We start from the raw sequence: 60,948 nt of genomic DNA, 5'->3' as shown, positions 1-60,948 counted from the left end.
ATATTATAATACTATCTTTTTCTAATTCTTTTGATTTTTATTTTTTTTTGCAACTGTGGCCAATGAGGTCACCGGCCGACCATCACCACCTACAGGCGAGGGCCGGCGACCCTTGCCTAGTCTAGGAAAGGGAGTCACGGGCCTTGCCTATGGTCGACGAGGGCATCGGGGCCCTTGCCCAAACCAGGTGAGGGAGTCACGACCCTCTCAGGCCAACAGGCGAGGGTTTTGGCCCACGCCAACAAAAATTATTTTAAAAAAATAAAAGAAAAGAAAAAATATTATTAAAGATTGTCTACATAACTGTCTATCGATGTCCATGTCAATTATTTCCGATCAAAATTGGCCGGATGATCTCAATTAGCAAAATGTAAAAGTGTTTAGGACTCAATTAGCAAACTTAAAAGATTTATGAATGAATTTGCAAAAATGCAATGAGTTTAGGACTTTTTGGGCAATTAATACTATAATTTCGTATTTTTAGGAAGTGAATGATAACCATTCTTTTTCCATGCTCTATCTCTCGCCAAAAATAGAATTTTTTTTTATTTATATTCCATGGAGAAGTTTCTGAGTAAAGACACTCATTTGATAACGACACAAAATTTATATTATCGATACAAAAATTCGTTTGATAATAATATAAAATTTCTACTTGCCGACCAATGCACCTCAGTAGGCAAAGGGCGAACCGATGACCGGCGGATGGCGAACAGCGAAGGTAGAACGGGAGCCAAGGACTAGAGACTAGTGGTCGGCGGATGGAAAATAGTGTCAACGGTAGGGGCATGAGAGAGGCCACCGATGTATGGCAATCGATGGCGGGCATACGGTAGATGATGACTAGCGGTCAGCGAGGAACAAGAGTTGGGGACCAAAGATTGATAGCCGAAGACCCACGAATGGTGAACAGTGACTAGTGACAAGGACAAATTATTTTCCCAAAAATAGAAAAATTAAATTGCATTACCAAAAGGATTTTTATTCCAAACATGTTCCTCAGAATAGAAAATAGAAAAATAGAACTATTATCATGTGTGCCCTTAGCTACATGGCTATAATTTGGGCCCTCGTCTAAAACATCTTTGTCGACCTTATGCAAATTACCATCGCCCTATGTTTTTACTATATTATTCTCTCAATAGTCGTGAGCCTGCACATTGCACAAGATTTTCAATGAGCAAATTTTCTCTTATTTATTTTGGGAATTGATTATATAACACTTTCTGGGTGACTGTTATAGTAATAGTCTGTTTTGGGCCACAAAAAAGCAATAAAAATTAATTAAAAATTATTGTGGAGTCCACGATTTTAAAAATTTGTAGCTCGCAATATACTATTATTCTTATAGTCATCCAAAGACCGTTATACTAGCAGAGTCCACTTATCTTCATGTATAAAAAGACCGTTATACTAGCAGAGTCTATTTATCTTCATGTAGCAAGGCCCGTGTAAAAGAGTAAACTTGATTCGAATGTGAAAGCCCATTTACAATGTTTATATTTTCACAACTGGATTGCATTTGCGACTTCAATTACTTTTTTTACCATCTGGCACAAATACTCTAAACGAGTAGGCTTTATGTTAAGTGCGGTATTTTTATATGCATGCGTACCACGAGCAAGTCTTTCAACTCAAAGAAAATTTTCTTATGCCAAGTCAAGGAAGAAAGAGAGATTTTTCCTCCCATCTCATAGCATCTGCTTTTTTTTTTTTTTTTTTGGTTGGTCGAGAACTCATAGCTTCTTCAATTGTGGTATAAAAATCAGAAAGGTATTAATTAAAATTGCTTTAATCTAGTAAAACCTGTACACTATATTTAGGCAGTAAGCCACACATTTACCTTTCTAGGAAAATCAATTGATTTGCTCATACTCAAGTATTTTCTCTTAGATTTTATTCAACAGGCTAGGCTAAAGTAAGACTAGGGGTGATCGGTTCCCGGTCCGATCCGGTTTCCCTAGAATCGGGAATCGGGCCGGTGGTCTCGGTTCTCATTTTTCAAAACTAGAGACCGGACTAGATCGTCGGTTTGGTCCGATTCCCGATGGGTTCCAAGAAACCAATAACAAAATAAAATCGTGCACATGCCCAAAACATAGAGCATCTTTTCCTTTTTCGGGATTCATCGCTATTTCTTTACTCTGATTTTAGCTTATTGGATGTGATTTGATTACTCATCAAGATTTTGCCATTCTCAATAACAGAAGAAGGCAATCACAAAACAGCAAAAGAAAGAAGCAAATCATAAATAATAAATATTACGATCACTTTTTTTTTTAAATTCGACCAATCCGATCCGAGTAATCCAATCCGATCCTATATCTCTAGAATCGGGAACCGAACCCCCCGATCATCGGTTTTAATATTAAAAATTGGGAACCGGACCGGATCCATCTAAAATCAAGAGCTGGACCATTGGTCTAGTCCGATCCGGACGGTTACCGATTCAGGCGATGCAATTTGCTCACCCCTAAGCAAGACCACGGCCGAAATGGAGGGAATTTTTTGTGGCGACCGTGCGCCACTTTTGCCTTATCTACTGTTAGCAGTTGTGGTCGTTATTCCATCCTAAAAAGCCACCCAACCAACCAACCAAGCCTCCTTCAGTCATCGCAAGCCCCAAGGTCGAGCTCTTTCAGCTCTATCGCCATGGCAAGCGCCATCCTTTCCCCAGCAAACCCTTCACAGGTGCTGATTCTGTGCCCGCTCAGGCTTTTATCTTTCTGGGCTTTTCCCTTTTTGTGCAATAATACAGAGTGTGAAAGAAAGCTCCGTTTTTTTTTTTTTTTCCTTTCTGTTGCAGCTATGCTCTTCGAAGAGCGCCATCTTCTCTGCTTCGCCCAAGGCCTTAACGAGAACCCCCCAATTGGCGGTGGTTAAGGAGAAGGGGATGAAAGTGAAGTGCCAGGCGACGAGTGTGCCTGCTGATGATCGAGTGCCCGACATGGAGAAGAGGCAGCTCTTGAATCTGCTGCTTCTGGGCACTCTCTCTCTCCCCACTGCTGCCATGCTAGTCCCCTACGCCTCCTTCTTTGCCCCTCCCGGGTCAGTATAGTTCTCTCGTTTTCTTTTCCTTTTCGTTCTCGTCAACAAACTCACATGTTTATTGTCGTTATTTCTTCTTGTGAGGGTTCTTCACTGGGTTTATGTAAGTGATTTGATTGATGTTTTGGAAATGGAGTTTTGCGGCTTGTTTACTTTTTGGCTTCTTAGGTGTTTGTTGAAAGGCCAGTGTTGAATTATGCTGGAATGAGTGATTGTGAATTTCCTGCATGCCAGTTTCTGCGTTATTTCTGGTCCTCAAAATCTCTAGTAATGGGGTTGTTGTTACGCCACCGATTGGGCTAAAGGATCTGAAATTAGAGAGGCCTTATAACAAATCGGAAAGGTGAAATCTTCGTTGACTCATGTTTGGACAGTGCAAGTAAAGCTATTTCTGGAGAAAGCAGGTCTTGAGGAATAATCTGTAATTTTATGCCTCCTGCTTTGCTCGTGTGGGTTGCTCTATGAGCATCTTTCCCAACTCTTTTTGGCTTGTATTGATGAATCATTCTGCATCATTAGTTTCCTAGCAAAGTAGCTTATCTTTATGTGGTAGCAGGAACGAACTCAATCTTATTACACGGGTGATGGAAAGAACCTGAAAAATAGGAGTTTGTCACCATGTATTGCTCCTAAGAGGATCACGTAGTTCTTGTAGAATCTATTGGTGAAAAGAACGCTGAGGTTTTCGTGCTAACAAATAACAATAAATCAATCCAACGATCTGTTCTTAACCAAAAAATGTTGTGGAATGTTGGAGAGCTGATTTTGCGCATGCTTCATTTATTTCAAAACTGCCTGCCTTCTATTGATTGTATTGTCTTGTCTTCCGAATTTGTATTGGCCCTAAATTTCTTTCTTAAACTGCAATCATCTTCCCTAAAAATCCTCGAACATCAGAGATCAACATATGGGCAAGCATTGTGTGAACCCCTACCCTTCGCAACACTCGTAATTTATTGGTATACTTCTTATGTAATCTGGATGAGTACATCGTACAGGTCAGGAAATGAAGGGGGTGGAACAATTGCAAAGGATGCCATTGGAAATGATATCATTGCTGCTCAATGGCTGAAGGCCCACGGTCCTGGGGACCGGACTCTCACTCAGGGATTGAAGGTAAGTTTCTCATTAAGTCATACAGTTATGCTAGCGGCAGTTAAAATCTGCCTCTCTTTGTTGTAGTTACCCATGCATCATGTTAACCGAGGCTGGAGAGATCATGAAGGTTATTTGATGAACTGGAACAGACTCTGAATTGATATTTGTGCCCAGGGAGATCCCACTTACCTTGTCGTGGAAAAAGACAGGACTCTTGCAACCTATGGAATCAACAGCGTATGCACTCATCTGGGATGCGTGGTTCCCTGGAATGCAGCTGTGAACAAATTCATCTGCCCTTGCCATGGTTCCCAGTACAATGACCAAGGCAGGGTTGTGAGGGGACCTGCTCCTTTGGTAAGTAAACAATGCCTGTAGTTATTTCCAACTACTATCTGTGCATGCATAGATGCCATCGAACATGTATACAATTGCATTACACGGACATAAGTATCCTCCTTTCGTGTTAGGTTCCACTGTAATGCATTTCGTTTTGTCCTGTGGGTATGATTTTCATGTGTCGGGCAGCCTAAAACTAAAAAATGAACTTAAACCCTACCAAATTATAGAACAAGTGAGAACAGCATGTAATGCGACTTCAGTGAGCTCCATCAGCAGTTTTGAGATTCGTAGCACAAGTCCCTCGATTGTCTTTGAGGACAGTTACTTGTATTTACTAACATTCTTCATCGAAACAGTCCTTGGCATTGGCCCATTGCGACATAGATGATGGGAAAGTAGTGTTTGTACCCTGGGTCGAAACAGATTTCAGAACTGGGGAAGATCCATGGTGGGCTTGAGCTTCCTCTCTCAGGTTCAAGCTGTATTATCCCTTAGATGACACTGTATCCATCGAAGCGAGTTTGTATATCTGTCGCCTTTTATCATTCGCAATGTATGAATCTCGTAATGATGGCTGAATGCTTCAACGACCATCAAACTATTCAGCATGATATCCTCTTTAATGTACAATACATGTTTCTTTCATGTTAACTGTTAACACGTATTCAGAACAGAGTTCTACTTGTAGCCAGAAACACCATATCGCCTGAGGTGTCCTCCATCTTTTACTGATGTTACTGTTACCAGCATTGAACGCATTGACTGGTTGAAAGATGGTCTCTCCTAACTCTGTACGCACCTAACCGAACTCCCTTGATGCCCTCATGCAAATGAGCGTGTGTCTGTGCACGCTCACTCGCACGCACGCACCTGCCTATGTGCGCGCTCAGGCGTGGCAGATGGCTCTGTTGGGTCGGGGTCGGAGTTGGGAAAGTCAAAGGATGCTTCTTTTTCCTCTCGCATGGTTTTTCCTGAGAATTGAAGTGGTAAGTGTCGCTCTCTTTGGTCTTTTTGACATTTGAAGGCCAATGCATGCACAAAGAGCTGTCTCAACAGAAAGCCCCTAAGGGCCGTTGACTCCAACTCATTTACAATCCTCTACCCATAAAAGCAGAGTCGATGTCGTCCATTTAACCTTTCATGGCTGAACAACTATCAATCTCCATCAATGTAAGACACTCCTGACATTGTTAGGAATTTGATGTTATCTCAAGTTGCCAAATATTGCATCGAAAGCAAAACCCAAAAAAACTCCGAAACCGCCAAAAATAACTTGTTCATAAATGCATTTCATTCGCTTCTGTCCCTTTGCAACACCTCCTTTTGCCCTCCGTTACGCTCTCACTTTGCCTCAAACCATCCTTCTCTTCACCGTCACAGCCAAAGATTCCGATTTCTTGCTTGCATATGGGTAGTCTCGGCTCGAGTTGCGCCAATTCTCACCACTTTAGGCCCTTAGACCCTGAAGAGTTTCGCGCCCACGCTCATCAAATGGTCGACTTCATAGCCGATTACTACGAAAAAGTCGAGACCTATCCGGTCCTCAGCCAAGTCCAACCAGGCGACCTCCGTTCCTGCTTGCCCGAATCTGCACCGTATCGACCGGAGTCGTTGGATTCTATCCTCAGGGATGTTCGAAGCTGTATCATTCCGGGCATGACTCACTGGCTGAGCCCAAACTTCTTTGCGTTCTTCCCTGCCACGGTGAGCACAGGCGCCTTCCTGGGAGAAATGCTGTGCACGTGCTTCAATTCCGTCGGCTTCACCTGGCTCGCTTCTCCGGCGGCAACCGAGCTCGAGATGGTCGTCATGGATTGGCTCGCTCGCATGCTCAAGCTCCCCAAGTCCTTCATGTTCGCCGGCACCGGGGGCGGCGTGATTCAGAACACCACCAGCGAGTCGATCCTCGTCACCCTTGTCGCCGCAAGGGACCGAGCATTCGATGCGATTGGCATCGAGAGCTTAAGAAAGCTCGTCGTCTACGGCTCGGATCAGACTCATTCTGCCTTCACAAAGACTTGTAAATTGGCGGGAATACATCCATGCAACATAAGGTCTATTCCGACCTCCTTTCATACGCATTTTGCGCTCTCCCACGTTTTGTTCCGCAAGGTGGTCGAAGCTGACGTTGCGGCTGGGCTGGTCCCGCTCTATGTTTGCGCGACGGTGGGGACGACCTCGACTACGGCCATTGACCCAGTCGAGCAGCTTGTTGACGTGGCAAACGAATACAACATGATGTGGCTCCACGTGGATGCTGCCTACGGTGGAAGCGCTTGCATATGCCCCGAGTTCAGGCACTACTTGAACGGGATCGAACGGGCCGACTCACTGAGTCTGAGCCCGCACAAGTGGCTGCTCAGTTATTTGGACTGCTGTTGCTTGTGGGTGAAGAAGCCGGGCTCACTGGTGAGAGCCTTGAGTACCAACCCGGAGTACCTGAGAAACAGGCCGAGCGAGTCGGACTCGGTCGTGGACTACAAGGACTGGCAGGTGGGCACAGGCCGAAGATTCAAGTCGCTCCGGCTCTGGCTGGTTCTACGCAGCTACGGTGTCGCGAACCTCCAAGGGCACATACGTTCGCACATGCGGATGGCCAGATTGTTCGAGGGGTTTGTGAAATCGGATCCCCGATTCGAAATAGTGGTGCCGAGGCTGTTCGCGCTGGTGTGCTTCCGGTTCATCCCGTGCCGACGGGCCGGACCGGGCGAGGCCGACGCGATGAACCGGAAGCTGCTGGAGTGTGTAAACTCGACGGGTCGGGTCTACATGACACACACGGTGGTGGGAGGGGTGTACGTGCTGAGGTTCGTGGTGGGAGCCACCCTCACCGAGGAGCGCCACGTGGTCGCCGCGTGGAATCTGATTAAGGAAGGAGCTGACTCGTTGCTTAAAAGTGCACATGTTGACCAAGGCAGGGTTGGGGTCGATTCCTCCGTGTGATGAATGAATTCCAAAGTCAAAAGCAGTGTGCTTCTTTTTATATGGGTTAATTATGTGAATTAGGTAGTGGCAAAGAGTTTCGACACATTGGTATTAGAAGAGGGAACATTGGTCACAGTCGATTTCATGACCGAAATAAAGTGTGATTCATTTATCCAATTCATACGAAAAAGATTTGCCCAAAGTTAATAAAGTCGTTACGCCACCGTCGCGAAACGCATGAAAGTTTTCGGGATGCATCGATATGCATCAACCATGAATGTTTTGATAAGGAGAAGATAATAGTGCGTGGATATCCATTTTCTCTTCCAAGTTTCAAGTGGATCCTTTCATCCATGTTGCCATTGTAAACTCTCTAGAGTTTCTCTCCTCCAGCGACCAAATTGAATGTACCTTAGTACACTATACTACCTAACCAACGATCTCCTACGTGGTGTAATTGGTCAGTGCATGTGTGGGGATATCATGTGGGGTACATATGAGGCTCCAACTACACCTTTTTTTTTTTTGTTCATTTTTTTGAGAAAAGTGAATATTTTATTCATATCTCAACATGATATACAAGAGGTTTAAACAAATTTGAACAACAAAGTCCAAACTGCCGTGATAATCACTCTCTCATTCCACAAGAACGGATCTGTCTCGGGATCAAAATCCGACCGGTCATTCGATTTCGTAGCATTATCGGTGATGAGCATAAACTATAATATCATTTTTCCCATTATTTACGGGTTACCCCAGTAGGTGGTGCGCGCCTAGACCGAGCATCCTCAAGAACAAGCTTCCAGATCTAGATCTAGAGAAGTTGAACGGACACGGAAACGCCTCTAATGAACTCTTGAATCTAAATCTCGATCGAGAGATGAGAGAGCTTACAAGGCTTGAAACATCGTATAACCGCTTTCAATACAACAGGAACTTACCGTATTCCTCCTCCATCCTCTTGGACTCAACATAATACACTCAGATCGGATCGATCGATCAAGAGAGAGAATTTCAACTCGAGTTGAGATGAACCCTTAAAATTTGGGATCGTTCAGTGAACGGCTGAATAGGTATATGGTTCGTGGGCCTGACGGTTCAATGGGCATGCATGTCCAAAAGGGCAATTAGGTATTCCCACTAAGGTTTCACAAATTTAAAGCAAGAGAAATATTTGGTGGGCTACTCGGTCATGTAAAGGAGAAGCAAAACGAGGTGCCCCAAAAAGGTAGAAGTGAAAGTATTTAATAAAAATAAAATTGGAGAAAAATGACGTTCCTCTTTTTTTTTTTTCTGAAAAGGAAAAGGTGAGAATCCGGGAAAGAAAGAATAAATTTAATAGAAGAGGAGAAAGCTCGAGATTTGCGTTGTCGCAGGCTTTTGGGAAATCATTTTCTTTAGGTAATCTGAACAAAAAATCTCGCTTGGGATTTGCTCCCCCTTCCATTTTGCAAGTTTGCGCCGGAGTGGATGGCAACACTTCTGCTTTAAAAATTAACTTATGCTCAAAATAAATAAATTGTTATTAGTTTCTTTAAGTTGCTCCGAAACTACTTCTTAGAGCAAAAAAAAAAAGATCCAGAAGTAGAAAAACGAAGTTACGCAACCTAAGCGATTTCTGCTTCAAAAACACTTCAGGAGCAGAAATCCTACTCCATAAGTGTTGTCATGCGCGCCGCCAAGAATCGCTAAAACAAAAATAGCATGTACAGAAAATAGTGTCACTTAAAAGACATTAGAAATGTTGTTCTTGAGTAGTGTTCTCATGTTGTGCCATGTCGATAGCTGTTATCGGATTCATGCTCATTCTACTCCCCACATTACGTTATAATGCGATTTTTTTTCCTTTTTCTGTTCACGTCAAAATCAAAATCAGGAGAGATTTTCTTTGTCGCAAAATCAGAAAGAGTTAGAAAAGTCACAAACCCAAATATTATATTTGTGTTGGATATTTAATTAACTTCTTAGATGAATTCTTAAATTTTAATATGCTATCTTTAAAAAAACATTACCGAAAGCTTCCATCTTAAAAAACGCAGTTCAATTACCCAATGTGCTTTTTTTTTTTTCATAACTTCATCCATTTGTTTCTTTAAAGATAAAACTGTTATAATTATATTAATCATATGTGGATGCTTCACCTTTCACCATTTCCTCTTCCAATGTATGTTACAAATACATTGATGTACATTGATATGGATTGATGTTTCACCTTTCATATTCCATGAGCGGTTTTTCCTCTTTTAATGTAATGTACCCTCTAGCCTATAAATAGAGACTTTTGTAAACTTGTTGAGGTAATGAAAAGTGTATTAACATTTGCTTTCGCTTCTCTCTTACCTTCTTTTCTCATATTATATTTTCAAGTTCACTTTGTATTTCTGAGTTGATTTCAAATATCACCGTTTACTTTTATAACACGTTATCAGCACGAGCCGGTTAGAATCTTGGATATCACTCAAGGTAACGCATCTTTACCTCTTCATTATCTAATATTTCTACATTTTCTTTTTAAGTATGTCAAACATTACCAAAAAAGAGTTTGCAACGTTAGATATTATTGGAAGTAATTATCTAACATGGGTTTTTGATGTCAAGTTACACTTAACATCATTAGATCTCGATCGATTTATTCTCTCAGAATCTAATTATACCCCAGCTCAGAAGGCTAAGGCTTTTATCTTCATTCATCACCATTTACATGAAGATTTAAAGGTCGAGTATTTGATTGAAGAGGACCCTGCAATTCTATGGCAATCCCTAAAGGATCGCTTTGATCATCAACAATAAGTGGTCCTTCCTCATGCCAGGTTTCAATGGATCAATTTACGCTTTCAGGATTTTAAGTCCGTAGCATAATATAATTATGTTATTCACCAAATTGTATCACAATTAAGACTTTGTGACCAGCAGATCACAGAGACCGAAATGATGGAAAAAACATTATCTACCTTTCATGTCAAGTCATAGACTGGTTATGTGTTCCTCTGTGGAGGTACGCAGTTTCATGGAAGTCGATAAAACAAAGTGTAGTTGCTACTTCCTCAAATCATTATGAGATTATTGCATTATTTGAAACTGTCAAATAATGCATTTGGTTAAGAACTTTGATACACCACATTCAAGATTCATGTGGTTTATACTCAATTCACGATGCCCCCACTATACTTTTTGAGAATAATGCGGCTTGCATTGCACAAATGCGTGATGGATTTGTCAAAACTGATAGAACTAAACATATTTCACCTAAGTTATTTTACTCTCATAAACTCCAAGAAAAATGGTGAAATAGATATCCATCAAATTCGCTCTAGTAACAATCTTGCAGATTTATTCACTAATTACCTACCTACTTCCACATTTGAAAAACTCGTATATGGAATAGGAATGCGTCGGCTTGGGCGACTACTTCTATCAGGGGGAGCGAATTAACCATCTTCGAAGGATGGAACCTAGAAAGTTTATGGCTGTACTCTTTTTCCCTTTATAAGTTTTTTTTTTCCATAGGGTTTTTTACTTGCCAAAGGTTTTTAATGAGGCAGCCTACGTGCAATAACTATTAAAATGGGGGGGAGTATTATACACACTGTACTCTTTTTCCCTTCACCGAGTTTTTTTTTGTCCCACTAGGTTTTTCTAAGCGAGGTTTAAACAATGTATAATAAAAAGGTGAACATCTAAGGGAGAGTGTTATAAATATATTAATCACATGCGGATGCTTCACTTTTCACTATTTCCTCTTCCAATGTATGTTACAAATATATTGATATACATTAATGTACATTGATATGGATTGATGTTTCATCTTTCACATTCCATGAGCGGTTTTTCTTCTTTCAATGTAATGTAACCTCTAACCTATAAATAGGGGCTTTTGTAAACTTGTTGAGGCAATGAAAAGTGAGTTAACATTTGCTTCCACTTCTCTCTTACCTTCTTCTTTCATATTATATTTTCAAGTTCACTTTGTATTTCTGAGTTGATTCCAAAGATCACCGTTTACTTTTACAACAAAAACTAGCCATTCTATGGAATAACTAAAATAAGTGACCAATACTCACTAGACGTAACGGTACTGTTACGCTAGCACTACCCATTACTATTAATTAAGGAAAAATTATGACATACGAGGATATCTACTTATTGATAGTCGATAAATCTTTGAATTTACAAACTGTAAAAGTAGCGTTACGATCACGGAGATAGGTTACTAGAAACACAGGAAAATATTTTACAGCAAAAGGCGTTCGCGGCATCTCACGCAAAGTTAAGAATGTAAGCATGGTCGACTTCCTTGCTGAGACCTTGATGTGAATTACTAGTAAATGACTAACGATCACTAACTTGTCCTTCACAATGACTTACAGGAAAGTTACAATTATTGGGCGAATCGCCAATAAGTATTAGGTCGATGGATCGTCTGTCGCATGGGATGCAGAACCAATGCGAGTGGTGAAGGATCCACAAATAAAGATAGAAAAGCATATTTCTAATCGTTACTGTATTCTACTACGATATCAATTAATTACTAGCTGTTAATGTTTTCAAGATGCGAAGCCTACATTCGAGTCATCGTCCATAAAGGTGAATCCCTCCTTATAAGTGGAAAATGAGTTACCACGACTATCGATAAGATAATGACCTAGAAAGTTAAATCCTCGATCAATTATCTTAGTTAAAACACAACCCCCAAACGTCGCGACAAACGATGAAACCTCGATCAAATCATTGTCATTCGGACACGTGAAACGACACTCTTTTTCTTAATCCGGGTACAGACGGAACCTATGGGAACCCAAAGCATTGTTTTATCGATTATCTTAACAAGGAAGTGGCTCCTAGTTCTTAGCCATCACGACCAACATACTCAGTCCTCGGGACCTGTTCCGCCTCGAGATCAACTAATCTAATCTTAATCTAATCCCAACTTCGGAAAAAGCGAACGATATGATTGATCCGATCCGTAAAAACTCGCTCCACTACATGTTAAAAAATTTTAAAAGCTCAGCCTTCAGTGCCAGAGGTAATCTTGATTAAACTGTAATTTACAGCGGTGCGGGTCCAAAAAAAAATTGGAGAGACTGACAAAAAATTTACCCTACAAGCCTCGTATCGTCCCTAAGTCCTAAACATCACCACGTGACCCGACACAGAGCGGGAAGGCCCGAGAAAGTCACAGGCTTCTCTTTCTAAATAAACAAACAAAACCACATGATGATGAAGGGCAAGATCGGGAACCGGACAACGGACGGTGGCGATGATGAGGAGGAGGCCTGGGCCCTCTCGAACTGCAGGGAATCAACGGCCAGCGGCATGTTCTCCTGGTCGGGGCTGCACTTGGCGCCCTGCGGAGGGTGCCAGCTGTACATGATGGCCCGCAGCGCGGCGGAGACGGTGGGGATGTACGCCGTCTTGTTGCGGGCGAGTAGCCATGTCAGGCCCATCAGCTGGCAGTCCCTCTCCAGCATCCTGCTCGTCCGGTCGCTCGAGTCTCCTCCCGTCGTCCCGTTCTTGTACCCTCCCTTCAGCTGTTGCCCCGACCACAAGCAAAAGTAAAAGAGAACACAACACCCAAGTCAATGAAGCAAGTGGGAAGACGGGTTTAACGTTATAGCTGGAGATCAAGGCGGTAATGTAAATTAATGGGGGTATGATTGGCCCGAATGAACCTCCGCTTTGTCAATCATGTGAAAAGGAAACTCTAATAATGTCCGCTTTTGAAAAGGTGTCGAATTGAAAAGGCACATGTGAGTCTTGAATTTCAGTGGAGGCGCACCAACAATGGATGCGGACAAAGAAGAAGAGGGTAGTGGGCTTGTGGTTTGAATCTGTTGTCAGTTCGAAATGTGCCATGACTCATGAGGCTTAAGGTTTGTCACTGTCCTGGGAGTATACCAGAACCAATTTGGACTGTTCCAGAAAGAGGCAAAAGCAAAACATGGAACTCGGGAAGCGGACATGGTCGCAACGCTCTCGCTCTCTCCAATACATCCATGTGCCAAGACGATGCATAACTTCAATGGTGATGAGCAGGCTACCGTTCTGCTAGCGTATAGTATACAATATACATGTCTAACAAGTGATTGATAAAGCTCACGTCATAAAGTGATTGAATTTACAAGTGGAACCACACCCAGAAAAAATGGCTCCTTCTAGGGAAAAGAGAACTTTTACCAGCAATGGCGAGAATAAAGCATTTTCTTCTTTTTCCTTGGCATTGGTTTTCTTGAAAAGAAAAGGCGGATGAAGAAAAAAACTAAAGAGCGAAATCGGAAGTACCTGTTGAAGAGCGCCGAGGCACTTGGTGCAACCGGCGTACGATGAGTTCCGGCAACTCTTTTCGAGGTTTCTTACCGCCGCGGTGGGCGTCGCGTTCCGGAACCCGGAGGAGACGTTGAACGCCGCCGGGCAGCTCAGCGAGCTGATCTGGTGAACCCTAATCCCGCAGAAGCACAGGACGGCGTCGCAGCTCGCGTTCGGCTGCGGAAGGTGCACGTTCTTGCTCACCAGGGCCGACTGCAGCGAGTTCACGCACTTCTGCGAGTCGTCCGGGATCATCGGCAGCTCCTCCCCCGACGACGGCGCCGCCGCCGGAGCCACCTGCAGGGCGTACCTGTCCATTGGGTTTCTCAGACTCTCAGTTATCACCGCACGCCACGCGACCGATACGTAAAAAGCAAGCAAAGGTGGGATTTTTGGGTGTACGAGCACGAATTTGACCCGAGACTATGGCAATGTGAATCGATACGTAAAAAGGCTGCGTTTCACCTGGCATGGGCGGCGAAGAGCCAAGCAGCGAGCACGGGACAACAGCGGCTGCGGTCGAGGTTGCGACCGCAGGCCTCGCTGACGCCGCCGAAGAGCTCGGCGGAAAGGTCGAGCTTGCAGATTTGGCCCGCCGAGTCCACCGGGAAAGCAGGGACGGTGTAGGGCCGGTCGTGGCCGCCCTGGACGGGCTCGGCTATGATGCCGGCGAAGGACGGGCGGAGGAGAGCGCAGGACGAGGAAAAAGCGACGAGGAGCAACGCGCGAAGAAGCCGAAGTGGCATTTTCATCAGCGCGAGCGAAAGGGAATGAGGTTTGTGGTCGAGGGGCGAGTGGGAAAGCGTTCTTTTTTCTTTTTGTTTTCCCTTCTGGGTGATGAAGATGAAATGATTAACGCTTTGACTTGAGAGAGAGAGAGAGAGAGAGAGAGAGAAGGATACTGTGTTTTGTGTGCGGGAAAGGAGGGGAAAAGTGGGGGACTACTCGGAAATTGAAGAAGAAAGCAGAAGCAGAAAGAAGAAGAAGACGACTAAAAAGATAAAGCGGGGAGCTTTCCTCATCGTTTCCCTTTCTCTCAATAATGTGCAGAGGTGGTGGTGGGCCTCTGAACAACCTTTGCTTTTCTGGATGCTTTTTCTCGCTTCTCCTTTCCCGACTCTTGTCCGGGTCTTTGCATTCGTCGGAGCAAGAAGGATTTGATAAAAAATGTGGAAGGGTTGCGGGAGATTCAGGAGATATTCTGGGTCATCTCTGCTTCAGACTCCAGAGAAATGGAAGTTCGAACAGAGGGTTAGTGCGAGAAAGAGTGCGAACGAGGGAGAGACGGATCGATAATTTGATATGGAGGACCGAGAGCACTCTCTCTCTCTCTCTCAGTAGCAATTTTTTTTTTTTTTTGAATCTCCGAGAGAAAGGACAGAGATTTGTACCCACGAAGGGAAACTGCATAATGCAGCCAAATCTGATCGCAATAGGAGGAAGCATACGAGACTTCAGCTGGGTGTTGCCAGACGATTAGGTTAAAAAGTTGCCGTGGTTAAAATTTTGAATTTGGATGCACGGGTTAACGCAACCTCGTCTCTCCACTCAACTTGCGATTGAGAAAACGACATCCCTTTGCAGCGATTATACAACAGTTCGGGATGATTCTACATGTTAAAAAGTCTGAAATAATCGACACTAGTAAAAACTAAATGGAGTACGTGGTAAAAATAGAACATAAAAAAAAAAAAAAAAGCAAAAAACCGAAAGGAAGGTGTCACTGATGTGGCTACTTTTGGGAGGCAAGAACGTTGTGGATCACAAATTTTTAAAGTTCGACAAATCTGTTTTTTTTTTTTTGAAAGAATGAATTAAAAACAGTCACAATCATTTTTCTTATAGGAAGTGTAATATCTGACCGACTCCTGATAACTAGTAAGGGTGTTCTTGGGAAAGAAAGTTGGGCTTGTGATGTTTTTGTCATACATTGTTCAAAGTATAAGGTGAAGTCTCGATCAGATGGTTCTATGAACCTAATCAATCATATTCTTGATCGTGCATATCTCACATGAGTTTATAAAGATTGAAAATTGTCCGTATAGACCATCAAGGCAAGGAGTTCGTGTCACGACAACATACTCATATAGATTTTAGCCATGTCTCACTCTTGTTACATGGATGATAATTCCTCAACTGACACGAGAACACAATACTTGTGGAAGACTTGAAATTGATACGATAGAGCCGATTCAAAACTGTCGCAAATTGAGGCATTGTCAATCCCCTTCCCGCTCCCCCCCCAAAGTATCAAATGAAGGGGAAGATTCTACTATGCGGGTACGTGGTTTTTTAGAGAGAAATCGATCTCGAAATCTCATGCAACCGTTGCCGGACCAACTCATCGATGAATGATTGAATCAAGTTTAGAAGTCTAGATACGACTTCTCAAACAACATTTTTCACGGCACTTGTCGAATTGATCACACATTTATCAAAGGCAATCATATATCAATGTGAACTCTTGCAAATTGTGCACATGCCACGATCTATTTGAAAGGCCAAAAATGTGAGAAACTCCTTTTCATATACTTTGTCGCAATACCCAATTAGGAGTAGGGTCAACTTCGAGGAACGAAATCGGAAATGAATGCGTTGGCCTTTTGACTTTTGATAAATCTCCCAGCACGAACACATGGTGAGAATGCCGTGAAAGTGAGGAGACTAGAGAGGACCGTCCACCCAACTGATGCCATAAACCGAAGCGGTTCGCTTGTACTAGGAAGATTGGCGGATTGTTCATATGGTATCTTTGTCAAAATTGCCAGGAGGGGAGGGGGACCAGCCTTTGATAAGTGATCGTACGGCGATTGCAAAGAGATCCATTGTGGGTCCCTCTCTCTTTCTCTCCAACGTTGAATGCACCGGGGATTCATGTGAAGCGAGGGCATCACAATCGTTAGATTATATGATTCGGAAAGTCATGGTGAATCGGGTGTGTAGGGAAGTGGTGATGGAAAGAAATGGATGTGGCTTTTGCGAACTAAGCAAAGGGTCCTTTATGAAACCCTACGTTCTCTTCGCTATTCCATCGCGATGATGCACATAGTAGTGTTCGGTGTTCCAAAGAGTCTAACTAAATAATATTTTCTATCGCTATTTTTTTGGGGGAAGCTCCCCTCTTGGGTAGAAAATGAGTCCAATATGAGTCGAAAATGAGTTTAAGTGTGTGATCCATTTTGACCCATATGATTCAATTTAAATTTTTTGAACCCATCTTCATTCAGCCCTTTACAAACTTAAAATCCACATATAACCCATTTGAACAAAATATGGGTAAAAAATGGGTCATTGACCCATATTGACGACTCTAACCTTCGACAACGTCGAAGTCTTCCCAATTGAATCGATAGAAAGTATGTCCTCGTAAGTTTCTCTTGGGAGGGCCCTCTAATATTGAGAGAGAGAGAGAGAGAGAGAGATGAAGTGATCGACAGAGGTTAAAATTGTGAGGTCATGCATAGATAAGAAGTTGTGGACCCCATTCCTAGAGTTGGTACGTTAGGGGATTACATAGTCAATATATTTACCAAATATAAAAAGAGAATAATGACATAAATGATTTCCGAACTTTGGTTCAATATGTAAAGTAGTTCATGAATTTTTTTTAATTTATTTAATGTGGTCTATAAACTTTAGTCCAATATGTAATGTGGCCCATGAACTTAGAATTTATTCAATGTGGGCCCTAAAATTTGTTATAACTGTTTAAATGAATCCCCGAACTATATAAAAATAATCAGAGACTAAATTGAATATGTACCAAAAGTTCAAGAATCACATATAATAAATTAAAAGTTCAGAAACTATATTGCACATTTGGTTAAAGTTTATGGACCATTTGTGTAATATTCCCTATATAAAAATTTGGGCTTTCATGTGAAATTAGGGTCCAAAATAAAGCACCAGCCTCGTTACAGCACTTATTTACAAATAGATCATAACTATTATTTAATTAATATAAAACTCACTAAGTTCATACTTGAATTTTTCACAAACTATCTTTTATAAATGCGTCCTCTTTTAATATATTTGTCACCCTCTAATTTTGCAAAGCACGCTTTACTCTAGTGTCTACAATAGTGAGAACCTTTTTAACAGCGCTAGATTTAAAGATGCAAATCTCAAATTTTGAAATATTGACACGTGAGGATGTACAGTTTCGAAACTACAGGATCCTAATTATAAATAAGAGAAACTGGAAGATGTTTTTTTTCCAATTTTATATATTCCCAATAATCATGTGACCTGGGTGGTTCTAAGTCTTTACTTCCATTTACACTCTTAACCGTGCTTGGTGTTCCAAAGAGTCCGACTAGATAAAATTTTCGTGTCCCCGTAACTTTTTTTTTATTAGAATATTAAATATCAAATCGCACTTTCATTTAATAGCTTAAGTTTTTAGAATCGGGAATGATCTCACAAAATTTCGTATGGTATTATGGTAGGAAGTACAATGGTCCCTCAAAATCTCGAATTTTTAACACAAGCTCACTCTCAATCAATATAAGCAATTAAATTTCAAAAGTTGACTTATCAGTCAATCTCCGATCAAGCTTTGATTTTCAAAGTAGGTCCAATCTCACGAGTCGTGAAGGCACATGTTAGGTCAGGCAGTAGCACCAGAAAAAGGGAGAAATACATGGAGGGTCGTACCAAAATTATGCGCACAAAAGAGTGTATCTTTTGCAAAAGGCTCCTGCAAAATGTCTCTCTTTAGCTTTTCTTGTGGGGTTAGGAAAGGGGGAGGTCCCTCCATGTCCGAAGAGGACACCAGCAGTGCAGGCAAAAGAGGGGAAAAACAAAAAAAGCGAAAGAGTGCTGCTTTTTGATCTGTTTCTTTTCAATGATGCGCGATAATCATCTTCATCAGATTAAACAAAAGGTCGATGGGGTCCTGCAAGAATCTTGGTAATTGAGCTTAAGAAAGAGAAAGGGAAGGGAAGGGAAGTGGCGGAGAGAAAAGTGCGCAATCATGGCGCTACAAATCAAGGTTGGACAGTCTCGAACTCCGATTGCGTCCATTACGGGGACAGTGCCGTCGTGGAGCGGTCCGGTTGGCTTTCTGTTTCAGTCTCTGCTTTTTCATCAGCGGCATGGCTCCCCCTCCGGCCGATGACGGAGGCGCACTGTGCTGTTGAACATCGCGAGGCGATTTCGAGGGACCGCGTTTCTCTTATGAATGACAACATCACGATCGTGGAATGCAAAACGATCCTACGTTCGAGACACCAACCTGCTCGCATCGTAGCTTCCAACTCACTCAATTGAAGATTCTGAGGCCCATTTTACCAAATTGGGCTCTATGGGCTTGTCATCTTTCATCTACAGTTGCTAGTCTTCGGTGATTATTACTAGGTTCCTTCAACAATCTTGGGCTTTTTGAGTAACACCAACGCCTTTGCTGAAAATAGACGAAACAGTCGCAATCCATGAAAATAGGTGGTCCCCAAGGAACAAGGCTCTTCTAGAAGATCAAGCAAATAGGAGATAGACATCAGACAATCAAGCTGCGTTTTTCTCAGCTTTGAGAAGGGATTTTGAGCTTCTAGAACCCCACGAGTTAAAGTTCTAAAACCCAAAGCAGGTTCTTCCTTATTTCGACTTTACACCATTGCATAAAACATTAATTGATCATGAGATCATGTGGTCAGAAATGATTGATTTAGTACCGTCAGATTGTTAAGTTAACGACTTTATGACAGAGAAATGCTTTCCTGACAAGACTATCATGGTCGATACAATCTTAACCGTAGATTCATACACCATTACAACGTGTTTTGCACAAAGTACTCATTGATTAGGAGATCGTGTGATCCGAAACAATTGACAGATCTTGTCGAACCGTCGATTAATAGCTTTCTACCCGAAAAGTCCACTCTAAGAATTAATAAAATTTTCTCACTTGCATTTCTTGCTCTCAAAAACTTATATAGATAATGTTCCATAAGTGTTGCAAACTCAAGCCCAATGGCCTCAAGTCTCCTTGTAGCAATGCAAAATGCTACTTACCCTGGCTTTAGATGGAATACATGCTGCCGAATGGTTATCCAAGAGGAAAAGCGTCAATTCGTCGAGGACACCCTCTTCCTACTTCGACATGGGATTTCAAATCTCTTCTTTCATTCGTCGTCTTTACACTGAAGCACGGGGACAGGTGGGAGAACATGTCATGTCACAAGGCTCAGTCTAATCACCAGGGGTAGAGGCGGTTCCGTAGATTTGTTGTCGTACGTGCAAAATGATTGCTTTGGCGGAAACAAGGAACGCAAGAACCAAACGACTTGGGGTTCTCCATTCTTCCAACCGTCTGACGCCAGGCCACCGAATAGATGAAGCTGACAGCTCCTTCGTGCACCGTAAGCTCCCCTTGCATCATTTGGAACAAGACGACGGCTGAAGGTGATTTTCAGCTTTCACCTGCCATTAGTGGAAATTACACCAACCCCACATGATTCATCACTTGGTAGTTGAGTTGATAATTAAGTAGAAACATCCAGTCAAAAACCAAATTACTGATATTTTTCTGCCCACCATCATCCTTCATCGTCACCACACCGTCCGACTTTGTCCATTTATGATGGAGAATAATTGTACATTTAGATTAGGGGCGAGCATGGTTCCGAAATCAAAGAATCAAATCGGTTTCGGGGCACGCATGGTAGGTTTCCGATTCCAAAAATTGAAGAACCGATTTTGACGGGTAGGTTTCAAGTTCTAAGAGGTGAACCTTGAAATTTGAAACAAATCTTTATGTTTTTCTTGTTCTATGTCTTCACGTGAATATGAGGTGTTCCATAGCATTCGATGATAAATGTGTAATCCGAAATCGGTAGTCTAAGTTTTCATTTTCGGTGATATATCCATGACTAAGACTTTTACTTTCTTAATGTTTCATACTATTCGAGTATATTAATATGAGTTGTAACTAGTGAATTGCAGTAATAAATGGTGGTCATTAGAGGTGAAGATTCACCGCAATCGTTCTATTAAGAATGCATGTGAAACCTAGAGAGACCTTGAAACTTGTGACATGGTTGGTTCCGGGTTTTAAGGTATGCAAAGTAGATTCTAGATTCAAAAAATTGGAGAACCAGTTGTGATTGGTAGGTTTTCAACACCTAAAATATGGATTGATTCTGGAACTGTTCAACCTTAATTTAGACGATGGAAAATATTATTTCTATAAATGATATTCAAATTAATCGCGTATTCATTTGACACGCATCTCATCTCAGTCACCATTGGTATATACTGACGTATATAGTTCGAAAATAGCTGGAGAAGATTATGTATGAAGGTGATATGTCGCGTAAACTTAATTAAGGGCAATAATAGCATTGATCCATCTTTGTCTCCTGCTTCGTCTACCTACCCACCATTCCTGTTGACCTGATGAGCCTAAAGGTATGTAAGGATAACACGAAACAAATTCTGCATTAACAAACGAAACACATGAAGACACAATATCAGAAACTGTGTTGAATATATTGCACGACTTGAATTCACGACGTGTACAACCATGAAAATCTTTTCATATATATATCTTACATGTGAATTTATCACTGTAATTTGCAACTCGTCCTTCTTAATCTAGTCTCGTCCTTTAAGTTTTCAGGAAAAAAAAAGGGAATAATGTGATGGCTTTCTTTAATCGACATGATAGATGTAATCAATCATGCCCTACAAATATAAGAAGAATAAAAAACGAAATCGCTTAGCTTGGATGGTTAGGTGGTCTTTCGCAGACATGTCTTCCATGAGGTCGCATGGCTCGAGTTATGTTCGACCGATCACTAGTAGATCAAAGTCAACTGCTTGCACCTGCTGGTTGCTCTCGTACAACGACAACAACTCGTTTACATGTGTCCGCAGTGAAAATGTGGGAAAATTTCTCATGTCTCTTGAAATTTTTCCTTGGAACCTAGCGTATGAACATTTAGCCCACAACCCCCTTTCCCTCCACTTATAGCATAAGATAAGCCTTTTTATTTTCAAAGGGGTTCTTTTTTTCTCTTGTGAAAGGGGAAGCAAATTTAAGGTTGTCCATGACCACACGAAATAAATAAAATGGATAGGAAGATGTGGTGTGCCAACCCTAACTAAAAAGCAGCCTCAAATGATGGAATTGTCAAGGAAATGATAATAAGGTTTGGTCATGACTTCTACGACAAGGCGGAGATCAATGGCATGCATTTCAACCGGTTTTATTTTACATTGCACCACTTCGTTTATTCTCCCTTTCGAGTCGTCAAAATGATGATTGCTTGGGTGAGGAAGAAAGATGTGGCGACAAGAGTCCACCTTTTAACATTTCCACATCTTATTTCTCTCGCGGGTGAATTCGACCTAGCCGTACAGATGCAGATAGAGGAACCTTCTTCGTAATAACTGTTTTGTACATGCCTAGGGTAAACTTGAAGGTCAAACCAATCACTTTAATGAGGGTTTATATCTCTTCCAACTTTAATAGACTGTCCATCGTGCCCAAAAGCTAATTTGCTGACTCGTAACTCAATCAATCGCAACGTCACCGGTCGATTTACCCGATCAAGTTGAATCTTTCCTTACTATACGTGTGAATAAGGTCTTTCGATATATTTAGTTGACCACTTGAAAAGATCATCCCCGTCTTTCATTTGCTAGTCGCGTAGATGAGGCAAAGGTTAGGTGGTCCTGGATTATCTATTTTCGGGCTAACCGAGAACTCAAGCCTTGCATTTCCACTATATTCATGGAAGAAAACCTAATATCATATTATCAATGCGCATGTACCTTTTTTAATCTTTCAGAGTACTTTAACATAAAGTGATGGTGGGACAAGTTAAATTACGTAGGATGTCTATACCTCCGGCTTCTCTCAAGTGTCCGACTTAAATAAATAAAGACCATATTACAATTTACAAACACCTTCAGAGGACAAAATTTGGAAATGCTGAGGCGAGCGAGCATGCCTGAGATGGGGAACCTCCACACAAACGAAGTTTATAAATAGAAAGATAAGATGTTTCCCAAGATGAATATTTAAGTCTGCTTGGGGAAGAAAAGATTTCACATCACTACTGTACATAACGAATGTTTCTCTTTCTAGAATGTTACTCAGTATTTCTCGCGAAAGTTTATCTTTTTGTGGGAGCCTTGTCATTTTCCACCCTCCCCCTGAAAGCAACCCGTTAGCTCGTTCACGTATGTAGTCTTTTTATTTCCAAATCAACATGAAACTGTTGTGCTTCTCTGAAAGATGATAGAAGTCTTATTCTCTGCACAGGCATACAAAGAATTCCATATATTTTGACAGCTAACGAAGATACATACCAAAGCCTCACCAGAAACAAAGGGCAAATGAAGAAGAAAAAAACAGAGAAAAGCCACAAAGAGAGGTCCTACTTCGTCCACTTTATTATTCCGCACTAAATGATCATTGCAAGGCGTGTATTCACATGAAGTCGTTGATGTCCAAACCCTCCGGAAGTTCAAACTTCAAGAAGTTGCTGGAGTAGCTCTCTCTCTCCTCCTCGGGGCTGCCGTTCATGAATGTGGACGATGAATTCAGTGGGGTCGTACTGGACAACGGCGCCGACATGATCAAGTCGAACCCGAAGTTCTGGTCGTCGCCGATGTTTGGGTGGAAGTGACACAGCTTTTCCAACGATGCGGGGCTAGCCGGACTCGAATTGCACTGGATATAATGCGGCTGCGACACCAAATCTTGACTTACCATCGGAGGCACGATAATTTGTCCGGTGTTTGAACAGCTGAAATTACTCGGCAAGTTCGAGGTGAAATCTCCCACATTGGCCTGTCCAAGTTGTGCTTGGTCCACAAGCGGACCGCAAGGAACGCTCGAAGGGGTGCAAGCCGGAACTTGTTGAGCTTGAGATTGAGCTTGAACTTGAAATTGATTGGAATGTGACAACGGGAAAGCATTCGGATCAGAGACTTGGTTCTCCTGCAGATTATTTTGTGAGAACAGATCTGGGTTTTCATTTTTGAGCGACAATATGGTCGAAGCAAGCCTCAAGAGCTCCGGGTTCAACAGGGCTTGCGTTTTCAACAAGTTGGCCATGTTGATGAGAGAAGGGTTGCATAGAGACGAGCTGAGAAGCGAGGAGAGGTCGAGAAAATCGAGGCGAGGGGCGTGAGTCACTGGATCAATCCCGTTCCGGAGGAGTCTCTTCCTAATATGGGTGTTCCAGTAGTTCTTGATCTCGTTGTCAGTTCTCCCGGGCAAACGAGCAGCTATAGCCGACCACCTAACACATTGAAAATGGTACCAGAGTTGGAATATTCATGAAACGCTTAGGAAATCTAATGAAAACTATTGCTGGGACATGAATTATTTATCAATTATGGAGAGTTAAGGCCATACTTGTTGCCCAAGATGCTGTGCAATTGGATGATGCTCTCTTCTTCCTCGAAAGAAAACCTTCCTCTCTTGATGTCAGGTCTCAGATAGTTAGTCCAGCGAAGACGACAACTCTTCCCACATCTTTGAAGCCCTAAAACATCATCGAAAAGAGAAAGTGTTAATCATGGATTCGAACATGATCTTCGTGTGGCTTCACGCGACGAAGAAAAAAGGAATTGATCTTATGATCCATCACCTACCGGCGCTCTTGGGAAGGGTCCTCCAGTTACCGGGTCCATGAGTCTGAATATGGTGGATGAGCTTGAGATCTTCCTCAGGCGTCCATGGCCCTTTCTTGAGCCCATTCTTGTCGCAGCAAGGTGCTCTTCCCATCGCTACACGGCAAGACACAGAGACACGCTTTGTGTGTTGAACTCGGCGTTGAAAAGTGTTTTCGTCTTCTAAACGAAGGGAAGAAGAAGAAGTAGTTTTGCGTAAAAGTGATTTTGACTCTTTGTGAGGAGATTTAGACAAGCAAGACAAGCGCTTGGAAGTGCCATAGGCCGAAAGAGAGACGAGCTTATATAGTGGGGGGAGAGAGAGAGAAAGGGAAGACTTAGATCGAAGTCAACAAGATTTGGCGCCGGCCTGGTTGCCACGTGGTATGTATATGTATGGGCGTATATGGGGTGTACGTACGTGTGTGGAGATGATACGCTCTTGCCCTTCTTGGTGACATGTGATTTTGGAAACCAACGTAAGCATTTGCTAAAATTGCTGCAAATTTCGGATTTGAATAATATGGGAAGGAAGGAGCGGGGGCTGCTCCCTGAATGTTTATCACGATTTGTTTATGATGAATGAGGCCGTGTGTGAGCGTGCATATACATATTTGGGGTGAGCTTGGTTCAAGATAGAACCGGTATCGGAGAACCGAATCGGCTCTAGATTCTAAGGTATGCAAGGTTCCAAAAAATTAGGAAACCGGTTCCATGCTCCCGATCTTGGAACGTGAAATTTGAAACAAGATTTTGTATTTTCCTTTTTCTATGTCTTCACGTGATCCTGCGTTATTTCACAATATGTGATGATGAGTGTGCAATCTGGAACCACTTCCGAGCTTCTATTTTTGACGATATTCATGATTGGAACTTTTACTTTATTAATATTTGATGTTCTACGTATGTCTAAATATGAGCTGTAGTCAATGAATTATAGTAACAAATGGCGTTTATTAGATAATGAATATTTACTGCAAATCATTCAATTAAAAATGAAGGTGGAACCTAGATAGACCCTAGAACCTATGTTGTGGTAGCTTATAGATTCCAGAGAATAAATGGAAGGTTCCATATTCAAAAAATTGGATAATCGAATCGGACAGGTAAGTTCCAGTTGAAACCCGTACCAATCCTTAAATCGCTCAACCCTAGTGTGTATTCTAATTTTAGTATGTGTATGTTCAACATAAGGACACATGAAGTGTCAATATTTGTGTACAGCGCTGGTTTTGGCGCCAACATTTTTATTTTTTTTTTATGATCAATTAAGTGCCAAATTGGATAAAAAGCAATCACTTTAGTGCAAATGATGAGAAATTTCGCCGACCACACCGGAATTGGCATTTAAATAATCATTTTTTAAAAAAATCGGCACTTAAGTGATAAAAAAAAAACCACTTTAGTGCCAAACCTAAGAAAAACGATTACTTTATTGCCAACAGCAAAAAATTCCAGCTACCTTATCGGAGTTTACACTTAAATAATTATTTTTAAAAAAAAATGAAACTTAAGTGATAAAAAAAAAATATTGGCATCAAAGTGAGCGTCATATATAAATATTGACACTTGAGGTGTCTTTTTGCCGTGTATGTTCATGTTAGATCCACTGTCACTCAAATTTGCTTACAATATATGCTTTGTTCTAACTTGTAATGAGATTAGAGAAAATCATGCGAGAAGAGCAAAAGGAGTTTTTCGTGATAGTAGGAAGTTTTCTTCAATAATAGTTGGTTATTTTGATCTTTTAAAAGATCTGACGTTATGCCGCCATCTTCTGTGGCCAGAAAGGTTTACCGAGAAATGTTTATCCGTTTTACATTACCATGCATCTTAAAGCTTATTCAAGCTTTATCGCATTGATATTGGGTAAATTAGGAATTAGCTACAGATTGAAATCCCAGACATATGGAGCCGTCAAGGAGTGTGAGTAAGTGAGGTAAACAATTCGTTATCTCTTTAATTTGAGTTCACACGAGGATTTTCATATGTAATTGGGGTTTGAAGAACACTCGAAGATTGTGTGTTTCAAGTGATTGTAATATCCTCGTGTTGATTCGGTGGAACGTCTCGTCAATTTTTGCATGCGGAAGAGGCACACTCTACCAAAGTCTTCGTTGTTAGGTCTAATTGCCACGCTTATCCATCGCTTGATTGTCTGTGGAAACAAAATACGACCATTATACGCTAAAATCCCTTTTAGGTCTCGGGTCTGCAAGGTATTTCTCTCTTGTATATACTAATGGTGTGAGTTAGGATAGGATCCTCTCAAGTGAAGGCGATACCTGGACATATCTTGGTGTAAGGGTACATATGTGCTCCTTTCATTTTTCTTTTTGCACTTTTTGTCCACGGACTTGCCACTTGCACATCACCCCAATTGTCGTCAATGCCATCGGTTGTATAGCTGCCACTAGCCAGTGCAGACCCTTCACCTGAAGCCACCATTGTCGCCGTCGGCAATGGTGGACACGACGACAAGCCGGTGGTGACTACTCCAGATTGGCTCGGTGCGCGGTGTCGGAGGACGGTCGGTGGCCGCCGGCTAAAGTGGAGAGACGCTAGAGACAGACAGATGAGGTGAACGGGGGGCCGGGGAGAGATAGAGGCTGTGGGAACTAGGGGTGAGCGGTTCCAGGTTCCTTACGGGTTCTATCCGGAACCCGGAACCTACTCGTCGGAACAGGTTCCTTATTTTTTGGAACCTACCCGTCATACCTTGAAACCTGGAACCTACCCCGTCACAGGTTCTAGGGTCGGTTCCAGGGCACCCGAGAACCTATCAATTTCTTTTATTTTCTTTTATTTTTTCATTTTTAGTTAAACAAAATGAAAGTGAACGCTACAACATATAAGAGAAAGTAGAGATGAGTGATTTTAAACTCTATACAAGTTACATTTAGAACCTAAAACCAATACATTGGAACACGTTTATCTTTTTTTGGAACTTGAAACCTAAAAATTCATTTGGCTCCAAATTATACATTCATCATCGGATGCCATAGAACATTGTATGATCGTGCAAAAACATATACCAAGAAAAATATAAAAATTTGTTTGAGAATCTAGGGTCCGGGTTTCGGGTTCCGGGTAGTGGAACCCGGAACCTACCCGTTAGAATAGGTTCCTCAATTTTTGGAACCTGGAACCTACCCTGCATATCTTGGAACCTGGAACCAGACCGGATCCTACGGGTTCCGGTTCCAGGTTCTCGGTTCTACCCTGGAACCATGCTCACCCCTAGTGGGAACCGAGTCCAATGCGATAAACACCTAAATAAGATGGACATGTGGCACGATCTCGTGACCGGGACAAGAGATGATCCCGTGATGCGGACAGGAGATTTGCGTCCTCTCTCCCACCGTGTGATCAAAATGGAGTTCCCAATCTATAGTATAGTATTCCGACCAAAAAAAAAATAAATTCAAATTCGCGTCAATGTCAAGTAGGATCTAATAATAATTTATATATCTAGGTGTTCAGGAGAAGACAATAGAACCTGAACTTAAAACAATAGAGTTATCCTTATTACATTAAAATAGAAGGAACATAGAGGCATTGCTCCCGTAGCTCAGTGCGTCTCCACATCTAAAACTTGTCCGACTTGATTTTGATTTGCGAAGACAACGTCATTTAATCCTTGTCCCACATGTATAATGTAGACATACCAAGGAATAGAAAGTTGGATATTGGGGAATTTGAGCAATATAATTTGATGACTTTATAGTTACCACTGTCTATCCGAATAAAATGTTTTCATTAAACGGGTTGCAAAATCTAGGGCAAAATGTATATCCATGAGCATGCCTTTTCAACTCAAGCCCCACAGACAGAACACGCTTAAAGGAACTTGATGGATCCTGTGATGTGCAATACCTATAGGCTATGGGTCCTAAGCAAGATTTTAAAATGTTTGATCTGAACTATGCAACGTAAAATTCGGAGGTTTTTCTTAGGACGAAGGGAAGAAAAAATATTTTCTCAAATTCAAGAGTTTATCAGTGAGAAAGGTAAATTCTACTTCAATTTTGGTTGTCTATTATTGAGTATGGTCGTATAATAGCGTCCTGCGTCTGGATAAGTCATCAGAGTTTCGATTCTGTACTTCGCATAGTATCTTCAACCACTTGTCAACTACGTATTCTGATTGCAAAATTTAGGACAAAAAGTATATTCATGTGCATGCCTTTTTAACTGAAGCTCCGCGCAAAAAACACGCCTGAAGGAACTTGATGGATCTTGTGATGCGCAAGACCCGTAGGCTATAGCAACTACTCACCACCTTGCAATCTAAATCTACACTCGTGTATTCTAAAGAAGGTCCAAATCATTCATCTCTTTTGGCTACTTCTTCGTGTTTCTCTTGGGGGGTCTATCATATTTGACATGCATGCCGGGTCTTGAACACGTGTTCAACTTTAGGAGGCAGTCTTTTCCAAGCTGGATTGTATTTGGACCGAGCCACCAAAAGTTGCCACGTAGCATCAGAAGCAACATATGCCCTTCTCTTTGTGGTCTGAGCCACAACCTCAAAGGTCAACCGCATCCTCCCTCTCTTCTCTCCCCCGCTCACAAGTTTCTTCCCATATTGACAATTGTCTACTGTAGATAGGAAATTCATATGCGGGTGTGAGGGCTGACTTTTTTTTTTTTTTTGTGCTTTGCAGGAACATGAACTTCACACTCCATCTCGTTTTTACCGAGCAAATCTTTCAAAGTCAAATAAAATCAGGTGTTCACCTCATCCACCTCTATCTAACAAACCCAGGAAAGACGGTCAAATGCTATTATAATCCCCTTTTTCCCAACTCTGAGATCATAAGCCCACGTCGCTGTCCCTTCGCTTGCTTTCCAGTTTCACTTCACAAGATAATTACCGCCATCGACCTTTTTATTTTCCTTGTTTCCTGTTCTAATCAGCATTTCGGAGTCAATGATGTTTGTGTCTTGTCCCTGCAGGTGCTTAAACAAAACAGCAATGGCGTTAGAACTGTTGGACACGTAGTTAATTACCGAGAGACTTCGGTAGTAAATTATGATGTTGTCGATTGCCCCTCTGTTCGACGTCTCTAAGACATCTCTTCGTTACGTTAGATTTCTTCATGAAGTTTTGAATAATCTTTCCTGTCATGTAAAGAATTGCATAAGAATGGTGGATCGTGTTCCCTTGGTTTCCACTTTTGTGGTGGTGAACCAGCCTTCTAGATTTCGCCGTGGAGACGATGACGCAAGGGTTTGTCAACGTGTTTAGATCTGCCTTGTTATTATATGGATTTGATTAGGGGATAATACTGCATGGCCATCTCGTTAGGGCAAGAACATGTCTCCCACCTAGGGTTTGCTCGTGCATGGCATGCCTTATGTAGTTACATACGTCTTTTATCGTTGACTCGCATTATACAACAATAGGGTAGTTACATAGTGTCATTGTTTCTTGGTTGCGAGGTGTCCCGCTAACCCAACAACCTTTGAATAATGAAACCCTGGAGGGACTGTGGTGCGGGCCGGGGAGTCACAAAATTTCCGAATATAGAAGTAAATAGAATAAACATTCTTGGCGAAGATATAATAAGTTTTTCGGGAAAATAAACAACGGACCAAGTACGTGTGGTTGGAATTTGCTTGCCATAACGTATCACCGCATGCAGATTCACCAAATCGTATGCTACGTAGTCGTAGATATACATGCAATTTAAAAATGCATTCCACGTATGAAACGAGCCAAGGGAAATTCCGGGGCTTAGAGTGGGTGCGCGACACGTGGATCCATTCCGGATCGTGCTGATGCATGGAGAGATGGAGGGAGGGTTAACCAGAAGATCTCGGAATTGGCTTGCTTGGGTTTGACAGGTGTCGCGTTTTGAACATTGATTAACTGGTGATTAAACAAGTAGGTCACGACATTAAAGAATTTGGTTTGAGCTTAGGGTAGAAAACGTGTTTTGACATGGCCTGAACCTGGCTCGATTTTACAGATGGGGATGAAGGAGCTTCTGCCGCAACTCACCAAAGTTTGGTGCCGTCAGCCGTCGTTGGTGTTGGTGGTCCGAAAAGATGTGTAGTTATTTAACTGTAACAGCACGTTACCAGAACTGTTTGACAAAAATGCAAGGATGAGTTTTATGTCCTTCTCTTTCTTTCCCGAGTGCAAAAATTGAGGATTGGTGACTCTAATTTCCCCCGTGGTCCTAAAAAAGGGATGTATAGTAACAATTATAAATTTTCAAATCTATACACAAGTGTATTAAGAGTGTGTTTATTTCACGGAAAACTCAAGATTCGAAAAACATTTTTTCAAAAAATGATTGCTTGTTTTGGTTACAAAATTGTATGAATGAAAAGTATTTTCATCTTCTACGAAAAAAATTGGGCATGAATTATTGTCAATAATGAAACCAATTTTAGCTGATTAATTTTTCTAAATGGTATAATTAATTATTTTTCAAAGAATATTTTTTCAAATCTTGAATTTTCCGTGAAACAAATGCATCCTAAAAGAAAGAGAAAGTCCATGGATAGTAGGCCTAGTAAAAAATTTCAAGACTTTAATTACTCTGTAAGTAGATAGTGTAAAAGAATAATTACACAAGCAAAATTTCTCGTGAAGAAATTACATCTCAAGCTTGTTATTTAGGGGCATAGACTCAACGATCTATGCCCTGGTAATTGGGTTGCGATATGGTCTGGATGATGGATTTCATTATGCATGCGGGCCCAAATTACAAAACCAAACCAATCTCTTCCTCTTTAACATTTGGGCTCAAGCCTATGCCCTAGATGGGATGTTGCACGTAAAACTAGATCAATGGGCAGGCCCAAACTGAGTTTTAGTTCAGGCCTGTGGGAAAAAAGAGGACCATTGACGAGGCCCGAACGATCCAGCTCCAGTGTTGGCCTTCCCATGATTTAGGAAAAATTTCACAATAAGACCACATTTTCAAATAAAGATATGAGTGGATCTTATTTTGAATAAGAGCCTCAAATAGCTATATCAATCTAAAAAAACGGGGCTTGATCTCACCGGCTTGTCAAGGAAATTTTCGTCCTTATTTTATTTTTATTTTTTTCTTTCATTTTTTCCTTTTTCAAAAAGAAAAAAAGCTAAAAAATTTTATAATAAAAAAAAAAACCAGGCTCAATGGGGGTGGCGGAGATGGCCGACTGGGTCGCTAGACGCGAGCCTACTTTTTTATTTTTGGTCGAAGAGGGCCCACTTTAAGTTTTAGCTTCTTTTTTTTCCTTTTTTTGTAAAAAAAGGAAAAAATGAAAGAAAAAAATATGTAAAGGAAGAAAATTTCCTTGACTAGTCAGAGAGATCAGATCTTTTTTAGGATTGACATGGCTATTTCTTACCCTTATTTGAGAAAATAAATGCGCTTTGAGCTTTTATTTGAAATTTTCTTTAGAATTTATGTTGGCTTAGGGGCCAATCCTTGTTACTTCTAGGAGGATCGAGTCTACGATCTCTCGTGGGCACCGTCCCTCTATAGATTTCCATCATTAGATCGACGCAAGCCAATAAATGTTAAAACGGTCGAGGTTTTTCGTATTTCAATTCAAGGATTGTTTTCTGTCCACAAAAAAAAAAAAAAATCCCAAAGATTGTTCGGGCGCCCTTTCAGCGATCTAAGAGAGAATTATTGCTTGACCTGTCACCGGGAGAAGCTGACGTCAGACAGAACGTGTGCCAACCAATAACCAGAAAGTCCTGTCTACCGTTTCGATTAGATTCACGATCCCCGACCCGACACCGGAGATTCCCTGCCATCTCCTCAGCAAAATGTACTGCCAGTCAGTGCGAGCGATTCGACTTCTTCAGAAAACACGAAACCAAAAAGAACGACACGGCTAAGTCATCAACTCAGTCAACCCTTCTCTCTCTTCAGAAAGGTCAAAGCCAACAAAGCCTTCTAAAATTTCAATCTTTAATCTCGTTTCTCCTAAGGAAAGCGGTCTCGAGTTCATCTCCTCAAAGAGCTCGTTCCCCAGGTAAATCGAATGCTGGCTTCTCTGACGTGCTTATCTTCCATCGATTTACGCTTCGGGTTCTTCTGCTTCTCTCGGGGGGCGACCGAAAACGATGGCAGTCTCTTAATGTAGGGGATGAACTGGTGGAGCTGTTGGAAATTGAATTCTCTTTTGACTAGTCGTGGTAGCAGGATGATGAATTACGATGTGCGAGTGCTTTTGTGGTGATTGTGAACTTGGGATGCTGTTGCTTATACTTTTTGCAATCGAAGCTGATGATGTTGTTGGGAATTTGCAATCCTTCTTCCAAAATCCAAATGTCTCTATTCCCATTTCATGCTTGATCTGTTCTTGTGATTTGCAGTTGGACATGGCTGCGGAGAATTCCAGCTCTGGCTCCCCATTTTGGGACAATTTTTGCATTCCTAGTCACATACTTGTACCTGATTCGAAGGTCCAGACCGTGGCGCATATACCTGTATGCCCGGTGTTAGTGTTCGTCAACTCGAAAAGTGGCGGTCAGCTCGGTGTGAACCTTCTCGTCACGTATCGTGCCCTTCTAAATGAAAATCAGGTATTCCGCAACAGTAGCTGTGCTGTGAAGTATGAATATCTCAACAGCCTAGTGTTCTTTAATGACATTGCTTTTTTGTTTATCACTGATATTCTGAGGGGACACTCGATGAGTTGACTGTGTAGGTTTTTGATCTGGGCCAAGAATCCCCTGACAAGGTTTTGAGTAGAATTTATACGAACCTGGAAAAACTGAAGCTGGAAGGAAACGAGCCCGCGGCAAGGATCCAAGAGACGCTGAAAATTATTGTGAGGACTCTTAACAACTTATCGGATGGTAACATACCATTTTTTTAACGGATAAATTTGACTTCTTACTTCCAACTCCTTCACTAGGTTGCAGGTGGCGATGGAACGGCTGGTTGGCTTCTTGGCGTTGTGTCGGATCTAAAATTACCTCACCCACCTGCGATTGCCACAGTTCCCCTTGGAACTGGAAATAACCTACCCTTTGCATTTGGTTGGGTAGGGCCTTGCTGATCTTTCTGATCGAGGACTCAGGCATTTTTTGACCAAAAAAATAGACTGCATTTTAGGCCATCTTACTTTTAACGTGTCATGGTCTCTAGTTTTTCATGTTTGTAAGGCTTTATGATATCGAGAAGCCGCCCATGGATTTGTCGCATGACTTGTGGGTACTGAGGCTGCTAATCTTTTACAGGGTAAGAAGAATCCTGGGACTGATCGTCAATCTGTAGAGGCATTCCTGGAACAGGTGATGAAGGCAGAGGAAATGAAGATAGACAGGTTATGCTGTCTGTATACATTATCTTGTCGCCTAAAATTGGTCTACATTCAAAATCTCACTATAATCAGCAAAAGAGAAGAATAAAAATATATTTATCGTCTTTTGTCTCCAAAGTAATAAGTCACTTACTCCTCGAGGACAACCTCTACATGAGTTAAAATAGCCCCTTCTTTTCTCTGTCATATGATAAGGACAAAGGTTTAGGCCAGATGCAGGCAATGTCTTTAGAACTTGAGCAGAATCTCTTTTCCTTTTCCTGTTCATAGCCAATTGGTGACAACATCTACCCATCTAAAATTGCAAACTTCTCTGTTGAAGCTTCTTTTTCGAATATGCTCCAAGTTTTCTGCTTCATCTTTGCAGTATTGTAATTGGGTTTACAAGATGATCTACATAGGATAAATGTTGAAAGAATAATCGTAGAAGTGCAATGCAGCTTCTTCCAAAGTCTTTGTAGAGGCTTAATTGAGAGGTGTTTTTTTTTCTTTGGTCGGAACTTAATTGAGAGTTGGTTAGTTAGTATCTCGTGAATTCCTTAGATGTCCTTGCATTCATCGAGTAAAAAGCATTACACAGTAAACCTTTGACAATTTGACCAAATCTGATTTAACTTTTCCTCTGTCCTTTTGTGAGTGCTAAAAATGGATTCTTGTGATTCAGCTGGCATATTCTCATGAGGATGAGAGCTCCGCGTGAAGGGTCTTTTGACCCTATAGCACCCCTTGAGTTACCACATTCTCTGCATGCATTTGGCCGTGTTTCTTCATCAGATGAACTGAACATGGTAAAACAACGTGACTATCTTGGAGCACTTGCTTACAATAAATAGTCATCTCTCGTAAATAACAGGATGATAGATATGTTTTTACGTTCGAAGTCATTTCTCCTGTCAAACGTTGCTGCATATGTACAATGACAGCATTGACTTTATGGTCTTCCTCGACTATTAAGATTGGATGATACCATGCATGGCATCAAAATATAGTCTGTTAAATTTTTTCACCCATTTCATGGCATCAACGCTCTGTCAGTAGGAAGAAGTCTGTGGCCTTTGAGGACTATGTCACAGGTGGTACATGATGACACTTTAGTTGTTCTACGCTGCCGTGACAATAACAAAATGAATAAGCTGAGGGATACATTAGAAAAACTGCAACCTCTTCTTGGAGAAAAATAGTGGAATTTAAGAAGGCGTTTCTCATCTATAGCTTGTGAACAAACTTGGACTCTTCAGTTCCCCTTTACAAAGTCTTCTTGACGAAAAGGAAAACTGGTGTCTCCGTCTTGCTGGTTTTTTGCACATAATTTGCTTCTTTGTTTCCTTATACGTCTAACTTGCTTCTCAGGAAGGTTGCCATACATTTCGTGGGGGATTCTGGAACTACTTTAGCATGGGTAAAAATTCTTTATCTGCAGAAAGTGATTTGCATGTCTAATTGCAACACAAAGATGCATAATTTTTCTAACAACTGATTTTCCACATTCTATGTATTCGACCAAATTAGAATGGTCTACTAATTTTAGATTGGTAATGGTGGAATTACATGATTATCTGTCGCTTATTCCAGTTTGTTTTCTTTGGTGAGTTTGGCAACATATAGTTATACACAGAATTCATTTTCTGACGCAAGAAATCTTTGCACACTGTTTCCTGCAGGAATGGATGCCCAAGTATCATATGCATTTCATTCAGAAAGGAATTCGCATCCTGAAAAATTTAAAAACCAGCTAGTTAATCAGGTATCATGCCCTTTCTAAATAGTCATGATGTCCGCCATTTTAAGCAGTCCAAGATGTGTTCAGTGAATCATTTTTGCTTCAGATACTCATACGATCTTTCAAACAAAGAAAATAGGAAATCTGGCCTCTGTATGAGATCTAGCACAAAGCGTCGTTCAAGTCTATGGCTGAGGCTGACATACTTTCTTAAGGGCAACCAAACTTAGCAATGATCTCTTGAAAGCTTGTACCTCTAAGTTTACTAGTTTGGAGTCAATAGTAGTATTGGACTTCGAGCGTACGTGTTTTCATTGCATTGTCATGTTATTCTAAGATGAGTAGGCATATTCACATGGCCTCTTTCTATCGTATTCTTATGGTCATAAAACACATCCTTGTGACCTTTTCATTTTTCCCTGTCATAGAGTACTTATATGAAGCTTGTGGGAACGCAAGGATGGTTTTTTTCTTCACTGTTTCAATCCAATTCAAAGTAAGCATTTACGATTTTGGTTTAGCAACCATTTTTTTTAGTCTATTTATACAATTTTGGTGGAGTCCCTGTCCCCCTAGGTCTGAAAACTTACTTTGTTTGATAGAAATATCACTGCCTTCTACCCTAATGTCAATCCAGGAACATAGCTCAGTTAGCAAAGGTGAAGATAATGAACCGGGAAGGTCAATGGCAACACCTCCACATACCTCACAGGTACTGTAGCTCTCCATACCAGGGTGTGTTCTTGGAGCTTTTGCTGGTTATGGATTTGTCTGTCTGTTCATCTTTCCGTCAGTCCAATTTCACCTATATTCTAATTTTGTTCATTGGTTTAAGGCCTCCTCAAAGTAAGAAAAGCAAAAATTAGGTCAATGAGATCTATGTATGTATGATATTTTCCAATCATGCGACCATGTTTAAGTTAAACTATTTGATGTTGCCTGATAAGTTGAAAGATGATATGCTAGATATGCAAGGGAAGCATGTAGTTGATTAGTTTCTTTAGGCCATCTCAATGCCAAGATCATATATTGTTTAAAATGTATTACAACATCCGTAATCAGCTTGTCCATTTCTTAGAGTTCTTGAATATTTGATTTAAGTGCAGAACAAACCTGGATAGGTACTCCGACTCTTCATGATCTGACATATGTTTCTTCATCTTCGCTGGTTACAATGCTTCCCATGTGCGTTGTGTGTGTGTGTCAATGGTATAGCAGGAATCAGAAATTGTTGTCTACTACGCTCCTTTATTTTCTTCTCTTTACTCTTGGAGCAGAAACTCTTAATCCTTTCTTATACCTTTGGTGTTGATAGCATAAAGTCAATTATATGCCTCAACTTGCCAAGCTTTTCTGGTGGATTAAACCCTTGGGGAACAACACGTCGCAGTAAAGTGAGTGGTGTTAGCCTTGATTAGCTTTGCTCATGTCTTTTACATGAGTGAACTTAAGTGAGATCACGACAACTCATCATTATCAATCTCTTGAATGTTACCCTGAATAACATGATGTGCAGGGGGACTTCACTCCACCATATGTAGATGATGGCCTCATTGAGGTAGTTGGCTTTAGAGATGCCTGGCACGGGCTTTTGCTACTTGCCCCAAGTGGCCACGGGACTCGTCTTGCTCAGGTTAAATGCCCAATGTTTCATTTCATCTACTGTTCAGTCTCAAAGTTCTTATTCAACTCTTGTGGAGCTTCCCATGTTCTGGGATACGAAAATGCAACAAAAGCTCATATAGTGTCAGAAGTGGGAGGCCAAGAGGGGAAGTTTCTTTCAGGAGAGGGAAATCTGGCTATGTTTTGGAAACCATGTTTGATTCATTTGTAGGGTTAATTGTTGTGCCTTCTTTCCATGGAAAATCACGAAATTCTTCTTGAGCTCTTTTAGTTGACCTATCTTATGCTTTAGGCGCAAAGAATCCACTTTGAGTTTCACAAGGGAGCGACTGATCACACCTATATGAGGATAGATGGGGAGCCCTGGAAGCAGCCACTGCCAACTGACAACGACACCGTGGTAGTGGAAATTTCTCACCTCCGCCAGGTCAAAGTGCTTGCTACTCATGACTGTAAGTCAAGAAGCATCCATCGTCCACTGATCACTGGCAATCACGACACCCAGGAAGACGATAGTCCTGAAGAAGAGTCCATACCAGAAGGGGAGGAGTGGAGGAAGTTTGGTGCAGCTGACACTTTCAAAATCCCAGATGAAGTTGACATCGCTCGTTTTAGCTAAAGCCATTTTGACGTGGACCACTAGTTCTCATTCTTACACGCTATTTATTGATCAGTCATTCCATAAACTAGTTTCCTTTACAGTCTCATTTGCTATCTTGTGTCATCCTTGCATTAACCGATACTGATAAATGTTAGTTTCTTCTTCAAAGAAGCATATTCAGCGAAAAATTGACTACTGGGAGTGGCGTCGCCCGGCGCTCATTCCTCAGCTTGACATGGGAATGTCAATGCAATGTCTTGGGCTAATGGGATTTTTTGAAATGTAAGTAATGTTTGATAAAGTATATTTTAAAAATACATTTGAAATGTAAATAGTATTTAGTAAAATATATTATAAAAACACATTGGGAAACAACTTTAGTTTAAATGGTATTTGGAAAAATCACACTTCGCAAAACCCCTATATTTTTGTGTTTTTTTGAAGAAAACTCGAAACGGCAAGGACTAGCGGCTAGCGAGCCTCCGGTGAGGCCAAATTTGGCTGTTGTGAGCTAGATTTGGCATTGACAGCCTTGCTTGAGGTTGCGAGACCCCAAACCACTTGGGTATAGGCGACCATAAGCCTGGGTCGTGCGAACCTAGGCAACGACATGAACGTCGCCTAGGTTGGGCAACCTCAGGCGAGGCTAGCGTTGACTTGCTAGTGGCTGAGGCCTTCACCGGCAATGTTATAGTTTTCGATGACATTTTCGTAATTATGAAAATACAGCAAGGACAAATTGGCATAAAAAAATATATTTGCATTTCAAAAATACGGCATTCCAAATTACCTTCGGACCTATCTTGGGTAAAAAGTAACTAATGCCATTTGCATTTTTTTTGTCAGAAAAATGTCATTTGATTAAGGGACTTTGGGCCCAAAGGCCCTTCGCAAAGCTAAACAAAACTCAGCCAGCACCATGCTAACGGCACAGTCCGGAGGTTTCCAAACTCGAAGGACCGTGAACCAATCAAGAAGAACAGATGTCTCTCTTGAGTTCTCTAGAATATTCCTAGGGGCGGACAATATTATAACTGTACCATATTCTAGAGAGTTCCTTGTAATTTGATTAGTCGATAAAGAGGTGCACTCTCATTGAGTGATCCACGATTGTAATTGAGAGTCTTTGTATATATAGGAATCTCCTCTTTCTATCTCTACGATCCTGTGAATGTGAGTGTATGAGAAAGACTGACTTCAGAAGAAATTCCTAAAACCGCTACATCAACAAAGGTAATCAAAAGAGCAAGAACCCGAAAGATGTATTGCATTTGCGCAAATAGATACATTAGTTTCTGAGAGGACACAGTAAGCAAATTCATTGATTGAGTCTATAAAAATATATTTTCCAGAAAAATGGGAAGCTATGGATCGCCAGAATTCACATATAAACGACACATTTAGTGTGCAAATGCACAGGACGAGGCAAAGAACCAAAACCATGTCACCTCCGACTCTAATAGCTCAAAATTAGAAAGTTCACAAGGTAGTGGCCTCTATTGCAGATTGGAGAAGTGATTATAGTGAACTATTGGCCAACTTCTTGGTACTCCCCTACGCATTTTGTGATAGCCTCATTAGCCTTCTGGGACTCTGCCCTTTCTTCTCGTTTCCTCTTCTCCCTGAAAATTACAATTATTTCAGAAAATAGTCATTACTTCACACGAGAACAAGTTCATTGCTTGAGAGGCATCAATCAAAGCCACAGTTGTCTATAGGTCATTTAATGGCCCCAGTCAACAAAAGAAAATCCAGGCAGTTGAGGCTCTCTCCTTCATTTGGTTTAAGCAGTCAAAAATGACGACTCTCCATTTCTTTAGCACATTTGTGGCATTTTTCCGCAAACACAGATGATCTCTAATCAAATTACATTTCAATTGCATAAGTTGTTTACCAGGAATTTTAACATGTCCAATACTTTAAAAAACGTGATTATGGGATATTGTAATGCTTGCAGCATTGATTTCCACCATTTTATTATAACTGTTGAGTATTATGTCTTACTGCTGTAAGGAACTATTTCTACTATAAGGTGACTCAGTACATAAAGAAAGAGACATCAGTATGGAAAAAGCCATCACCTGTCAATATATTCTTTCAGTAAATCCTTCGCCTGAACCAGCTTGGAGAGCAGGTTACGGTATACATCAAGATCACGGTCCACACTTCTCTTGTTTATATTTAAAGCAGCACAGAGCTGGAAAGAAATTACAAAGAAAAGGTGTCAACATTACTGGTTAGTCATCAATATTCTCAAGAACAATGCCCGCAGGACCAGAAATTACAGTTTGAGAAAAGAAAAATAAACTTTCAGGACCTCTTTGGTATAAGAACTCACAATCAACAAATAAAATGAAAACATGCTCCTTAACTTTGAAAACAATACGACCAAAAATGTTTTCAAAATATATATTAATGTTAAATTCTTTTATTTTCACGAACTAAAACGTTTCAAGGAAACAAAAGGCTGTTTCATTTGTTTTTTTACTGAAAACCTTTTTTCAAACCAAGTAGATGCTGATTTTGCAGTCTATAACTATACATCACTATGAACTTAAGTTACTTTTTATAAAGTTAAAGAGAGCTAAAAGTATTAAGCATTTCCTATTTTACTTTCGTTTGCCAGTAGATAAAGCAAATAGGTTACTGCACATGACAACAAAAGTTGCTAGCAAGTATAATAAGAGGACATGCAAGGTACATAGGAAAATTATTTATGGGCAAATATTAGAATTTTTCAAATACCAAATGGAAAGAAGTCATCAGTGCCAAAACTTTCAATTTACCCACCGCAGAATGTGTTAGGAATCATGAGATTATGCATAAAGTTGATGTTGACAGACAGGAGATTCAAAAGGCAAACCTTATCTAATACAGTAGGCTCTGTTGCATTTGCCAGTTCAAGAAGACGAAAAAGGCCCACGGCGAAGAAGCGGCTATAGCTAAAACTCCCCTTACCCCTAGCTCTTTCGGCAATGTCCTTCAACTTCTCTTCAATTTCCCCTTCTCTAGATGAAAAATTAACTAATGAGTCTGAACTTTGGTTGCGGGCCCATTCTTCCAACTTTTGTGCATCAACTCTGCCACACATTATTTGACTTTTGATGAGCAAGGGTTCCATTTCAACAAATTGATCCTAGAAAACAGCCCACTATACGCGCAAACTGATAAAACAACTAAAAAAGAAGTGCAAAATATTCTCAACATAAAGGGCAATTAGGATGCATTAGAAATATTTTACCCTATCTTTTAGCATCAGCAGCATCAAACATATTAGCATTTCCCTTTTTAAAACTTTGACAATTACTGCAAAAGTCAAAATTTCGTTCAGGTGATCGGCCCACGCATTTATTTCTATCCTTATAGAGCTCACACAAGCCTTATGAAGAAAAGGTGAGTTTTTTTTTTTTTTTTGGTAACCGAGGTGTCTGCGCAGCCGGCGAGTTATGGCTCAAACCAGCGGTGGAGCACGACTATTCCTCGGGGGGGCTAGCGCAGCATCCCACCGCCACGACCCTCCGTTTAAATCACCGACGCCTACGAGTTTCGAACCCAGGACCTCTCGTGAAAGGAACTAGGCTCAAACCATTGCGGCCACCGATGAGTGGGTAAGAAAAGGTGAGTTGGTGTGGCCTAAAGGCAAGAAATAGTACTGAATAGAGTAGAATTTGCTTCTAAGGTACTCGAGGATCCCAACACTTCAACCAGAGGAGTACCAGTCGATTGGCCAAAAACACCAACCAGCCAACCCAACTCCACACCTTCACTGCCCCACTACCACCTCCTCCCATGACTTCATTACCAGAAACCTGTAAAATTTTGAAGACTGAAATCTCCAGCCAAGTTGAGCCATAGTCCTAATCTTTAGTGCAATATCTGTCATATGTATGCTAGAGTAACATCTGCACATTTTATCATGAAAACCATGGGATAATTGAAACACTAACATTTGGCATGCACAAGAACCCCATGCCTTCCCCACACCCACCTGCCCACACATTTACACACACACAGATGCGTAGACACAGTGCGAGGACTTATTAAGAACCTGTATTGCTCTGGATCCTCATTCAAGGCTCGAATGTATGCCAGAAAAATCGATTCCCTGTCCTCATCACTTGAGTACCCTTCCATGAGTTGATCGAACACGGTCACAAAACCAAGGGCAAACACAGGATCATACTGGTAGAATTTCTTGTACCGCATCAAATGCTGCTGGACAAGCAGCTCCTGCAACACCGTGTTGTAGACACTTGGAATGGGTCGTTTGTATGCCTTGAGAAAGTTCTGCTTTGTCTGGGCAACAGTGGGAACATCTGAAAGTAAAGCGGACACATCTTCACAACTAAGAAGAGACTCAATAAACATAACCATTCAATAGTTCCTCAAACTCGAATCAATCTCAAGAAAGCCGAAGATAAGAGCCGCTGAATTACTCAACACAAGCTGGATTGACCAAAGTAAAAGTAATTATCTCCAAAGTGTAAACAACTAATTCCACGCTTCTCAGAAAACGAATACTCATCACACTGGCACAAATAGGATAAGAAACGAAAGTCGCCGTCAGAAGCAACAAGTCCTAAGCTGCCACAGTGAAGCAAAAGGTTCAAGTAAACTACTTTTCTTAAATTAAGTTCCCAGGTAAATACCAATCTACTCCATTACTCTCTCTCTGTCTCTCTCCAATTTTCAGGGAACGAACGACGGTCATGCAATCAAATCGAGTACTCACTAACCTACTGCAGTGCACATGCAGTGAACGACCATGCGAGAGCTCGAAGCCGAAGTCGAAGTCCTCGCTCCTCCATAATCGGACAATACACTCGGACGGAACCGAATCCCCTCAAAGTTCGAGCCGAAGCTGCGCGCCGTCGATGAGGCGAGCGATCTCTTCTCGCAGGATTGACCGATGGCCGAGAAACACAGAGAAGCAACAGCCGCCGCCATTTTACCAGCAGAAGATTCTAGAACTGCGGAAGCTCCCCGGAGCTAGAAATTTTCGGGGAAAATCTTGGTCATGGCGGGGGCGGCCTTTCGGATTTGGTTATTTTTCTCGAGAAAGCGAGGGAGAGGTCACGACGGACCAAGAAGGAGAGAGAGAGAGAGAGAGGCTTATCCGGTCCGAGAGTGCGAGAGTTCTGTGATTTGAACGAGCGGCCGCTCAGCTTCTGACACGTGGCGCGCTGTGGCGATCGGGCGACCACTCGTTGGTCCGTCGCTTGTGCTCTGTGGTTGCCCTTGCTTACGGGTGTGGTTAACGTTCGAGGAAAAGGAAAGGTGTAACGGGCCGGGCCGGGCTCGAACGGGACGGGTTGATTGGACAGTTTCGATGCGACGCCGCTCCGACAACCGCGCGCACTAGTTTTGCCCTTCGGGTTGATCGACGGGCCGGGCGGGTTCGGGTAAAGAGAAAGCATCAGGCCTTCACCTGCGTCTCCAGTTGATTGGGCCATTCTTCATGTGATCGAGATTTCAAAATTGATTAATCTTATCATAAGCATCGATTTACTCCTAAAGGTCGAGATTCCCTTTTTGGCCCATCATGGTGCCTCGAGTTCACTCATTTACGATGGAGTTTTTGTTGTCCCCCTAATTGGTCATTTCGTCGAACAAAATAGCCTACTTCGTGGGACCGACATCGTGAGGGTCGGTCGATGGGTTTTACAATTACACTGCTGGACTTTCATTTCGGTCATCAAAATGTGGCGGATTTAATTTATCCTTGCAAGTGGCATTTTCCGCTCAAAATCTAATTGTAATTTCCGACCAAACGTCGATACGTGACGATTCGGAGATGGTAGCACGACGTTGCAACGTTGCTAATGTCACATGGATTCCTCATGGTTTTACATCAGCAAATTTGTAAGTAAATCTTAAACAAAAATAGAGAGGCATCTTTGAGGCCCGACATTGACTATAAGAAATAGAGGATCGAACCTCCGGGTAGCAAAGAGTTGCGCTCCTTTATTTCTCCCTCTTCAAAATTGAGATTAATCACGGTGCTTAAGTGCAACAACGCCAATGTCATCATGTCTCTAACTACATAAGCACGACATTAATTTCGCTTTCAATTTGAAAAATGGCGCACCAATTGCAGAAAAACCAAAATTTAATGCCAGACCAAAAAAAAAAAAACCAAAATTTATTGCATTTGGCGAATCAAAATAACGATTCGGGAATTCAAAGATTAATGATCGCCCATGTAATTAGTTTCTCACAAGCACATACCTGTTGGGGACGGACGTGGACCATCTGATGTTAGTCCGAGGACCCCACAGAAAGGAAAGGCGCTCCGCACTTTCCCGTGACTTTTCCCACACTCCATTTGCTGACAAAAACATCGTACTTAAACCACTAATTTGCGGGCCCCTCTTTTGAAATAAAAACAATCAAATCGGAGCGTCTATCGATAGCCGTTTCGGATCCACCGGCTCGCACTCCCCCCCACCACAACGTCTCATTTCAAAACCCTCAACGGTCGAAAACACTCTCAAAACCTAATCCCCCTCGCCCACACTTTGCTTCCTCCAAATCCGATTCCTCTGCCACCCCTTCCTTCCCCAAGAACCCCCTCAAGAATCATCGACCCGCCAACCCAAGAAGAAAGAATCTACGGATCCTGCTTCGCGTCGCCTTGCTGGGATCCAAAAAGATGAGTGTTCTTGAGTACCCAGATGCGATGGACGCACCCGAGCTTCAGATATGGAACAACGCCGCCTTCGACAATGGAGAATCCGAAGATTCTGCCGCCGCTGTCGCCCTCAAGGCCTCCTGGTCTTCCGTCAACCCCGTCTTCGTGAAGCTCTCTGAATCGCTTGAGTCGGACGATTTCAGCAAAGAAAACCGGAGTCCCGAGTGTGCCAATTCCCAGATTTCGCTCAAATCCTCCATCCCTTCGAAGCTCCAGTCGAAGCAGAGCGTCCTGGAGCCTCTGTCGACCAAAGCCAAAGATCCAGAAGACAAGGGCAGGACCATCGATGCGGAGATTCAGGAGTTAGAGAAGGAGATTTCGCGCTTGTCGTCGAGGCTCGAGGCGCTTCGCCTCGAGAAGGCCAAAACGGGGGATGAGAAAAAGCCCCGTGGGAGAGTGGTTGCAGCCAAGTTCATGGAGCCGAAACAAGTGGGGATCGGAAGGGATCCGGATGCGGCGAAGAGGATCGAGGAAACTCCACTGTCGAGCGCAAAGCCGAAATTGAACCGAAGAGGACTCAGTTTGGGGCCGGCCGAGATTGCTTCAAGCGCTGTCAAATCACGGCCCTCCATCAAGGGAGAGATCACTCCCGCACTGTCGATACAGAACCGGAGGAAATCATGCTTCTGGAAGCTCGAGGAGATCGATGAATTGAAAGTCACGAAGGAGAGAAGGAAGAGCATAAGCGCGACCACAAGCCCAGGTAATGCGCGCAAAACATTCCCCAAAATTCAACCTCAAAAGCAAGCCGCGACGACGGCAGCATCTAGGAGGTTCACGAAGAAGGAAGAAGCAATAATTGCCTCGATCCAGCCCAAACGCCTATTCAAAGACGGAGAGAAATCTGTGCCCACAAAGAAGCCAGGAAAGCCGGGTCGGGTTGTGGCCAGCCGGTACAGCCAGATCACTATGAGCGCCGCGAGGAAGAGGTCATTCCCAGAAAATAACAACAAGGATGAGGGCGAGAGGGTCGACAAAAGGCGAGCTTCGGCGGGATTGAATACTCAGGGGAACGAGAGCAAAGTGAAGAAGAAGTGGGAGATTCCGAGCGAATTAGTAGTCTATGAAAGTAAGAAGGACGATTCAGCAGCAGAGGCGATGCAGACCCCATCGTCGATCGGGAGGATAAGCAACATGTTGCCGAAGATAACGGCGGTGAGGTTCGTGAATGAGAGCCCAAGGGACTCGGGAGCTGCGAGGAGAGTGGCTGATTTGGTCGGGAGGAGGAATTATTTCGGCGGCGGTGGCAATGTGGAGGAGGTGGAGCTGCAGATGCCATTTTGTCCGGCTTTGAGCTTCATACAAGATGATGAATGAACAAAGGGGAAGCTGAGTTTTTTTTTTTCCTTTTACTTGGGTTATTTTCGGGTGAATTCTGGAGTTTTACTGGTTCAAAGGACAGCTCCAAACATAACTCTTGTTATGCTTTGGCTTCTGCTGTGTCGGTACGGGGTTTGTAGTTAAAAGAGATTGGCTGTCTTTGTCAGTACCATACCATATTAGGCAATAATGATTGGGATGGTGCTCCTCTTGCTTTTCGATTACATTTGTTGATTACGTGCAATGATGATATTTGGGGCTGACTTCTCACCATGATTAGGGTTTTTGCCTCCGTTGATTTGAGCTTTTTGTGGCTGAATCGCCAGAAAAACTTGACAGCATTTCGTCTTGAAAAAGCAGGTGAATGTTCATCTCAGCCCCCGAGGAACTTTCGAATAGTTCCAAAAATTTGAAAAAGCTGGGGAAATGTACCATACGTGCTTGGAATGTTCAGGACTCCGCTAGGGAAGGCTTCTATTTTGTCTGAGCCAGTTGTTATGCCCCCACTACAGGAATCGTTCAAGAAGGAAGTGCTTGGATTTGCACTCTGAGAATGTACTCAGAATTCCGTGTTAGAATTTTAACAAATGTGAGATGACGACGATGTATTTAGAATATGAGATTATGCTTAACACAATCAAATATATTATTCCCACATTAGTGGTGAATAAAATAAAGAAACAAATGGGCCTAGCCTAGCCATCAACATTTTGTATTAGTTGTAACGACTATTCCGTGGAGAGATAAGGTTATGTATAAGTCAAGCGAATCTACCGCGTTTAATAAAAGATTTTTTATTATTATTGAATTACCGCCAAGACTTATCAAGGATATTCATATTCATGCCCTACGGAACTTGCTTCTGAAAAGTATGTGCACTGCACACTTAAAGTGTCTCCTATTAGAAATCAACAAAAGGAAAAAATGGAATAAGAAATAATGGAAATATAAATAAAAAAGGAATAAAAGGATGAAAATGAAACATCATATTCTCCTAACCACCCTTTTTAATTCCAAAAAAAAAAAAAAATTAGAAGGGTTATTATCATGAAAAATCCTAAACTGGTTCACATGTGATAAATTTACCCCAAACTATTTTTTTACCACGAACAGTTTCAAATTGGTACACTTGTGAAAAATTTACCCTAAATTATTTTTTTGACCACCAAAAACCTTAAACTGGCATATATGTGATAGATTTACCATAAATAATTCTTTTGACCATGAAATACCCCAAACCGATATACTTGTGATAAATTTACCGTCCGTTAAATTGAGTTAATATCACAAAAAATCTTAAATTGACAAACCTGTGACGACAAAGGGTAAAAATCTCAAAATGGTATATCCATCAATTGTCACGTGTCATTCAACTGGATAATTTAACGATTAAATTTATTGAAAACTAACGGAGGGTAAATTTATCATAGGTGTACCAGTTTGGAGTAAATTTATTACAAGTGTATCGGTTTGAGATTTTTTGTGGTCGAAAATAATTTGAGGTAAATTTATGTGTATTAATTTGAGATTTTTCGTGGTATTAACTCAAAATAAAAGGGTTAGGTTGGGGCCAAGCCACTTGGCCAACCATTGACAAGGGACACGTGGCACTCCGTAGGAGAAGATGACTTAAAGTGCAAACACCAAAGAGAAGGATGAAATGAAACATATTCTCCTAACATGGACTAAAAGTGAGAACTCAGCAAAATGTTGGCCTTTTTAATTCTTACCCCTGTTCTTGTTCTGGTTCAACGCTAGCCTCGACTGCGATCCGCTCCCCCTGCGTCAGCCTTAGCCTCAGCCCGAAGCTAAACCCTGCAAAAGCCCCCCGGCCATGGACTGACGATTCGATCTGTGACCTCGTCGGTTGCGGTTGCAACCACAATGGAGCAGCTCAGATCGCTGCTTCAAATGCTAGTATCGATCCCGAGATGATTGTGAGATAGATTCCGAGTCACATGGCTTTGGCTTCTCTCATCGCCAAGCATCGGCGAACCGGAATATCAGTTGGGTGTTTCAATATTAGAGCGAACGCGAAAGGGGTAGCCAGAGAAACTCGAGGAGCTTCGCCCGCGAACGCCGGTGGAGCGAAAAGTCTCGGACTCGTGCCTTCTGTGAGAAATATTTATGCTTGTGTTATGATATGAAAGCCTGTTCTCTTAGGGTTAGTTCTGCGGTTGATTGTAATTTTTTCCCCTGTTTTGGGTTTGAATATTTAGGGTAGAGGGGACCTCAGAGTCAATGGACGTTCAGGGTTTGCTTTGGATTCGCCGGCCAGAGCAAGAAGCATTTACACTGTTGAAGCTCTTCAGAAATCAGTGAGTTTGTGTTTTTCATGAAAATGTTGTGCTTGACGTTCCCCTATTTTTACGTTTTTTTGAGTTTCTCTGCTATTGGATTTTTTTCCTAGAATTTTTATGCTCGTCATTCCCTGATTTTTACGGTCTTTTCGCACCATGTAAGCTTGCATGCATTTCACATCATTGGTTAGCTGATTTTGATGATTATGCACTTATGCACTTATAAGAATGTCGAAGTGTTCGCATAATTGCACCACAGCAGAAAACGCCATGGCCTTGATGTGATTTGTATGGGAGGATAGACTTAAATGATGCAATTGGTGGTTAAGCAGCAGTAGTTGGATTGACTTGAATACCTTTCGTCTAACAATTAGAGAGTTTTAACTATGGCCGGTTTAAGTTTTACAAATTTGCCTAAAGAGTTGTAAACCATAAGTACCTGTCACCTTATAAAACCATATGGATGTGTCATGGAATGTTTGGTTTGGAGTTTGACAATTGAAACTGCTCGATACTTGTTCATTGACAGTTCAGAGTAGTAAGGATGGAAAATGGATATGACTTTTCTTGTACAATCTCTGATGTTCAAACTCAATATGGATTGCACAGTTATCGGTGCTTCTTATATGATCCTGGGCATTCACTGAGAAGGAAAGAGAATTCAAAGGATCTAAAGGTCCAAAAGTGAAAACAAAGAGAAATCTTTCAGCTATAACTTCATATGAATAGTGGAACTACGTAAATCATTTAAATGCATACTCATACATGATCCTATTCTCTTTTCTTTTATGATGTCATTTTTCTGCCAAAATAATTTTGTCAACAAGAAAAACAAGTAAATTTTGCTATTAGCCTTCTTTTGAAGTGGTAGCATCAATGATTGTGTTTTTGTAGTCTAATTTTTCTGACTTCGATTCTCTCACTGCCATATTACATGTCTAATACAAATCACTGCACATTCATCGCAGTTGGTTTCATTTGGAAATGAAAGTCTCAATTTAATGCTGATGCTGGGAAAATTCTTTCGGATTGGAAGTAATCTTCTTAGGAATTTTGTGCAGTTATACACAACTCAGGCCTCTCCTGATGATGAGGAAGTGATGGACCACTTCTTGTGTACAGTTCTTACAGATATAGAAAATAACCCCACATCGAGCTGGGAAGCCTGTTTTATTTACGTTGATAAGCTGTGCAAATCAGGAAATTTCTCATCTGCTTTGAGGTTGCTAAAATTATTGCATGATAAGGGCATCTTTCTAGGTCAGAACGCCTATGATTCCCTACTCGCTATGGCTACAGAAGGAAATGAGATGGACTTCTCATCTTACATTTTTAAGTATCTGTTGGTGTCTCGTGAATCTTTAAGTTCAGCTGCTTATCTAAGTATTGCCAAGGTCTTTGCAAAACAAAGTGAGCGTTCCCATCTTCTCAGATTTGTCAAGGAAATTACAGAGCTGGCTTCTCCAAAAAGCACACCTGTTCTGAATAGAATCATATACTCCTTTGCTGAATGTGGGCAGATTGACAAGGCCCTTTTGATATTTGATCAACTCGAGAGCGTAAAATGTAAACGAGATTTAATTACATACAACACTATTTTGGATGTCTTGGGTCGTGTTGGTCGTTTAAATGAAATGCTCCATGAATTTGCTGCTATGAAAGAAGCCAGCATTAGCCCTGATGTTGTAACATACAACACATTATTGAACAGTTTGCGGAAGGCTGGTCGACTAGATATATGTTCAAGTATCTGGAAGGAAATGAAAGAGAGTGGTGTGCAACCGGATTTGCTTACATATACTGCACTTATTGAGTGTTTTGGCCGCTCAGGGAACGTTCATCAGTCATTGACTCTCTTCCATGAGATGAAGCTGAAGCAGATTCGCCCTTCTATATACATCTATAGGTCACTAATCAGCAATCTAAAGAAAATGGGTAAGGTGGAAGTCGCAATGGCCATTTCCGAGGAAATGAACTCATCACTTTCAGAACTTGCTGGCCCAAAGGATTTTAAACGAAACAAGAGATAGTATAACACACAAGTTCCTGGTCTCGAGTCGAATCTGAATATCTGCTATTAGCGACATTTTATGCGACAAGGCAAAAGTACTGCGGAGCAGGGCAGCACTTCATTTATTCAAGTGATATGTAATGTAAGTCCTGGTACACTTTATTCCCCCCATCCCCTGCGCGCCTCTTTCTTCATTCCTTATATGGTTGTTTTCAACATTTAGGTGATCTGTTGATCTTGTACACCATATTACTGCGATATTATCAGTTCTTAATTGGGATCCCAGCAGGGTAAAACATACATAATTGAGCAAGTAAAAGCTACAATTGCTGATGATGCTGCTCTTCTAGATGTGCATCACCGACTGGAACTTTTCCTTCTGGATACAAGCGGAAGAAGCAAGAGCTGATCCATAATGTTGACTCGTCAGTCCAGTGGTGGTGCAATCTGTTGGGGTCACCCTCTGGCATTGTGGAATACTGCTGACTGAGATTTTCTACACTCGTGAATTGTGGTAGCTAAAAATTGTTATAGACTGTTAGCACTGAAAGGATCGACTGCAAAGACGGCTTCATAATTTAAGAGGCAGGGAGGCCTGCCTTGTTGAGGTTGTCATTGCCACACTCAGTTCACTATTTTTGCAAAGTCATGCCTCAGAAATGAGCTGGTTTAACTTCCCTTCTCTCAACTTTATTTCTACAGGTTGGTGGCAGGAGATCTTTTGGGGGCTTCCCTTTGAAGTTATCTGTGCTATCCACAACGTGGACCTGATTTCAGGACTTGCATCCATGTTTTCCATTTGCGAAACTCTGCCTACCTTTCTGAATAAAGCCCGGCAAAATCATCTCAAGGCGAAGTGAAGTGATTAGCGCTTGTGCTGACGTATGGTGGGCACAACATTGTAGTTGGTGAAACAATTTTCCTTCCCAAAAAGATATCATTGAATGGACGACGAAACAAGTAGGGAAGCAAATTATTTGCCCCTTGGTTGCCTTTTGATTAATTGTGACTGCAGTTGGGGAAGATAAAATAACTAATAAAGAAGGACTTTGTCTTTGCTACGTTTTAGTTTCCTGTATGCCATGTTAAGTAGAGCTTGTATATTGAGGGTTCAATGAAGTTAAGTCTTCTCCAGCATTGGGGGTTAATACTTCTTTGCTGGAATTAACTGGGATCTTGGCTTTGTGTATTACTTCCTCTCTACTTCCAGGTCATAAGGTCACCGGGTACTAGATGCATTCTTTTTCCTGTGTTTTAAATCAGGCAAGAAATCGATTGTCGAAAGAGGAAACATTTGAGATTTCAAATCTAGGATTTGGGATTTCTGCCATGTATAGATTTTGCGAGAATGTGATTGATTTGTTATTTCACCTGGACATATGCAGTACGATCGTTGGAGTGCTGGTCCGATTAATCCCCATAGATACATCCACTCCACCCATTAATAACCTTTTCATTTTAGAAGCAATCCGTTTGGAGTACTGGTCAGATCACACGAGAACAAAACAAACATACAAGATGAAAACCGTGTATAGAAATTAGCAGCATAACAGTCAGTAACATTTTTTTACAAGGAGGCATCAATGGAAGAAGTCATACATTTATTAAAGGTTCTCTAGCATTCTAACTAAATAAATCCAATCCCATAATGCTGAAATCCCACTTGGAGACTGGAACTCGGATTCTCCTCTTCAGCCATTGCCAATGTCTGGTCGATGTCCATGTCCAGTCATAACGACATATCGCCGATGGATCATACAGTTCATTCCACAAGCAATGGATGAGTCTATATCAATTCCCTAATTTGTAGTTTACATTACACAATGCATCATGTGTTTTTTTTTGGGCATCATGTATGTTGACAAAGCCTGTAAATAGCAGTTAAAAGCAAAAACAACAAAAGCCATAAATGTTCAGGAACAAGCTATAAGTTTTGTGCTGTGATTTAACTCCTACTCCTTGGATTAAGAGAAGGAGCTGATGACAACACATAGCTTTATGAGTTTGTCAGACTCTAAGCCCACTATTGCAACAGGGTAAGAGTATAGTTAAACTCACGGACCAGACAGGATGATCCACTGATTCAACATCAACAACACTTACTTTTATCCCAAACTAGTTGAACCCAAAAATAAATAAAATAAAAGCAAGATCAATCGATGGCCTCAATCGATGATCCACTGATTGACTGAAACAAAAACTTTTTCATAAGAGGAGGAGAGATCAATCGATGGCCTCAAAGATTTAATGTTGAACATTCAAACAAACGTCAGCAGCAGATATGCTCCAGTCGTCTCAACACAAATCTTAACCCATCGACTAAACTGGCGATGCAAATCAAATTATCGACCAAGTAGGCTTTTCCTATCTAACGAGGACTTGGTCTGGGCTCCACAGACGCAGCAATCACCAAAACACAAAGCAACTAAGAACAGCAAACGTTACAACAACAAACAAAAGACCAAGCTAGCTTGACAAGAGTCTCCTAGTCACTGGCTCCTCAAACACAAGACACCATAACAGCACAAAATGCGTAGCAGAAGGTCCAGATAGATCCAGGAGTTTCATGGGATGGTGCAGGATCCCAAGTGCAACCAGGGATCTCGGGTTATCTACACCTAACCAGCTAACAACTAAGGTCTGATCGACTGTTTCAATAAAACGAAAAAGACTGATTGTAGCGGATGTTTTTAGAGGCAAAACAAGGGAAAAAGATATTGCCCCCACGTTAACACCGCCATTACTATGTGCCTCCATGACTAGCCTCATTTTCATGGCGTAGTACCCATCGAAAACAAGCTAAAGGTGTGGCGAGGCACCACAAAAAACCAAATAAAAAGGCCAAATTTACGCGTTGAGATGCGATAGATGGGGTAGAGAGAGACATGGTTGATCTTCTGCGAGTGAGGCTTCCAAAGAACCCTAGTGGGAGCAACCACGTAGCGCAGACCGGAGCTTATAAAGGCAAAGCAAACAGCTTTGCTGCTCTGCCCGGTTTCACTCGGCCCCTTGCGGAAAGCTGGAGCCCAATCATTTCGATACGGGCTAACTCATGTTAGATTCGGGCCGGGCTTCCTCATCGGGCTCAGCTTTCTCTTGTCCAATTTTCTCGCCATCCCCCGGCCGGAGGAAGCTGCCTGCTCTCGGTGTCTCGTCGGAGAGCGTCGATTCTTCTCGACACAACACGAGAATTTACTGGAGCGCACCCGCAATTCCCGAGAGAATCTCAATATGACAGGACATCTTCTACTAGTGGACACTTTGTCGTCGCATGGGCACCAAATATAGTATCTTGATACCCCATGAATTGACAGAATCTTAAGAAGTATACAGTAGAGGTGCTCTTAGCCATTTACAAAGAACTCACTTTTCTAGTTGGGCACGGCAAAAGCACCATCCTACAGTTGCGAGTGCATCTCTAGGGGTGTTCAATTCCAACTGAAAGTCAAGAACAAGACACTTTCCACAATTTGTGTAATCAGAAGAAGATGAGCTGACTGCAGCAGCCGCGGATTTCATCCTTTTTTTATACATGAATGTTACAAATGTAGGAGCCAAGAATCTGTCAGGGAACTTCCTCGATTTAGGACAAGCCACAATTCCCACCAAAAGTACACAATCCCTTGGAAGGGACATCAGAACCAAGTGTGCTTTAACAGGTGACATGCCACTGACTTTGTATACAACTATACCTACATCCATATAAAATGTCCCTTTTCTTGATAAAGACTCAAGTTTTTCCTATCCCAAGTAGGCAGTCAAGGTAGGATGAGGGAAGGCATAGCGACACGGCCATTTAAACACTTGTCCAAGTCGACAAAACAGCACCCCAGGGGGGCGTGTAAGAGATACTCCTGCCGCCGCCGACTCAGCTTCTCCTTCCCTCAATCATAAGACCAGAGTATCTTCCTCCTTCCCTTTCCCTTCTTTTTGCTCAGGAGATTCTTTTCCCTCATGAAAGCTAACATCCAGCTATAAGACATCCAAACCCCCAAGTTACAAACCAGATAGAGACTGCTTACAATCACAAATCCATGCTTAGGTCATATACTTCCTTCAGGTGAATGTCATATTGGCAAAGGCTGGAAATTAATGCCATCAATCGTGTTACACCACCCAGCTACTACCAGAATCAGCCTTCACTCCCTTCTCCTTCATTTCCCTTCTAACTCTCTGGGCCTCCTCGTACATCCCCATGCTAGAGTAGATTCTGGCCAACAGAACATAATTAGCACAATTACTAGGCTCTACCTCAGATAACTCTTTCCCAGCAATCTCTCCAAGCTCCACTTCCCCATAAGTCCGGCATGCCCCTAGAAGAGCTCCCCATGCTTTTGCAGTCACCTTAACTGGCATGTCCTTTAAAATCTCATAAGCGTCATGTAACCTCCCACTTCTGCTTAAGACATCCACTAAACATGAATAGTGATCGCTACTTGCTTCCAACCCATAAAGTTTCTGCATTCTAGCAAAGTAACCCAATGCTTCGTCCGCTAACCCTGCGTGGCTGCAAGCTTTGAGTACTCCAAGAAAAGCGATACCATCAGGTTGCACACTTGCCTGCTCCATCTCCGCGAAAATCTCCAGTGCAGTTCTTGCCTCCCCGTTAATTGCGTAGGCCGAGATTAAGCTGCTCCATGCCACCACATCTCTCTCCTTTGTACCATCAAAAACCGCAAGGGCATAACCGAGACACCCACATCGCCCGTAAGCCTCCATGAGGCCGCTTCTCAACTGATGGTGAGGATCAATGTGGTTCCTTATCCCATAACCTTGAATTTCCTTAATCAAACTGAGAGCAGCCATGTCCACGCATGCAGGCAATAGCGCGAGCAATGTCATAAGGTCCGGCTTCAAACCCAGTTGCCGCATGCGCCAATGGAACCTAATTGCATTGGAAGAACCTTCACTACATAACGATAACCCTGCGATGATAGAATTGAATGTGGAAACATCAGGCGCAACATCCATGACCTCGAATAACTGCAAGGCATCATCAACTCGATTAGAGTGCGAGTAAAGCGAAATCATAGCATTCCACACGAAAGCATTTCTCTCGGTAATTTCGTCGAACAGGTGGCGGGCGGCCGAGACAGAAACGCATTTGCCATACATGTTGACGAGACAGCAGCCCACGAAGTGGTTCGACACGATAGACGATTTGACGACATGGGCATGGATGGAGGCGCCCAGCTGAGGGCGGGAGATGGCGGCGCAGGATTTGAGGACTGAGGAGAAGACAAAGGGATCGAGAGAGAGGGCGAGGGAGGAGTGCATGTGACGAAAAAGAGCGAGGGCCTGGTCGTGCGAGCCTTGGCTAACGTAAGAGGTCAGGACCTTGGTGAGAGATACCAAGCACGACGAGGAGCTCGAACGGTGCATGACGAGAGCACAGGACAGCCTACGGAGTTCTCTGCCACTACTAAGGTCTAAGGGTAAATGGACACGAGTAGAAGGTGAATTAGCCTAGTGAGTAGAGTCCAAACGTTCATATCCGTGGAAGGATCAAAGAGTAAAAGGTGAATGCGTGAAAAGAACGGAGGGCCGTGACCAAATTTTGGGTGATCACTGACCCAATACATACATCAGAATGAGCTCGAAATCATGGCCGGGACTATTCAGACTAAGGAATTTCGAATCGGATCGGATAAGGCATGGTAGGTTGGGCATTAGTTTCTTTTGCCCTACTGATTTGTACTTCGTGCGGTGCATTATTTAACACAGAGGACGAAAAAGTTACATAAAAGAAAGGTCCAATTAGGGAAATGCAGCGTCATGTGGCCTTCGGCAATCATCTCGAGGTTTTTGCTTTTCAAAGTTTCACGGGCTTCGTATTAAAAATTAATACTTTGAGACACTTTTTTTCCGTAAACTGCTCGCTTATATCACATGACTAATTAGTCAAGTAAAAATATCTTCAATATCAACAATAATTTATGTCTAAATATTTTTGTGGACGGAAAATTAATATTTTTATAAGCGATACAAGAACTTTGAAGAAAATATTTTTCAAATCATTTATTTTTCGCAAAACAAATACACTTAAAATGCAATTGATTTCGGGCATGGAAGAATCATGCGACTGTCATGCGTCGTTTGCCTCTATAGGGGAAGGAGGTCAAAAGTGTACTGTAATATTGATTTGGTGTTGCTCAAAGGCTCGCGCTATTTTCACTCCCTTATTGGCTTTTGACACTCCCCTTTTACATTGAATTGACTGCATTATCCTTAATGGGTCTCATTCTTGATTTAAGGTTTTTTTTTTCTTACCTTTTTTTCTTCCTTTTCTTTTGTTTCAATTTTGCTAGAGATGAAACTATCATACTCCCCTCAAACAGCATTTATTGAGATTAAATTTGGGGTCCACTCTTGATTTAAGGCTAATTCTTGCCTTCTTTTTTGATTTTTTGCTTTTCTTTCTCCATTTGGAACCAATTATTGTGTTTCTGACAAAGAAAATTTAATTACTTTCTTAATGAGTTATATATTTATTTTACTAGGAAACTATTATTCAAAAAATAATTTAAGGACAACTAAGAAGATAATCTTTGAGTAAATTGTGTACAATGCATACATAAACCATAATATTCAATCTTTAACTAAATTCTCGTAAATTTGTACCAAAAGCCGAAGTCGAAAAATTCACAATCTTGAGGATAATCTAGGGAAAAGAAGTAAACAATTTGTAGATTAAATTGACATTTTTCTATTGTGATATAGGATTACTGCTTCCTTATATTACAATAATGAAGAATAAGTAAAAAAAAAAAAGACAGACAAGAAGGAAACATTGTAATGTAATGGGTGTGGAAGAATCGACTGATAAAATTTGTTTGGAAGGGATGCGACTAAATTTTTCTTTTAGTAAAATTGAGGGAAAAAAAGAAAAAAATGTAAGAAATTGTTAATGAGATGTGGTAAATCAGTATATTGACGAGTGTAATGGAATATTTGTATTGTGAAATGAATGAGAGAGATAACAGAAATATAAGTAGTTTTATGGATTAACTAGATAAAAAAAAGAAATAATAAATTGAAGAGAGAGAAGAGGACATTTGGGTAAGTTAACAAGAAAAATGAGTGTATTAGACCAAACGGAGGTGGCAATAGCGCCACCCTGCTCAAAAGGCAAAACAAATTATACACATATTCAAGGGGAAAATTATCAAGAAAGCCCTAAATTTATTACAATGGTGTCAATTCAATCTACTATTTTTTTTATCAATTCAATCCTGAAATTTTTATAATTGTGTCGATTTAGTCCATCACACTAATTTGGCTGACCGACACCGACACGGACACTAGGCGGCGACAGCTGTCCGATGACATAATATTTTAATATTATTATGAATTTTTATTTCTTTTTCCTTATTTTTTTCTTCCCTCTTCTTTCTCCTGTCGGCAAGGCCGGCCTCAAGGGAAGCTCGCTGCAGCCGGGCGAGGGCGAACCTCGCTATCACTAGGTGAGGTGAGCTTCGCCCGAGGCTTGTCGTAGAAGATGGAAGAAAAAAAATAGAAAAAGAAAATAAAAAATGAAAAATAATATAAAAAATTCAATAATATATTAAAATATTATGTTCTGGCGTTCACATCGGTGCCGGCCTGCCAAAACCGATCGGATGGATCGAATCGGTACAATTGCAAAAGGTTTAGAATTGAATCGAAAAAAAAAAAAAAGGTTTACAACTGAATTGTCACAATTACAATAGATTAATTATTTTTTTTTGGTAATTTTCCCCTGTTCAATTGCATCATAGGTCGCTGACTAAAAAAAAAAAAGTGCATCATAGGTTGTTTTCCCTTGTTATATACAGTTTGTTTTATTTTGAAGTTATTTGGGATTTGTCATGATTTGAAGTTGTACTCTTTAAACTAAAATGTTTTTCTCTTGTATTTCGATTGAGAAAGTGAACGAATGTTATTTCGATTAAAAAAAAAGAAAGAACCTATGATGCACTTGAACAGGACCAAGACGCAATACGCTTGTTTTAATATATTGCAGCATCCGAGCCTATATTTCAGAAAACTAAGTGCAAGGCTACCAAATTTTGTTAGATGTCCACGAAATCACAGATGCCCAAGAGATATTTTTTTCTTTTGGTCGACGTGCCCAAGAGATTTCAATTGGCAATTTCTTGCATAGACTCGACTCATCTCGATTATCTCATGACATGACATAGACCTCACGTGAGATGCATATAAAAAAACACGATCGGATCTTGAGCACTTAAGCCTTAGGAAGCGCAGACACTCTTTAGGGACCTCCGCGTCCTTGTCGAACATGTGTCGATCGCATGGCTAGGGTCCTCTGCGTCCGTGTCGGACGCGTCTCTGACACGCGCTGCACCATGCGACCGGCATGTGATCAATAGGTGTGAGACACCCATCACGTGGTGATGGATTGATATTTTTAGTGTAAATTTATTCTAAGACTTTTTTCTTATTATTTATTAGTGGATTTGAACCAAATTAATTTCAATCAAGAACGATAATTTATCATGTACATACAAAAACATACATTTAATATACAATATGTTGCAACGTATCGAAATTCTCTAGTTTTTGAGTGAGCGTGTCGTGCGTGTCGCTATCGCGTATTGGTGCTACTCAGCTTAAACCTTTTCCTTTCTGAGTCACCTCCTTTTGACATTTTCTTTCCAGTAACGGCACGCGTGACAGTTCAGCAAATGATACATTTGAAAGTGAGAAATGAATGTCGTGTACAGCCGAGGCCGAGAAGGTAATGGAATACCCGGGGAAGGGATTGATCTTGATTCTCGACAATTGAAAAGGCAAATTTGCGTCGACACGCCGGGTCCCAAAGCCTGCCAAAGTTATATTTTGCCCGGGAAGGCTGAAAGCCGCATGCCATAGAATCCAAATCACGGATCTCAGCATTTCTATTCACCGCAGATTCGATCCAGCGATTGACCTCAGCTGCATATCCACCAGTCCTGCTGTTGATGTTCTGCTCCTCGGGCTCAAGAGACATCAGTTCATCCAACTGGTGGCATGGCGAAAACTCGAAATGAAGGCGGAATTTACAAATCCTGGGACCTTGGTGAAGCGCGAGCACGTGGCGAGCGAGCTCTGCAAACCTCAACAGGCTGCTCCGTTGGTAACTGTAGCGTAAATTGTTCGAGCAATCGTGGCACGGGCACCAATCAAAGTCCAGATTATACATCAAAGTCCAGAGGCCAACAAAGCTGGGGATGGTTAAGGTTCTCACAGCATCCCTAGTCGGTAAAAGCCGAGAGGATGTAAATCAGAATGGAATCCGGCAAAGCCTTGATCCGGTCCACTTCTTGCTCGTTTTTGGCTTACACCCTTTGCCTTCTTCCTCGTACTGATTCCGTACTCCTCATCAAAATCACACATTTGCTCTATCCTGACGCGATGGATGAACCCAAAAATACGTTCTAATTTGCGATGCGATCAGACGGAACTGGAACCAGCTTAATAAAATATGGCTTATAGGGTCTACCGCAATGGGTTCTGTGGGCCGATGATTAACCGAAAAGCAAGTGTAATTACTCACAGTCGGTGTCGCTCAATTGAACCCAAGTGAGGCGGAAACAACCACAGACGACGGAAGCCGGGCAGAGCATCACCCTGTTGACATTTGTGAACTCTTCCTGGTGATCTCACTGCGAGTTTTGATACAGAAGGAAACCTCGCAGGATGCACTTAGAAAGTAGCAAAAAGCATGGTCCTGATGGCATTTCCTACTTTGCTTCCCCGCTAAAAATTCTGTCCAAAGCGATAAATAGAGGGGCCATCAAAGAATGGGTTTAAATTTATCACACTTCGATCACTTAATTAAGTCATTAGTAATCTAATTGTGAGTTTTGATACTGATGGTTCACTTCACATTTCATACTTTACTTTCTCGCTAAGAATTCTGTTACAGATGGTCTATACAGTTAACAATCAAAGAATGTGTATTTATCATTATGTGACAATTTAATCACCTAAGTAAGTTATTGATAATCTAACCATAAGCTTTGATACCCACAGAAAATCTCATATAATAGAGAATCGAAAAAAGCATTGTCCTCGTCACATTTCTTATGTGTATTTATCACTATGTGACAATTTCTGGTTAAAAGTTGATTTCTAAAGCAAAAATGTTGCCCTGCGCGTCCTTAGGCAAATGTGTAAAGGAGAAAGGGATGTCGTATCTTGTCATGCCCGAGAAGGTAATGGAATACCGGGGAAGGCATTGATCTCGATTCTTGACAATTGAAAAGGCAAATTTGCATCGACATGCTGTGTCTCAAGCCCGTCGAAGGTTTACTTTTCTGGATGTAATCATGTAAACATCTAGCAACACCGGTGCTAATTCCTGTGTTATGGTGGATACCCAACACCTCACTGATTAGATCATTAACATTATATAGCGACACTAGCTAAGCAGTGGATGAACTCAATCAAGCGATCTAATTCATCCCTACTATGGTTGTATGGTCAAGTGGGCTGGTATGTTCACATTGTTAGATAGGATATCTATTCAAATTACATTATTCTAACTTCTATGACTGAATTTATTGCTTATAATGAGCTTCCATAATTCACCTAGATCTGCCATGGACAGAAAGATTATTGGATGTAATTTGTTTACATTCATGGTCTTGTGAAAGAGCTCGAGAAATTGAGTGTACTTACAAGGATAAAAAGGTCGCTCCAAACAGGATGGCCTGATCAACAGGATGAAAAAAAAGGATGGCCTGCCAAGTATATGTACAGAAAAGTAGTTTTCAAGCAGGCTCCTCGGGCGATCCCGATGTCGGTGCATGTTCAAAAGGTAAACCCTGTTGCTCGATAGAAAAGGAAATCGGAAGGAAGGAAGAATGGTAAACCAAAACCCAACACTGCAGAAAAGCTTGATCAGATATGCTTCATAACCACAATATCTGGTTGATCAAGACTGTATCAACTATCAACCACCCTTGCTGTAGGTGCCGCTTCTTGTTGACCCTCGGATTAATCCTAGCATTCAGGAAAGGACATCATTCATTTGAAAACAAAACCACAGCTTGAGGAGAACACCTTGGA

General features: G+C 41.6%; 10 protein-coding genes and 1 non-coding gene across 16 annotated transcripts in view; 5 read left to right on the top strand and 6 right to left on the bottom strand.

Annotated features, from left to right (window-relative positions):
• The first annotated feature begins 2,526 nt into the window (after positions 1 to 2,526).
• On the top strand, positions 2,527 to 5,133 carry LOC115752311 (cytochrome b6-f complex iron-sulfur subunit 1, chloroplastic-like). The gene is made up of 5 exons (XM_030690450.2): positions 2,527 to 2,691; positions 2,807 to 3,048; positions 4,047 to 4,164; positions 4,321 to 4,503; positions 4,845 to 5,133. The coding sequence occupies exons 1-5, from the start codon at positions 2,653 to 2,655 to the stop codon at positions 4,944 to 4,946; spliced, it is 684 nt and encodes a 227-aa protein (XP_030546310.1). The 5' UTR covers positions 2,527 to 2,652; the 3' UTR covers positions 4,947 to 5,133.
• A 762-nt stretch (positions 5,134 to 5,895) lies between these two features.
• On the top strand, positions 5,896 to 7,431 carry LOC115752335 (tryptophan decarboxylase TDC2-like). Its single transcript, XM_030690477.1, has one exon. The coding sequence runs from the start codon at positions 5,896 to 5,898 to the stop codon at positions 7,429 to 7,431; it is 1,536 nt and encodes a 511-aa protein (XP_030546337.1).
• A 4,910-nt stretch (positions 7,432 to 12,341) lies between these two features.
• Positions 12,342 to 14,989, bottom strand: LOC115752310 (uncharacterized GPI-anchored protein At4g28100-like). Its single transcript, XM_030690449.2, has 3 exons — positions 14,182 to 14,989; positions 13,693 to 14,026; positions 12,342 to 12,941 (listed from the first exon to the last, which is right to left on the bottom strand). Exons 1-3 carry the CDS (start codon positions 14,466 to 14,468, stop codon positions 12,603 to 12,605), a joined length of 960 nt encoding a protein of 319 aa, XP_030546309.1. The 5' UTR covers positions 14,469 to 14,989; the 3' UTR covers positions 12,342 to 12,602.
• Positions 14,990 to 22,951: 7,962 nt separating this feature from the next.
• Positions 22,952 to 24,603, bottom strand: LOC115752312 (transcription factor MYB41). Its single transcript, XM_030690451.2, has 3 exons — positions 24,325 to 24,603; positions 24,086 to 24,215; positions 22,952 to 23,969 (listed from the first exon to the last, which is right to left on the bottom strand). The coding sequence occupies exons 1-3, from the start codon at positions 24,455 to 24,457 to the stop codon at positions 23,153 to 23,155; spliced, it is 1,080 nt and encodes a 359-aa protein (XP_030546311.1). The 5' UTR covers positions 24,458 to 24,603; the 3' UTR covers positions 22,952 to 23,152.
• Positions 24,604 to 32,118: 7,515 nt separating this feature from the next.
• LOC115752309 (diacylglycerol kinase 5-like) lies at positions 32,119 to 37,684 on the top strand. Of its 3 annotated transcripts, none has more exons than XM_030690448.2 (13): positions 32,119 to 32,329; positions 32,672 to 32,884; positions 33,010 to 33,132; positions 33,220 to 33,348; positions 33,545 to 33,630; positions 34,292 to 34,415; positions 34,978 to 35,026; positions 35,289 to 35,371; positions 35,776 to 35,843; positions 35,985 to 36,059; positions 36,663 to 36,741; positions 36,864 to 36,980; positions 37,263 to 37,684. In XM_030690448.2, the coding sequence occupies exons 2-13, from the start codon at positions 32,681 to 32,683 to the stop codon at positions 37,587 to 37,589; spliced, it is 1,464 nt and encodes a 487-aa protein (XP_030546308.1). In that variant the 5' UTR covers positions 32,119 to 32,329; positions 32,672 to 32,680; the 3' UTR covers positions 37,590 to 37,684. The 3 variants fall into 3 exon arrangements, with proteins under 3 accessions (XP_030546308.1, XP_030546307.1, XP_048127390.1); XM_030690447.2 differs by having other exon boundaries at positions 32,119 to 32,331; positions 32,675 to 32,884; XM_048271433.1 differs by lacking the exon at positions 32,119 to 32,329 and adding an exon at positions 32,405 to 32,517 and having other exon boundaries at positions 32,675 to 32,884.
• A 1,126-nt stretch (positions 37,685 to 38,810) lies between these two features.
• LOC115752370 (protein THYLAKOID FORMATION1, chloroplastic) lies at positions 38,811 to 42,681 on the bottom strand. Its single transcript, XM_030690521.2, has 5 exons — positions 42,308 to 42,681; positions 41,620 to 41,887; positions 40,435 to 40,651; positions 39,653 to 39,768; positions 38,811 to 39,193 (listed from the first exon to the last, which is right to left on the bottom strand). The coding sequence occupies exons 1-5, from the start codon at positions 42,516 to 42,518 to the stop codon at positions 39,100 to 39,102; spliced, it is 906 nt and encodes a 301-aa protein (XP_030546381.1). The 5' UTR covers positions 42,519 to 42,681; the 3' UTR covers positions 38,811 to 39,099.
• A 1,349-nt stretch (positions 42,682 to 44,030) lies between these two features.
• LOC115752374 (neurofilament heavy polypeptide) lies at positions 44,031 to 45,798 on the top strand. Its single transcript, XM_030690530.2, has one exon. The coding sequence runs from the start codon at positions 44,224 to 44,226 to the stop codon at positions 45,577 to 45,579; it is 1,356 nt and encodes a 451-aa protein (XP_030546390.1). The 5' UTR covers positions 44,031 to 44,223; the 3' UTR covers positions 45,580 to 45,798.
• A 1,501-nt stretch (positions 45,799 to 47,299) lies between these two features.
• Positions 47,300 to 51,057, top strand: LOC115752297 (pentatricopeptide repeat-containing protein At1g11900). Of its 4 annotated transcripts, none has more exons than XM_030690423.2 (5): positions 47,300 to 47,696; positions 47,802 to 47,900; positions 48,851 to 50,035; positions 50,161 to 50,501; positions 50,596 to 51,057. In XM_030690423.2, exons 1-3 carry the CDS (start codon positions 47,541 to 47,543, stop codon positions 49,910 to 49,912), a joined length of 1,317 nt encoding a protein of 438 aa, XP_030546283.1. In that variant the 5' UTR covers positions 47,300 to 47,540; the 3' UTR covers positions 49,913 to 50,035; positions 50,161 to 50,501; positions 50,596 to 51,057. The 4 variants fall into 4 exon arrangements, with proteins under 4 accessions (XP_030546283.1, XP_030546282.1, XP_048127402.1 ...); XM_030690422.2 differs by having other exon boundaries at positions 50,117 to 50,501; XM_048271444.1 differs by having other exon boundaries at positions 47,555 to 47,696; positions 48,931 to 50,035; positions 50,172 to 50,501.
• Positions 51,058 to 51,821: 764 nt separating this feature from the next.
• On the bottom strand, positions 51,822 to 51,925 carry LOC115752383. Its single transcript, XR_004016734.1, has one exon. It is a non-coding gene; the product is annotated as a small nucleolar RNA snoR97 (small nucleolar RNA).
• Positions 51,926 to 52,079: 154 nt separating this feature from the next.
• On the bottom strand, positions 52,080 to 55,300 carry LOC115752299 (putative pentatricopeptide repeat-containing protein At1g03510). Its single transcript, XM_030690427.2, has one exon. It carries the CDS (start codon positions 55,273 to 55,275, stop codon positions 54,001 to 54,003), a length of 1,275 nt encoding a protein of 424 aa, XP_030546287.1. The 5' UTR covers positions 55,276 to 55,300; the 3' UTR covers positions 52,080 to 54,000.
• A 5,108-nt stretch (positions 55,301 to 60,408) lies between these two features.
• The window catches only part of LOC115752296 (putative F-box/LRR-repeat protein At3g18150), a 2,743-nt gene continuing 2,203 nt past the window's right edge, over positions 60,409 to 60,948 (bottom strand). The window contains exon 3 of the mRNA XM_048271435.1: positions 60,409 to 60,948. This exon is cut by the window's right edge and continues 263 nt beyond it. Coding sequence (XP_048127392.1) covers positions 60,903 to 60,948 — 46 coding nt within the window. The 3' untranslated portion in view covers positions 60,409 to 60,902.

Source organism: Rhodamnia argentea, chromosome 10 (assembly GCF_020921035.1).
Source record: "Rhodamnia argentea isolate NSW1041297 chromosome 10, ASM2092103v1, whole genome shotgun sequence".
Lineage (NCBI taxonomy): Eukaryota > Viridiplantae > Streptophyta > Magnoliopsida > Myrtales > Myrtaceae > Rhodamnia > Rhodamnia argentea.
This window is presented reverse-complemented; position numbering and strand designations above follow the sequence as displayed.

Coding starts and splice junctions, on each gene's coding strand:
- LOC115752311 (XM_030690450.2), top strand. CDS start 2,653: ATGGCAAGCGCCATCCTTTCCCCAGCAAACCCTTCACAG. Junction 2,692..2,806: donor CCCCAGCAAACCCTTCACAG/GTGCTGATTCTG, acceptor TTTCTGTTGCAG/CTATGCTCTTCGAAGAGCGC. Junction 4,504..4,844: donor TGAGGGGACCTGCTCCTTTG/GTAAGTAAACAA, acceptor TCATCGAAACAG/TCCTTGGCATTGGCCCATTG.
- LOC115752335 (XM_030690477.1), top strand. CDS start 5,896: ATGGGTAGTCTCGGCTCGAGTTGCGCCAATTCTCACCACTTTAGGCCC.
- LOC115752310 (XM_030690449.2), bottom strand. CDS start 14,468: ATGAAAATGCCACTTCGGCTTCTTCGCGCGTTGCTCCTCGTCGCTTTT. Junction 14,027..14,181: donor CTCTTCGCCGCCCATGCCAG/GTGAAACGCAGC, acceptor CCCAATGGACAG/GTACGCCCTGCAGGTGGCTC. Junction 12,942..13,692: donor GCCTCGGCGCTCTTCAACAG/GTACTTCCGATT, acceptor TCGGGGCAACAG/CTGAAGGGAGGGTACAAGAA.
- LOC115752312 (XM_030690451.2), bottom strand. CDS start 24,457: ATGGGAAGAGCACCTTGCTGCGACAAGAATGGGCTCAAGAAAGGGCCA. Junction 24,216..24,324: donor GACCCTTCCCAAGAGCGCCG/GTAGGTGATGGA, acceptor ATGATGTTTTAG/GGCTTCAAAGATGTGGGAAG. Junction 23,970..24,085: donor CACAGCATCTTGGGCAACAA/GTATGGCCTTAA, acceptor TCAATGTGTTAG/GTGGTCGGCTATAGCTGCTC.
- LOC115752309 (XM_048271433.1), top strand. CDS start 32,446: ATGAACTGGTGGAGCTGTTGGAAATTGAATTCTCTTTTGACTAGTCGT. Junction 32,518..32,674: donor GCAGGATGATGAATTACGAT/GTGCGAGTGCTT, acceptor TGTGATTTGCAG/TTGGACATGGCTGCGGAGAA. Junction 36,742..36,863: donor GAACAACACGTCGCAGTAAA/GTGAGTGGTGTT, acceptor CATGATGTGCAG/GGGGACTTCACTCCACCATA.
- LOC115752370 (XM_030690521.2), bottom strand. CDS start 42,518: ATGGCGGCGGCTGTTGCTTCTCTGTGTTTCTCGGCCATCGGTCAATCC. Junction 41,888..42,307: donor CTGCATGTGCACTGCAGTAG/GTTAGTGAGTAC, acceptor CTTTACTTTCAG/ATGTTCCCACTGTTGCCCAG. Junction 39,769..40,434: donor AGCCTACTGTATTAGATAAG/GTTTGCCTTTTG, acceptor ATTTCTTTCCAG/CTCTGTGCTGCTTTAAATAT.
- LOC115752374 (XM_030690530.2), top strand. CDS start 44,224: ATGAGTGTTCTTGAGTACCCAGATGCGATGGACGCACCCGAGCTTCAG.
- LOC115752297 (XM_030690423.2), top strand. CDS start 47,541: ATGGCTTTGGCTTCTCTCATCGCCAAGCATCGGCGAACCGGAATATCA. Junction 47,697..47,801: donor GTCTCGGACTCGTGCCTTCT/GTGAGAAATATT, acceptor TTGAATATTTAG/GGTAGAGGGGACCTCAGAGT. Junction 47,901..48,850: donor TTGAAGCTCTTCAGAAATCA/GTGAGTTTGTGT, acceptor CATTCATCGCAG/TTGGTTTCATTTGGAAATGA.
- LOC115752299 (XM_030690427.2), bottom strand. CDS start 55,275: ATGCACCGTTCGAGCTCCTCGTCGTGCTTGGTATCTCTCACCAAGGTC.